This window comes from Chionomys nivalis, chromosome 24, assembly GCF_950005125.1.
Source record: "Chionomys nivalis chromosome 24, mChiNiv1.1, whole genome shotgun sequence".
Classification (NCBI taxonomy): domain Eukaryota; kingdom Metazoa; phylum Chordata; class Mammalia; order Rodentia; family Cricetidae; genus Chionomys; species Chionomys nivalis.
Genome location: NC_080109.1, coordinates 32,054,841 through 32,110,422, shown reverse-complemented (window position 1 = coordinate 32,110,422; position 55,582 = coordinate 32,054,841). Strand labels below are relative to the sequence as shown.

General features: G+C 45.3%; 1 protein-coding gene across 1 annotated transcript; it reads right to left on the bottom strand.

Moving 5' to 3' along the window:
• Positions 1-17,920: 17,920 nt before the first annotated feature.
• Positions 17,921-35,317, bottom strand: Pgrmc2 (progesterone receptor membrane component 2). Its single transcript, XM_057757305.1, has 3 exons — positions 34,881-35,317; positions 21,590-21,745; positions 17,921-19,949 (listed from the first exon to the last, which is right to left on the bottom strand). Exons 1-3 carry the CDS (start codon positions 35,278-35,280, stop codon positions 19,852-19,854), a joined length of 654 nt encoding a protein of 217 aa, XP_057613288.1. The 5' UTR covers positions 35,281-35,317; the 3' UTR covers positions 17,921-19,851.
• Between the last annotated feature and the right edge of the window lie 20,265 nt (positions 35,318-55,582).

Sequence of the window (55,582 nt, the reverse complement as noted above, 5' to 3'; positions counted from 1 at the left end):
CTTTTGTGTTTTTGAGATAGGGTTTCTCTGTGTTGCCCTAGTTGTCCTAGAACTCACTCTGTATACCAGGCTGGCCTCAAATTCATAGAGATCTGCCTGCCCCTGCCTCCTGAATGCTGGGATTAAAAGCGTGCATGCCTACCTTCTAAGGATCCACAATCTTCCAAAATAATGCCACTATCTGGGGAAGAATTGCTCAGACATGCCAGTCTGTGGGGACACCAGATCCAAACATCAGAGTATCAGAAGACACCATAAAGAAAAAGAAAAGAAAGAAAAAAAAAAACAAAAAAACAAGCCATAGGTAGAAAACATTTTCAAATCCCACATCTGATAAGAGGTTAATATCCGGAGTATAGAGAAAACTGTAATTCCACAACAGCAGAGACAGCTCTAATATACACAAAGGATTTCAACAGACATTTCTCCAACGATTTGTACATTAGGAACATGCAAACCAGAACTGTGATGAAATCCTGGAGTGTGTTTAAGGGAAAAGGGGAAGCTGGGCTTGTTGGTGCACGCCTGTAATCTCAGCAATCCAGGGGCAGATACAGAGGGCCCCGGGTTCACCAGCCTTTCTCCATCCATTCACTCATTTCCCCCAGATCCCATATCTACAAATACAGCTTTGGTGTGTCAAGGGCTCCAATAGGACTCTGATTTGCTCAGTAATCAGAGGAAAGGAATGAGCTTCAGTGTTTAGGGTAAGGAAGCCAGGAGACACTAAAATTCTCCTGGGTGATTGTGTTCATCTGTTTTCCTTTGTTTGTACGTTTGCTTATTAAAGTCGTGGAGAAAATCTCAAATTCACACTTGTTTAAAGACAAAGCAAAGCCACGCATGGCTCATGCCTATAATCCCAGTGTCCGGGAGGCTGAGGGACAGGTCAGGGCTAGCCTGGGCTACGATGTTACAGAGAGATCCCATCTTGAAAACCAGAACGGACAACAAAACCAAGCATGGCATTGCTGGAAAATACAGGCCTGTACCTAGGTGTCCTAGCCAGCGGGACACGAACGAGAGTCCCTGATAAACCTGGAGGAGGAAGAGGAATGAAGGGGACAAGAGACACGAGAAATGACAGCAAGTCTGGCTTTCTTGTCAAGATGCCACTTTATTATTCCTCGGGAGCTGTTATATAGCAAACAGGCATGGGGGAGGGGAGGGTGTCAGGTCTGCTGGGATTCAGGTCTGGAGACATCCCTAGCCAATAAGGAAATACTGAGGGTCGGTAACTGTGAACTAACAAAGGAAATGCTAATTGCTTCTAAAGCCTGGGGCCTGCAGGTCGCACTAGGTTAATTTCCTAGGTCCCGAACTTGCCCTGCAAAGGTGAATATCTTAACTTGTGAACTTAATATGGCTATAAACAAAATACAGACCTCAGAATACAGGTCTTTGCTTTCGGCACCTAGGTACCCCGGAGGCTGAGGCAGGAACCCAAATTTGGAGGCCAGCCTGACAAAATAACAATTCGCCATCTCGTAAAAACAAAGTAACAGCAAAACCCAACCCAACCCTAAACGCGTTGTTTAAAAAGGCTACCCGGGTCATACAGTTCTTGGATCCCACTGAGGCAGTGCATCTCTCTAGAAGTATTAATTCCGTTTGTCTTTTACTCTCACCAGACTTGGTAACTCATTTCCTTTTAGAGGGGCGGTTATCAAAATGATCTGATCTGCAATAAGATTAAGAGCATCCTGGCGCCGAGAAGAAGGAATTAGTGTGTGCAAAAGTCTGGTGATCGTGGAGAAGGAGAGCCAAGGGTGGCGGTGCCTGCTTGGAAGGCAGAAGTGTGAGTTTGAGGCGGCCAGATGTTGCCTCTTCCACAATAGAGGGGAGGAAAAGTATGGATCCTTAGGGGAGCCAGTCCTTCCCAGCTTCGTTTGGGTCCCCTCAACCTAAAGGCTCACAAGGTCTCAAGGACAGCCATTGTAGAGGTGTGTACCGCACTCCCGGTTAACATCCTTTCCTGAAAACAGCAGAGCACTTAACAGAATGAACATGGTCTTGTCACTTGAACCCGCCAGTGTGGAAGATAATGCTGATTCATTCTGGAATGATTATAGCTTAATTCAAGGACTCCCTAAAATAGCAACATTTGTATTTTTATTTGAAATTGTTTGCTTTATCCCATAAAGGAATCAAGGTGATTTACAAGAAGTTTAACCTTATGTTAAACAGAAAATTTAAAGACAAATTTGAGACTGGGCTTGACATTAGAGAATACTCCTGTGACCCCAGCACTAGGAAGGTGCCAACAGGCAGTTCAAGGCCAAGAGCTAGAGAGATGGCTTGAAGTTAAGAGCACTGACTGCTCTTTCAGAGGACCCTGGTTCCATTCCTGGTACGCATTCGGTGCCTCACAACCACCTGTAACTCCAGTTCCGTGGGACCCTTTGCCCTCTTCTGGACTCCACGGGCTCCAGACACACATATGGTGCACAGACATACATGCATGCAAAACACTCAGGCACATAAAATAAAAGAATAAAAAAAAAATATTTCAAGGCCAGAGTCACACACAATGCGAGTACACAATCAGACTGGACTGTGTAAGAATCTGTCTCAAGAACAGCAATTAAAAAACAAACAGGGGATGGAGAGATGGCTCAGAGGTTAAGAGCATTGCCTGCTCTTCCAAAGGTCCTGAGTTCAATTCCCAGCAACCACATGGTGGCTCACAACCATCTGTAATGAGGTCTGGTGCCCTCTTCTGGCCTGCAGGCATACACACAGACAGAATATTGTATACATAATAAATGAGTAAATATTTAAAAAAAGATTGCCGGGACGGGCGGTGGTGGCGCACGCCTTTAATCCCAGCACTCGGGAGGCAGAGGCAGGAGGATCTCTGTGAGTTCGAGACCAGCCTGGTCTACAAGAGCTAGTTCCAGGACAGGCTCCAAAACCACAGAGAAACCCTGTCTCGAACCCCCCCCCCCCCCAAAAAAAATTGCCGGGCGGTGGTGGCGCACGCCTTTAATCCCAGCACTCGGGAGGCAGAGGCAGGCGGTTCTCAATGAGGCCAGCCTGTGTAGCGAGCTGCGTGAAGCCACACCTGATGGCAATGTAGAGAGTTGCGTGGAGTCGCACCTGATGGTGCTGGCTCCCGCCCTCTGCAATCCCGAAAGCGAGTGCTCTTGTGATAATCAACTCCTAATATCAACTAGGCCTGACTTATGCTATTATCACGCAATGATTGTCAGCTGCTTGCATATGCGTGGACCTATGAGCAGTGCCCACCTGGCAATCTGGGGTTGGCAGCCCAGGCCTACTTAAGGGCTGGGAAGAGGTTTGCCCGAGAGAGAGAGATTTTACAGTTGTCAAAAGGTCCTGAATAAAACTGCAGTGAGAAGAGCTCTGGTGTTGCGCGTCCTCCTTGCTGGACGAGGGGGGCTGCGACAAGCCTGGTCTACAAGAGCTAGTTCCAGGACAGGCTCCAAAGCTACAGAGAAACCCTGTCTCGAAAAACCAAAAGTAAAAAAATAAAAATAAAAAACAAACAAAACCTGTTTCTGCCCCCATGATTTTTCTCTGCCATCATGGACTCAAACCCTCTGAAACCCTAAACCAAATGAAACACTTTCTTTTAAAAGTTGCCTTGGTTGTGGTAGGTACGGCAAGAAAAAGGAGACATAGTGTTCATTCCCAATGCTGGAGATCTAGAATCACCTGGGAGAAGGATCTGAGAATATCTGTGAGGAAGTAAATAATTAATCGCTGTATGAGGACCAGCCTTCTCTGAGTGCACCATTTCCCTGGGCATGAGATCCAGAACCGCATAAGTATGGAGAAAGCCAGCTGAGCCCTGGCCCACACTCATTCATCCGTCGCTCTCTGCTCTTTTTAACTCACCAAAATTCTGTACATGAGCGTTTCGCTTGTGTTTCTGTCTGTGTACCACCTTCGTACCTACAGCCTGCAGAGACCAGAAGGGGCAACCGGACTCCCTGGAACTGGAGTTATAGAGGGCTGGGGGCTACTATGTGAGTCCTGGAAACTGAACCCAAGTTCTCTGGAAGAGCATCCAGTGCTCTCAGACACTGAGACATCTCTCAGCCCTCGGCTCTCCGCCCTTGACAGTCAATGGGATGTATGCTTCAAGCTCCAGAGGATGGACTGTACCCCCGAACTGTGAGCTGGAATGAACCATTCTTCTCTGAAGTTCCTTTAAAGGGACTCTGGTCACATCAATAGGAAAGAAACGAGGGCAGGGCTGGTGATTACTGTCCAAGCTCCAGGACGGAGGACACAATTTGGGGAGAGAACCGTGAATAAGCTCTAAGTGAGAGTTCATCTTTCCCGGTGCTCACAAGAAGGGTGAGCGGAGTATCTTTGATGCCGTGTGCATGCATGTAGCAGCCTATAGATCTAACCTGGGTGTGTAGGGAGAAGGTTTGAGTGGGCACTTTTAAATGGATTAATTTAAAACAAACTCACTTCCTGGGGGATTAACATCATGTTTTCAAATGCCAGGAGTACTGTTTCTGGTCGTTGCATGGTAAATATCCCTCAGAGTTAGTAAACCAAAGAACAGTGTTCCTTTCTTCTTCCTTTATGTGGTTTGCCCAGGCAGGGCTTGTTATATACTCAGTGATGGGATGGGCTTCTCTTTCCTTGTAAGTCTTTCATGCCATGAGAGACACTTTCCAAGAAGTAGAAGCTTTGATGTCTCTTAAGGTCAGAAGACATGTGTGCCTTTTGTTACATCAGCACAGGCCAATCAGAGTAGGCCCTGGGCCAAGTCAGGCTCAAAGGGTGGGAAATGAATTTCACCTCTTGATGGGAGGAGTGTCTGGGATCATTTTAATCCCTCTGAAAGGGAAATGAGATAATAGAAGCCACGTTTAATTACAGGGAAGGGGCATTTTCTCTGTCTTGGACACAGTTTGTGTACCTGCGTGATAGGCCAAGTATGCAGTAAACAAAGTCATCAGTCCTGGATGAACTTGATTCTCAGGGCACACACAGTGTCTGTCGGACTCTGGGGAGTCATTTCTCGGCTATCTCAACAGGCTGTTGGATGCCTAGTTAGAAATCCAATTTAGATCCCTTACAGAGGCTCCAGGGCTTTGCCTGAGAAGACAAAGTATGGTGTGCGGGAGTGGGCAGGAGGGGCAGTGCCCATGCGAGAGCATTACTCATGCATGGCTTGCATATGAGGTCAGAGAACAGCCCCTAGGACTGGGTTCTCTCCTACCACCGACTCCCAGGATAGAACTCAGGTCACCAGGCTTGCCTGTGAGGGCTTTTATATGCCTTCCCAGCCAAAGGGCACAACTTTTGAACAGGTTAGGGCCAGTCCCGGTTAGGTTTTTGTCAACTTGGCACAAGCCAGGATCATCGGGGAAGAAGAATCTCATTGAGAAAATGCCCCATCAGGTTGCCTCTGAGTAAGTCTGTAGGGCATTTTCTTGATTTACAATTATTGATGTGGGAGGGCCCAGCTCACCGCAGGAGTGAGCTTCTTCTGCGCAGGTGGTCCTGAGTTGTAGAAGAAAGTCTTGGTGAGCAAGCCGGTAAGCTGCCTTCCCCCACGGTCACTGCTTGAGTTCCTGCCCTTACTTTCCTTGATGATAGACTGGGATGTGGAGGTGTAACATGATATAGGAGAATCTTCTATCTATCTGTTGCTTTCATTGGTTAAGTAATAAAGAAAACTGCTTGGCCTGATAGGTCAGAACATAGGTAGGCCGGGAAGACAGAACGGAATTCTGGGAGGAGGAAAGCAGAGTCAGGCGGACGCCATGCTTCTCCTACCCAAGACGGGCGGTGGTTAGACTCATGCCGGTAAGCCACAGTCAAGTGGCAATAAGAAAAATGAATTAGATATTGGAAATGGGTTAGATCAACATGTGATAGTTAGCCAATAAGGGACTGGAGATAATGGGCCAGGCAGTGTTTAAGTGAATACAATTTGTGTGTTGTTATTTCGGGTGTTAAGCTAGCCGTGTGGTAGCCGGGCGGGACGAAAAGCAGGCCTGCTCACCTCATCACTACAGTAGCACAAATAAGTCCTTTTCTCGTTAAGTTGTTTTTGGTCACGGTCTTTATCCCATCAATAGAAAGCAGACTAAGGCAGGGCCTCACTTTATCTAAGGCCTCAGTGGGAACATTTCTTTGTGTGTGTGTTAGGTCTCAAACCTGGGGCAAATGGCTAATTGAGGTATCTATTTAACATATTAAGGCGGACCCTGCCTCTAGGTTCTCCCAGCATCCCTCAGTCCCTACCTGGTACAGGGTATGGCTGGCATACCCTGCTGCCCCCCAAACTTCTCCAGCCTCGTGGCTGGGCTCCCCTTCCCCGTAAAACCCAGCCATTTTGGCTACCTGCCCGATTTTTCTACCCTTTACTCCCCGGGCTTTCTCCCCTCCCTTCCCCCTCACACTGCCCAGTCTAGTTATGTGCACTCTGGACTCTCCTGGATGCCTCTGCCTGTGGCCCTTTTATCTACAACAAACTTTCTCCTCCAGTGGACCTGGGAGCAGTCATGTCCTCCCTTCTCACTTCCTAGTTTTCATTCAGCGTGGACTTCAGGGTCCACGTTCAAGGCCTAAGCTGAACTTAATTGCCGGGGAAGCACGGGCGGTTTAATCAACAGGCAGAAAGGAAGGCGGCGCGTAGGAATGCTGACCTTGAAATCTCAGCAGTTCTGAGCGGCAACCACTGTGTGGTGGCAGCCAGTGAAGGAGAAACCTTGCTCTGTGGGTGAAACAGAGAGAAGAGTTCATCTGAGAATGGTTCTTTGACGCTTGGCCTGCTGAGGCAGAGCTGTGAACCTAGCTGCTTGAAAGGCCGAGGCAGGAGGATTCCAAGTTCAAGGACAACCTGGGCAACTGATACCTTGTCTCAATTTTTTTTTTCTTTTTAATGAGGAAAAATAAAAATCTCTCTCGGTTCCTTTCTTTTGGAAGCACCTCACTTTCTGCTTTGCAAACAGTTCCGGTCACCCCTGCCTCTCCCAGGACTCTGGGTCTCTGGGATCTGGTCTAGGAGAAGGCTTGGAGTCCTTTGCCTGATGGTGACCTTTCTGGCACCTGCCTAAGTTAGCAAATATGAGCATGATTCGGTGAGAGCAAGGGATACGAGTGTCCTGGCCGTGTTTAGCTTTCATCCTGCGCACAATGAGAAGGTCCCACACCTGACCGCCTGGTCCCCTGGGGATGTCTGTCATATTTCTTTACTGTGGTATAAGGAAGAAAACCCGTTCATTTGGCCTTGGGATGCCTGTGGAAACTCTCACCAGGCCCCAATTTCTGTTCTTCTTTCTTCCAGGGCGCTGGCTGTTGTCTGAGTGTCCCAACTGAGTGCTGAGTGCGGTGGTATTCTTCAGAACTCATCACTCCCTGCCTGACTGTGCCGTCTCCCGCTGTGCTGGTCAGACAAGCCATTCTCCCAGAGACGGCTGATTGTTATGAAAACCTTTGCCACATAAACAGAAACAAGACACGGACTCTTGCAGATATGAGTGCCAGCAAGTGCCAGCAAATGCCAGCAACTTTTCTCTTCTAACCTCTGGAACACAATTGCATCAGCTCAGCCGTGTGACTGGGAAGAAATACCAGCTTGAAGACCATCTGGTAAGAATGATCCTGCGGCACGGTGGATGGCACCATGCCCAGGTGCCTCAGGCAGATCCGCCTCACCTCTAATTTCTAAAACACCCACACCCGTGCATTCTGACATGGCCGTGTAAAAGTGGGTCTGCTCCAGCGTAGGCTAGAGGGGTCTGAGCCTAGGTTGTTCGTCCTGTCAGGGGTAACTGCCCTTCTGGGTTAATCTGAAGTACAAGTGTGGCTTCAGGACAGAGCTAACTCTGTTCAGTTACTTATCTAGAGCACATACAGTCTGAGGAGCGAGAGATAATGTCTGTGCGGCCCCAACAAGACGTCAGCGATGGAGTAATTCATACGCAGGCGAAATTTATTTTTCTACGTTCGAGAGGTTTGAAATTGTCAGCCAAGTGCTGGCGAGTTGGTGGCTTGTGAAGGGGTTTGCTCATAGAGGGCAGATAGGCCTGCTTATCCTTATAGCAAGAGTAGAAACGTGCCCCCCGCAAGTCCTTCTATAGAGCACTAACCCAATTGCATGGGCAGAGTCTTTACGGCCTGGTGAGCTCTAACCAGAGGGACACAAACATTCAGACCACCGCATACACAAGGCTAGGAAAGATCCAGCTGATGTCCTGAAAGGCACTACAGGAAGGCGAAGGTCCCAGAGGAGGGAGGGACAGCCGGCCTACACCAGTGTGGATGTTAACCTGTTGTGGTACAGGCCAGGGTAAGCGATGGTGCCACAGGGGTGCGCACCGCAGAGGGAGCACTCTCATGCTGGAGCACTGTTAATAAAGTCTTTGTAGAAGAGAAAACCATCGTGGTTAGCTAGGCAGAGGAGAACTGTGCACACACCCGGAGGTCTGGAATGTGAGGTAGGGGCAGGCTGAACATCTCTACCCTCAGCTTGGGAAGTGTTACTGGTGGTTGGGGTCTGGACCAGATGTTTCCAGGTTCTTGGCTTCTTATCCAAAGGATTGACAAGAGGGCTCATAAAGATTCGCAAAAGCAGCAAAGCCACATGAGTATTCAAGGCTCCAGGCTACAGACATTGTTTTTAAAACAGTGTCCACAGGAGAGGGGGTACTTCCTTACTCAGGGCTTTCATTTGGATCGTTCTCTGTTTTGATTGATAGATACGGTCATATAGTCACCTTCCGTCTTTCCTTCCTTTCTTGTTTTCTGAGACAGGTGTCTCTCTATGTACCCCTGCCTGTTCTGGAACTCTCTACTTAGACCAGGCCGGCCTTAGACTCAGAGATCCACCTGCCTTTGCCTCCCAAGTGCTGGGATTAATTTCTACACCACCACAGCTGGTATGCATTTATTTTTCTTAATTGTGCATGTCCTTTCCCATAATGCATCTACTTTTAATCATATGCATGTATAATTATGCATGGGCATAAGATAATACACAGGGGTGTCTTCCTAAAAGGTTACTACAGGACACAGTTTTGACTTAATTGTATATGAACCCAGAGTGAGTTCAGGCCTGATTGGTCCTTTTGTTCTTCATACGTGGGTACATTGGGACTACATTTGAATAGACATTGTCTAAATCTGATTGTTCCCAGGGGCAGGGAGACATAACATTGTTTGGAGATGGGCCCACGATAACTCAGTATGTGGACTGGGTGTACTGGGCTGTACTAGGGAGGGTTGCTGGGCACATTGCTTAGAGCTGGGTTTGTGCGCATAGTGCGTGCAGGAGAAGGAACGGCTACCAAGTACATCAGGATGGGAGAGAATGTGCATAGCCCCAAACCACATAGGATTCTAGGGAACAAAGCTGTTTCCTAGGCTCGCCTGCTTCCAAAGGGCAGCAAAAGACCTCCCGATGACCTGATCCTAAACTGTAAAGAGAATGTCCATACTTAAGATGTGATTCTACGGAGTGAATGGGAAGTGGGGAAAGAGAGGCCTTTTTGGATGGAGAATTTAGCAGGGTTGGGTAGTAGGCTCTGGCATGGGTGGCTGAGGACAAAGTTGCTGGTATGTGAGCAGGTGGGAGGGGAAGCAACCGAGTGGGGGAGCCTGTGGGTCATCCAATAGAGGGTGCTCAGGACATGCTAGCCATCGACCTCCATGGCGAGAGTCTGGAGCATTATCCAGGAATGTACCGGACAAGGAAAGAGGAGGCCCTGGAGGATTGGTGAAGGGAGCTGCTGGGACCAGAGATGGGAGCAGAAGAGGTGGCGCGGGTCTGTGGCGCGGGTCTGTGGCGCGGGTCTGTGGCGCGGGTCTGTGGCGCGGGTCTGTGGCGCGGGTCTGTGGTGAGGGTCTGTGGCGCGCGTCTGTAGTGAGGGTCTGTAGTGAGGGTCTGTAGTGCGGGTCTGTAGTGCGGGTCTGTAGTGCGGGTCTGTAGTGCGGGTCTGTAGTGCGGGTCTGTGGTGCGGGTCTGTGGCGCGGGTCTGTAGTGAGGGTCTGTAGTGAGGGTCTGTAGTGCTGGTCTGTAGTGCTGGTCTGTAGTGCTGGTCTGTAGTGCTGGTCTGTAGTGCGGGTCTGTAGTGAGGGTCTGTAGTGAGGGTCTGTAGTGCGGGTCTGTGGCGCGCATCTGTAGTGCTGGTCTGTAGTGAGGGTCTGTGAGGGTCTGTGGTGCAGGTCTATAGTGTGGGTCTGTAGTGAGGGTCTGTAGTGCGGGTCTGTGGCGCGCGTCTGTAGTGAGGGTCTGTAGTGCTGGTCTGTAGTGCTGGTCTGTAGTGCGGGTCTGTAGTGCGGGTCTGTAGTGAGGGTCTGTAGTGCGGGTCTGTGGCGCGCATCTGTAGTGCTGGTCTGTAGTGAGGGTCTGTGTGAGGGTTTGTGGTGCGGGTCTATAGTGTGGGTCTGTAGTGAGGGTTTGTAGTGCGGGTTTGTGGTGCAAGGGTCTGTAGTGCGGGTCGGGAGGAAGAAGCAAAAACGAAGTAGAGCAAACACAGCTGGACATGGGGGCTGAGAGTTCTTCCAAGAGTGAGGGACAAGGAGGGGCACTCGGCCTGCGTGAGAAAGGGTTCTGGCTAGGCCGACTCTCACCAGCCTGGGCCCTGCTTTCCAGAGCCCACCGCACTGTCTATGTTAGGTTTGTGCTCAGATCCCACACTCGGCTCTATAAGAAACGGCATGAGGCACAAGGTTGCTGGGAACTAGTGCTGTTTTCCGGCCGCACCACTGTCCACCAGCAAATCCTCTCCTTCCCTGGACCTTTTCCTTCTGGTGCATTCTACCTCTCAACACCTTAAATGAAAGAAAACAACAAACAAACAAAACCCACAAAATAAAATAGAAAAAAAAAAAAAAACAACCAAACACCTTTCTCACATCATTCTTCTTTTGGTTGTCTTTCTAAGATTTATTTTTATTAGTTTTAATTGCATGTATCTGTATGTGTGTGCAGGTGCCCGTGTTGACTAGAGGCATTGGATTCCTTGGAGCTGGAATTACAGGCGGCTGTGAGCCAACAGACATGGGCACTAGTCACCCAATGGGGTCCTCTGCAGGAAGAGCATACTGTTAACTTTCCCTCTAGGTGTCTTTCCCTTGCTCTTCGGTGACTTCTCTCTTCTGGACCACTTCCGGTTCAGTGTGGGTAGAGGTTTGTATGCCAACAGCAGTAGCCAGAGGAACCGGCACTTTCTAATCCTTCATGGGCAGGAAGAAGGAACCGCCTCCACTGGAAACCTCAGAGGACAAATCCATAGTATAAACATAACCTTTGACCGCACCACACGCTTGCCTTTTAAACACACTGTGGTTTTCTTCACTTAGAGGCAGCTGTGGGGCAAGAGAGAACTTTGCCAGGAGGTTCTTCCTCCCCAGCGAGCCACTGTCCTCAGATATGCAAGACTCAAAAACCAGCAGAGGCCACAGAGGGAGGAGATCACTCCAAATAACATCAGAAGCTTCTCACCTGTGCTCAATGGAGACTCGCAGACAGACGTTTTCATAATGTTTAAAAGGCAATTATTGGCAAATCTTGTATGTGTTTTGACCATATCCATACTAAGTCCCTCCAGTTCCACATACTGACTTCTCTCTACCGGATCTCCCAGCTTCACCACTTAATTTGCCAAACCCTTCTTTTCCCAGATGATTTAGTTCATTGAATCATAAAGAAAAAGAGGTAAGCTTTTCAGATAAATGTATTTCTTCTGGGTACGACTGAAATCATTTTATGGAGAATGAGACGAGGCTGGAAAGAGATGGCTTCATCAGTGAGTGATACTATGGAGTGATACCTACAGGCCATTAATACCTACAGGCTTCATCAGTGAGTGATACTATGGAGTGATACCTACAGGCCATTAATACCTACAGGCTTCATCAGTGAGTGATACTATGGAGTGATACCTACAGGCCATTAATGAAATCAATGGGCTTACACATAAAACAACACTCAGTAGGATGCCGTTTATGTTAGAAAAGAGGAGGGGAAATAATCATAGCGAGGACTTTATAGTGCTTGCTATATGCCAGACAGTGCTGGCTGCTTTGCGTAATAGGCTCTTGGGACCCTAAAATCTGTCCTATGAATTAGGTCGAGATGTTAAGTGTCTTGCTCAAAGCCAGATAGGAAATAGTGAAGCCATGCTCTAAGCCAAGCAGTTAGTGTGTATCCCATATCCTGCCCTGTGAGCATGGCTCGGGTTATATAAGCATAAACTCGCACAATAAAGTCAAATATATTCACATAAACTGAAAATGACCATTGTCTTGGGCGAGAACTAAGACTTGAACTTGGGGCAGTCAATTCCAGTGCTGTTAGGTTCAATTTTGAAGTTTCTTGTGCTTTCTTCCCCAAAGAGAATGGTTTCAAGTTACTTACGAAGCTAAATGTACCTATAAATAATTGCTAAATGCCTTAAAAAAAAAATCAACGTTGGGGTCAATGTAGTGATTCAAAACCGAGTCCCTAGATGACGCTCCTCATTGTAAACGTCAGATGTCTCTGTTGTCACTGAGGTAAGGACAGTTCCATCTTTACTCTTGGACACTGCATGACTTACTTCTTTCAGAGAAGAAATGAGAATGATTGCTTTTGCTGGAAAACAGAAGGCATATAGGCAAATGTAGTATCTCAGGGCTGAGACGTACTTCAGAGTTCAGAAACGGAAGCCCAGGTGGTCCTAGCAGATCAAGTATTGAACTAAGTCCAGAAGAAATCTGTCACCTGTCTTGGTTAGGGGTTCTACTGTAATGAAACACTGTGACCAAAATTTGGGGTTTCTTTGGCTTACACTTCCACACTGCTGCTCACCACCAAAGGCAGTCAGGACAGGAACTCACACAGGGCAGGAACCTGGAGGCAGGAGCTGATGTGGAGGCCAGGGAGGAGAGCTGCTTACTTTCTCCCTATTGCTTGTTCAGCCTGCTTTCTTATAGAACCTAGGACTACCAGCCCAGGCATAGCACCACCACCCACAATGGGCTGAGTCCGCTCCTGTTGATCAGTAATTAAGAAAATGCTCTACAGGCTGGCCCACAGCCGTGCCTTAAGGCATTTTCTCAGCTGCGGTTCCCTCAACTGACTGCAGTTTGTGTCAAGTTGACATAAACATAGCCAGCACCTAATTACAAAAATGAAGTAAACATTTAAAAAAGGGATACTCATAATTAAGAAGTATCCCTATATTGGGGCAACCACAAAAAGAAATGAAGAAGAGAGGAGGGGAGTGAGAGGGGAAGGAAGAGGAGGGGAGGAGAAGGGAGAGAGAGAGAGAGAGAATTTAGATTTGGCTTATACTGTTGAGAATTCTGAAATCTGCAGAGCTGGCTGGGTGACATTCAGGTAGGAGGTGATGTTGCAATTTTGAGTCCAAAATCTACAAGGTTTACAGGAAGCGGGACACAGGCTGGCTCTACGCTGAATGCTCAAGACGGAATTGTTCTGGGGGTCTTGGACTTGACAGTGTCTGTCCACATGCAGCCGGTGATGTGTTCAATCTGCTGACTGTGCACTGTAATCACGTCTACAGATGCTTTCACAACATCTGTTCAAACAACTGGGCATTGCAGCCCAGGCAAATCAACATACAAAATGACCCTCCGGGAGCACATCTCAATGAACTAGCACACGTGATACTTGATTCCATGATTTTCTTTTAGCCAGGCCTGATAAAGTATTCACTGGCTTTAGAGACTCGGCCGTTGTGTTGGGGAAATCTCTGAGCAGCACGTGTGTGGTATATTTAGTCTTTCTAAGCACTCATTTTGCTTAACACAAGTCAGGTTGTGATGTGACGCTGAGTTATTTCATAGCAGCTGAAAGATAACCGAGACAAAGCAAACAAATCCGGGAGGGTTAGCAGGAAATGCCGCAGACTCGGCTGTCATCTAGCAGGCTCGGTTTTGCTGAGGTAAAGTTAGTTAACACACACTGTGGGCTTCTGCAGTGAAGACATCCACCACAAGCTCCCCGCACAATTTAATCTCGGTTCCAATTCTGGTATCTCAACTCGATTCAGTATTATGCACACAATTTTAGAAATCACAACTGTGAGTGTCCAGACACCAACTATATTACAAGCGAGAAGAGCGAATGTGGGGCGGGCCAGAGGACGATTTCTGTCTTCTCCTTTTGTTCTGATGAATGCTCAGACAAAAGCAGCTCAAGGGGAGAAATGATTTATTTCAGCTGACAACTCAAGGGTACATACAGTCCATCATGGTGGGGAAGTCAAGGTGACGAGAGCTTGAAGCGGCTGCTCACACAACCACAATCAGAAAACAGCTGGGAATACACACCACCGCTCGGTTCACTTCCTCTCCCCTTTACACAGACCAGGATCCCGTGCCAAGGGGGTGGCCTCACCCAGTCAAGATGATTCTTCCCAAATCAAATAATGTATGTAATCAAGACAATCCTCCACAGTTGACTCTAGATTCCGTCAACTGACAACACCATTGCCTAAGGAACCATTGTTGTTCCTTAGGTGGCATCCGCTTTCTTGATCAGGGCCTCTCACTGGCCTGGGACTTTCTCAGTAGGCTGGTTGGTTACATGGGTTGCCGGGTTCAGACTTAGGCCTTCCGAGCTTTTCACTATCCCAGCTCTGAGAATATTAATGTGGAAACCGTGCCTCAGACTTATTTGTTGAAATACTTAGCATCTGATGTTATTACCAATCATCACTGACTACCACCAGGTGAACTGAGGGCAAAGTAGAGAACGGTTTTCCTATTGGGACTAGCAGCTTAGCTACCAAAGGATGGTACCATTTATTAGTAAATTGTACACCATTTAAAGATGCTAAAGGTTCAAGAAATGAAATCCCCTCACTCCAGGCCCAGGCACTTTCGATGCTTACACAACACATGGGTAGAAGCAAAGTGCTCCCTTCAAGAACTTTCCTCTGTGACACATGACTTAACCCTATCTTTTCCCTGTTTCTCATTGCTGTAAGGGCAAAGGTCTCTTCCCACAGGCAAGTGAGGTTTCCCCACATCAGGTCCAGGTCAGTTCCCATTTACCTTAATTACACTGTAGTTTGGCCCTTTAAAAAATATTTTAGAATTATATGTATGTACACACACATGCAGGTGCCCGTGGAGTTCAGCAGAGGGCATCAGATCCCCTGGAGCTGGAGTTCCAGGTAGTTGTGACCCATCCAACATGGCAGGACTCAGCTTGGAGTCCTCTTGCCAGAACAGTACATGCTCTTAACCAGTGAGCTATCTCTCCAGCCTCTGTAGATCAAACCGAAGTGTTTCTTACCTTGCTTTCTAATTTCCCATTGGTATCAACTAGGCCCTGTAAGCAGTGCTGGTCACGGGGGACAGTGAGAATGACTTCCCTAGGGCAGGGTGGCAGGACATTTTCCTGGTCACATGGGCTCACTCAGGTCCAGGCTGCGCAGAGCTGGGTCAGCCAGCAATCAGCTGTAAGAGAACTCCGTTCGATCTTAAACACTCACAGTCTACTCTTGGCTTCAACAGTCTCAGCTCTTCTCTTCCCTACCCCTTTCCTCTTCTTGGAGCAACCAGTTTTAATTGCAAACCCAATAAACAGAGCTAAGAAATGCTGAGCTGTGCCTCCTAGGCACCCTCTGAAACCCCTCGGTGCTTCCTTGGTGCCCTGGTTTTTTTTTTTATTGCTTACTTTCTCAGTTCTCAAAGTTAGTTTCATGTAGCTAGCAGCGTAGTAACAGCTGAGGAAAAAATACTAGGCCGAAAACTGCAGCCTCAATCTGGGCGCTGGATTAGCAGGACAGATAAATACACAGTAACGTCAGGGCTCCGCATGTACTTGTCATGAAGTTCACTTAGTACTTAGTGTGGAGGCACTGAGTCTGGTTCTAAGGAGCTAGTAGGGCAGTTATCCAGGGAGGGCGTGAGAGGGTGTGACCAGGAACTGAAAAATGGAGCAGGTAGTGCCTAGGGGTACGCTCTGAAAGCAGAATTAAGTTGGAAGTAGCTGCATGTGGCGGTTAATGAAATTGGTGAGGTAGGCATGGCGGGCCTAAGCTCTGATTCTCGAGGCGCCAATGAAGGCCTTTATGCAGGGACACAGCATGTCACATCTAGTTAGACCGCCAACAGGTATGGAGGAAAGAGTGGCAATAAAGGAGACCGAGTAAGAAGACAAGCTGGGAGCGGGCCACAGTTGTCCAACAGTGAGTAGCAGGTGTGTAGGGCCCACCTGTCAACCAACATATGAAGCTCCAGGAAATTAGGCAGAGATGTTTAGGGAATCTCCAGTCTTGGATTAAGAGGGTGCCCTAGAATTCCAAACACAATGGAGGATGTTGGCAAGAAAAGGGTTTTACAGTTAACTGCTGAATTACAACTCTTGGTCAATTCATATTTCTATAACCAGCAAAAGCACACTTTGAATTTGTCTTCTAAGTTTCATTCTTTTAACCAAATTCGGACCCACTAATATGCAGAGCAGTCTGCAGTTGTTCTCACTTGGGAATGGATAAGAGCACAATAAAGGTACATGCAGATAGTCATCAGGCTGCGGACTGCAAAGTTCTGAGGGGTCGGCTGGGCCCTGTGCACAAATGATAGCTCTGCAGGTCCAGCCTGTGCTCACAGCACCACACGTGGCCCTCGGATGGGGGCAGAGTAGATGGAGAGCTGTCTAGCCCCACATTCCTCAGTATCTCAGCTGTGAAGAGGTGGCCTTCCTGACATTGGCTGGAGATTATGTTTTCTGTATAAAGACTAACAGTGGCTGGTCATCACTGACCTTTTCCCCAGAGCCAAATAGGTCATGGTCTGATTAGTATTATTTGGTGGAACACTCCACCTTAGAAGCTCAGAACTATTATTACTCTTATCTCAGCAGCACAGTACTCGACTCTTTCAACAGAGAAATGTATATATTCCCAAGTAGAGGGCTGCCAGTCTATTCTGGCCACCCAGAGCTGCCAGGCCCCACTGTCAGCACCTCACTGGCACAGATGCCTAGCAAGCTGTCACACTTCGTCATAACAGAGGTAAGCAGGATGCACAGATGAGACTGGTTTCAAGGCAGCTCTGCTTTCTAGGACAAATTTCTCAAGTGCCAGTTCAACATTCTGACTTGAGCCTTGAAGCCTGTGGGAAGAGTTGAATGACCAAGTCTATGGCTCTATGGAAGACGGCGAGAATTAGGAAAACGGCACCAATCAAGGCCTGGGAAACTTCACCTGAATGGGTCTATCCCCTGCAGGGCACCTCACAGCTTCTACTCCAAGGGTACTTACATCCAGGGATGCTGCGAGACAAAAATCTAGGTAATGTTAGGTTTCTAAAATCATGGTTTAAATTGACAAGAAACTGACTTTAACTCAGAACTCTAAAGAAGAAACTGAATAATACAAAACCAAGCATAGAGGGCTGGAGACGGTTCAGTGGCCAAGAGCCCTTGTGCCCTTCCACAGCACAGGAGTTCAATTCCAGCACCCACATGTCTTACAACCATGTAACCCCAGTAGCATGGGGTCTGACGCCCTCTTCTGACCTCTGAGGGGCACTGCAGGCATATGGTGCAGAGATAAATGCAGACAAAACACTCATATACATAAAAGTATTTAAAACAACATGAGGGAATGAGACCAAATTATAAGCTCTTTTTATTGTACGGTGGATATGGACGACACAAGCTCAGAAGATGAATGCGGTGTTTCTCAGGCATGCCCACTCCTAAGGATGACTGCTGGAATCATTACAAACGGATTTAGGCTCAGCAGGTAGGAAGAGTGGACTCTGGAGCTGGGGATGTAGCGAAACAGCTGAGCAATGTGGGAAGCCTTAGGTCTGAATTCTAACATTGAAGGAAAAGAAAATGAATGCTTTTTTTAGACCCCTAAGAAGTAGGCAATTTGGGAAAACATGCCAGTTCACAGACCCCTCCAAGACTGCTGCACCACACTGACAATGAGACATTTGACTGGAGGTAAGAAATTATCTATAGAACACACTTTATTTTCAAGTCCAAAACACAAAACCACTTCCTTTTAAAAAACAAAATGCATTGTTTTTACTGCATGAATACCTGGGGCTGCTCACAGATGCAGATTTTCAACCTTCAGGTCCAATGGGTCAGATATAGCAGTTTATTACATCAGAAGGTATATACTTTAACAATTTGTTTCTAGAAAACATTTTACATAAAAAAGAAACAAATTATCAACTCTTCAGTCAACGCATGAGCTCTTCAGCCAGGATTAGGTGACAACCACACTTTCTAGAGAATGCTCCAGGACTGACAGGAGCGTAGCATGCTGCACCCTTCTGCTTACGTCATCTTGATGATTTCTGCATGCATCACACTCAGCAAGCACAAGTCTTTCACGACCCCCATTTTGGGCTTTTCTGTGTAGGAGCAACTTGTCCCTGACCAAGAATCCAGCATGAAGCCAAAATCTGACCTAAGTAGGCTCTGAAGTAAAACTTTTCCAACTCATAATGGAGGGATTTGGTAGCTATCCGTAATACTGTTTTTATGTCAGTGCTGCCGGCATAACCAGCGACAGCAAAGCCCAAGTACAAATGTGTGCACTGCAATACATCACCTCTTACCTGAACGATCCCACAGCGGGACTGTTCCACCAAGGTGGCATTGCCTCAAAGTTACACTGAACGTGGTATATGTAGCACTTGGCTAACCAGTGCCCGATTTTCATTTCCAATAGTTTTCCTCATCCTGAATCAAACGCAGTCTTATTAGTATATGACACACTGGCTCCCGACTCGAGCTCGTCTGGTTTACTGTACATGCTTTATTAAAACGGTACTCGTGTTTACAGATCCGCAGAGAGCCCCTTCCAAGGTGCTCTCACACATCCAGACTCACCCACACGGACATTCACACCACGGCCCATGCACCCACACCAGTGACATGTGAGGAGCAGACTCCTAAATTTAGGGAGCTGCTGGGGAAGAGTTGTTGATTTTTCACTTTTTCCTGAAGAAAAACAAAGAGCACAGGGGACGCATTTGGCCATCACAATGCTATATGTGTGTATACACACGGCAGTCAACACCGAGTGTCCCTCTCACATCCCACACACAGAATGACAGCAACCTCAGTCTCAATGCTGCTTGTAGTGACTTCTCAATTCAGAGGGGCTTTTCCTAAAAATAATTCAAGTTTATGGAAGTGAAATAAGGCACAATTAATATTGATTTGACCTAGCAGAAGGAAGGGAAGAAAATAAAACTGGTCTCAAATTATCTTAGCTAGGGAACTGCTTACTTCAATCCACTGGAAATCCCTCTAATTTCCAAACCTTTCTTAGAAGGAAGTTTTTCCCTCTTCCCTGACAATGTCCAGAAAAAAAAAAGTTCGGGAAATCACTTTTAATGTTTCAGTAGCCTGAACTTCTTAAATGAATGTGCAACCGCCACTCCCCTGCCCAAGGCTCTTCCCTTAACACAAATAAAACAGCCTGTGAAACAGGATCCCTTGCTGTTTTAAGTGATCTATACACTTGAGTAGCAAATACCTATCTGGTTGTCTTTGATACTTTTTTGTTTTGTTTTAAAAGGGGTAGGGGACAGGAAGGCAGAGAGAGGAAGGGGAAAAAGGAAGAGGGAAAGGGAAGGAAGAGAAAAGAGAGAGGAGGGGAGGGGTGAAATAACCTGGTGACTTTCTTGCAGAGGGCCCTGTCTCCTCGTCAGGATGACGAAGCCCACCAGACATCACAAACAACTGCACCCAATCCATCTGTAGCACAAGCAATGCTCCTATTCAGATCCCCACAGTGAAGCTCGTTATGGGGTACACTCAGGCCAAGTGTTTCTCACAGCAGGTGCGCCCCCCAAGACTGGATGTCCTCTGAAAGAAGGGCTGTAGTTCTGAATGCCCCTGGCTTTGGTTGTTCACAAAGTTCAGTCCTGTTTACTGTGATCCTTGGTGTCCTCCTCGTCTGTGTACTCTGACGGTTCTTCCCCTGGCTTTAGGAGTCTGCCTACATAATCATATTTTTCTGAAAGATACACCAAAAGAAAGTCAGTAATGGTTAAATTCGTTTCATGACTCACTACTTCAACAAGGCACTTGCCTCTTAAGACATACAGCAGCTAAATTCCCCCAATGCTTCATTTATATGCATGTAAGGCCTGAACAGAAGGTCACAGGAACTGACAAGGTTTAGGACTGCTCTTTGAAGCGGAGTTCAGTGTTAGTGGGTCTTAGCAGCAGTTTTAAGTTTATCGTGCACGGACCATCTCGGAGCTGTCCAGCATGGCTTTGCTAACATGAAGCCTTGGAATGTGGCTGTTTGTTTTTGTTGGCTTTATACAAGTGCTCTACCACTGAGTTCTATCAGTCCAGTGCTCTGAACTTTTTGCTGTTTTGTTTTTGTTTCGAGATAGGTTCCTCTGTGTAACTTTGGCTATCCTGGAACTCACTCTGTAGACCAGGCTGGCCTCGAACTCACAGAGATCTGCCTGCTTCTGCATCTAATTCTTTTAACTCTTACTTAATAACTTAAAATATCACAGCTAAAATATTATAATCAGATATAGTAGTTCATAAACACAGTTCCAGGACTTGGCCTGCTGAGTCTGAGGTCAATCTATGCTACACAAACAAATGTATGCACATACATAATTGGAAATTTCTTAGTCATTCAAACAGTGGATTACAAAACTCCATGGCTAATATTTTGGAATATTAACCGTGCAGAAGGAGACTTTCTTGGGCTGAATGAAGATGGGGTGGTGGTAGCCGCAGAGCTTATGAGGTGGAGAACCAGAGGGTAAACAGATAGGAGGAATATTCTGGAGAGAAAAATGCAACGACAAAGCAGTAGGGATGAGGCTCTCTGCAGGCCCTGCAAGGCCCCTACCACATCTTCATGCTTTCCATACCAAGCTCTTCCCTTAGATCTGTTACTTTGCTTACTTCATGTGCCAAGTGTTTAATTTAGAACCTTGTATGCAGGTAAAACATGTTTTTTTCTGTCTGAAAGGAAAACCTTGGCTGAGTGAATTAAACCAAGTGAATTAGCCGTGGAAAGGGTGAGCAGTGGGCTCTGCACACAGAAGAACCAAGACAGGTGCCAAGAAGCCCAATGAGCTGCTCCAAAGACTCATCAAGAGACAGATGGCTCAAGCTCATCACACAGGAGGTAGAAACTGCTACTGTAATGATATAGTATTCCTTCTTTACTAAACATTAAGAGTTTAGTTTGAATTAAATTAGCTTAAATTAATTAGCTTAACTCATGTTGCAATACATTATCATTAGTGTTGATATCACTTACTCATTTGCTGTTGTTCCTGGCTGTGGTAGTTCTTAAGGCACAAGGTCATGCAATCTACTACATTGCTACGCTCTAACCCTTGAGCTTGTTTTAAATACAAGCCTATATTCAGCAACACAGAACTATTCCCTAATAACAAGTCTTAGAAGACTAGTGAAAGCATCACAGTTTGAGGCTGTTGGCCTCATAGGCACGTGCCATACCTGGTCCTAAATATATTTTCAAATGTGGACTTTCAACCTAATTGTCACATGTAACAGTCTTATTAATTAAAATACATCCTAATAATGATGGAAGCGAAACTAGGTGTCTATAAAGTATGTACAATAGCGTATGTTCAGTTTTCCAAACGACGATACCTTTAAACTGCATTTCCCATTCTCGAACACTCTCCATTTGCACTGCGTTCAAATCTGAGAGGTCATCGTACTCATCTCTAAGTGCATCCTTATCCAGGCAGAATGTCGCCAGCCCCCTGGAGGCGTCCCTGCCAGCAAAGATCCCATATGGGCCCGCTGAAAAAGAAAGAGACAGCTCAGAGTCTAATGCCATCTTAAGGTGTGCTAAACATCGGGGTCCTCTCCATGATGTGCACCAAATGCACAGCCTTAATTCTGAAATATGGAGACACTGGAGAGATAATCAGATTTGTTGGAAATTTCCCTTGTACCTAAGTAAAGCTTTTTTTACTAACAATAAATTCATGTCAGACATCCGGAAACTTGTTCACTAGGAGAGGAGGGATCAGTGGGATGCAGCCCATGAGGTTCCTCATGCTCCAGTAGGGTGGCCCCACACCCATGCCCTCACTGACAGTGCTACATGGACGCAATGGGTATTTAAAAAGCGCACTAAATTGGGATCAAAAAGTTGTGGGATAGGGAAGGAGTTGGAAGGGAGGCAATGGGGTGTGACCAAACACATCATGTTCCTGTATGAAATTCTCAAAACAAAAAATGAAGTTAAAAACTATGTTGGTGTTCATGTGTGCATCGATGTCAGGTGTCTAGCTTAATCTCTCTGCCTTATTTCATGAGACAGCCTCACTGAACCTGTCTCACTGAACCTGGAGCTCACTGATTTGGCTCTATGGGCTGGTCAGACGGTTCCAGGAATCTCCTACACCTCCCCAACATGGGCTTACAGGCATGCATAGCTGGACCTTGCATTTAATGTAGATGTGGAAGAGCTAAAGTTAGTGTGTCATAGACATCTACCAAGTACCTAACTGCCAGAGTCACCTCTCCACCCTTATAACAGAAATCGTTTAAGATTGAATTGTTTGCATCTCATACTGCCAAAGAGATCTTTGTTTAAAATGTTTCAAAAATATTTAAACAATAAGATTTCCAAAATATGATTTTACAAATGACAATTTCTTTTGAGTTTCTGAGCTTCCTTCACAGATGGCAGAAGTCATTCTGAGGAAATGGAAACAGTTTTAAAACACAGTTAGAAGCTTCACCCTCACAAGCAGCCAGTTACTGGCTTAAGATTGACTCTTAGAAAAACAAAACAAAAACCAACATAAAACAAAACACAAAAACGTATTCTGTGTATATGCATACATGTTTGTGTGTAAAAGATATACCACAGTGTAAATATAGTCCAAAGACTTGGGTCTCAGGGACCCAAACTCAGGCCAGGCAAGGGCTTTTATCCACTAAGCCACCTCCCAGGTCCGTGGAAACTATTAATTAATAAAGGGACTTATTAGAATAAATTATTGCCCAACTAAGAAAACAAGAGTAAAAATGCCTTGGTTTCTAGGTGAAAGATGATGGTACCTGCTCTCATCTGAAAGCATTTAGGGAACTCCTAAGCATCAGAAAGTACTTGCGCCTTTTGAGACAGGAAATGAAGTATCACCTACACAGAACACTTCACTATGAGAAGGAATTTGAATTGCTGACTGTACTTCATTGGAAACATGACTGGGTAGGAGTTCACTCTTGGAAAGGTCCATCACACGGAGTGAGAACGGCTTTCTCTGGAGTTTTTAAGCAGCTAGTTTAGGCGTGGCCACAGGTGTCAGGTGTGCAGCGCCTAGCTTCTTTAGTTACTAAGCATTCTCCATGTCACTTAGAGATATTACCACAAATTATAACTAAATGAATAAACTTTTCTTACTGAATGAATGTACCCATGATTTAATTATTCTCTCTCAATAATAAAACATTATTTTGCTCCCTTAAATGTGTCTTCTATAAGAAAACAGACACTACTGTTGGTCAACATTCATGATTTTCAAACTTTGTCATGCTCTCAACTGACACTCAAGGAGACCTGTAGGCAGACAAAGAACACCAGTGAAGGTGGCCTTTTGGTTCTTGGAAACAAAGATGACCAAAGCCTATCAGCTTAAAACAGTGGCAATTGAATCAAAGAAGGAATAATAAAAACAACAGGAGAGCATCAACCTTGAGGAGGAAATGACAATCTCTAATTTAAAGGGTTTCCCAGTAACTTCACACTTTTGTCTTTCAGGATTTCATGAAGAAGGAATAGATTTTGCTTTTTTCCTCCACTGGGCAGATTAAAAAATGAGAACACAGAATTCAGTGGCTTGCCCAGAGTTACTGGCAGAAGGAGGGCACTAGCCCCCCTTTCCTCACCACTCCAAACACTGCGTCTCCGGAAAGCCGAGGCCCCACAAGCTCTGAGCATTTGTGCGAGAACACTGAGGGAGAGGGCACTCCGTGCAAGTGCGCCTCCACTCACTGCTGCTGCCTCACTCTCTGTAGAGTTCACCTTGCACTCCTTTGCCCGGAGTGTGACCAGGAAGCCTATCTGAGCAGCGCAAAGGTGGGAAAGATGATCAGTGCCTATACAAACAGCAAACACAACGACACTGCAGCCCTCATCACCACTAAAACAAGTAAGCACGCCACAGAAAACACCTAGACTTTGAGTACATCAGTCCACACACCAGTGGGCTCAAGTACATTTCTGTCAGCTTTCCTAAGGAAGGGTCAATTTTGCTAATCTTTTCGTTGCTAAGTAAATTGTATATAAAACTGGGCTTCTGTCAACTCGTTAAAGGAAAACAATGAGTAATATATCCCTGTCCTCCCTAAACTACGTTAAGTGTTCCCTTTACAAACAGACTTCTGTGGAAGCATCTCCTGCTGCAGAGGCCTTGGCTCACAAGCTCTCTGCTCCACGCTGTAAGGCCACTTACAGAATTAGGGCTAGAATTGGGCAGCTCCTCAAGGAGGCTTTGATGGCGGACAAAAAGATACCTTCCTACATTCCTAACACAAGCAGCTATCCCTTCCCCCTTGAGATAGCTTCCACAACAAATAAAGACATCAGCAATAGTATTTTGCTAAGTACACATGGCTGCTCACAAAACAAAACAACAGAAATGGGAGCTACCCAAGAAAAGCAAATCTGATCTAGTGTTAGCCTCTGTGGTACAGTTTACCAAAAAAGCAAATGCTGTTTACTGAGTGTCAAGACTTCTTTAGATATCATTACAACGATCCCCAACCAAGTACCTAGCTAACCTAACATTCTTTGCCTTTATGATGCTGAATATACTTGGAATTTTGACCGCTCCTTGGACTAGCAACAGGTAGAACACTCAGTGCAGATCCCAAGCAGCCATGGGATGGAGAATTCAATAATTTACAACCAAACACTGCAGTGTCAAATGGCTTTTATGTAAGATGAGTGTGTTCAACTGTAGTGATATGAGTATGTTCACAGGAGGCGTGGCTAAGGCATGATACTCCACAGGTTAAGTGACTAGATACATTTTTGACTATTTTCTCTCTCTTGTTTTTTTAAAGACAAGGCCTCATTATGCAGCACTGTGTGGCCTCAAACTCTTGAAATCCGTCTGCCCCTACCTCCAGAACGGAAAAACCATGCACCACCATATCTGGTTGTGATTAGGATTTTTTTAAAGTTACAATCAATAAACTTGGCTGGGTGTAGTCAGCACACTTATAATCTCAGCATTCTGGCAGTAAAGGCAGGAGGATTGTGAATTTGAGGTCTGCCTAGGCTATATAGTGAGACAAACAAAACAAGAAAAAATCTGAAACAAAAGTCAACCAGCTTATTAGTTACTAAACCCTAAAGCTGCTTATTTTTGATGCAATTGTGTAGAATGTGTGACAAACCACATGCATACGCCACGCTCATATGAAACAACAATATAAAATAATAAACAGAAAATGTGGTAAGTAAAATCTATGACATAATTTGACTGTAGGATGATAAAGGAGAAATATTCCATAAGTTATTTCCGTGGCTTGAAACATATCTATAAAGCCGCTGTACATGCATAGAGACACTTTCCACTCTACTCTGCTGTGCATGCATAGAGACACTTTCCACTCTACTCTGCTGTGCATGCATAGAGACACTTTCCACTCTGATCTGGGAGCTCCAGGACTCTCAGAGTCAGTACAGCACAGCTGAACAATGTTTCTGTCAAGAAGACAAGTCATGGCCGGGCGGTGGTGGCGCATGTCTTTAATCCCAGCACTTGGGAGGCAGAGGCAGGCGGATCTCTGTAAATTCTAGGCCAGTCTAGTTTACAAAGCGAGTTCCAGGACTGCCAGGGCTAGAAAGAGAAACCCTGTCTCGGGGGTGGGGATGGGGGAAGACACTGTATGCTGGAGGGGTCACCCACCAAGTAACACACTGATGCTTCAAACCCAACACAGAACAAGTATTCCACCGGGTTAAAGTTGAGACCAAATTAGATGTTTCATGTGACTGAAAATCCCACCTTGTCTCTGAATGTCCAACCAGAGGCTTGAGCACACAGAAACATGCATAGTCTACAGAAAAAGGGCAAACTGAGGAGTCATCATGTTAAAATAAGAAAGACAAAGAGCCTGTGCATGTCTTACATGGTGAATACAGATTAAAACACACACATACACACACACACACACACACACACACACACACCAAAGTAAAATGAGGACAAAAGGAAGGGAAAGGAAGGCATAAGTATGAGACATAACTTAGACATAAAAGATAAATCTAAGTACATAAACCCACGAATTTGTGGTTTAAAACACTGTACAGGGATAGATGATGAAGCTAAGTGGTAGAGTGCTTGTCAAGGGAGGGAGGGGGAATCCCTAGTGTCTGTCTGTCTGTCTGTCTGACTCTCTCTCTCTCACACACACACATGCATACACATGCAAAGGTAAAAATACTATGCAGGACTGACGAGGAACACAGCAGACATAAACATGCACAAAGCTCACTGATGACCTAAATTCTAATACCCAGATCCCATGACAGGAGGAGAATGGATTCCTGAAAATTGACCCAGAAACCTCCATACATACACTGAGCACCGTAATTCACGAACACACATCATACATACATATAATAAAATATCAAAACAATTAGGGTTGGAGAGATGGTTCAGCAGTTATACTGATCCAGAGGGCATGGGTTCTATTTCCAGCACCCACACAGCAGCTCACAACTGTCTGTAACTCCAGTTTCAGGAGATCTGATCCCTTCTTCTGTCTTTCACAAGGCACCCAGCATATACACAGTGCAACCATGCAGCTAAATACCATACACATAAGTTTAAAAATTAAAAACAGACAAATAAAACCAAGCCAAAAACCAAACCCTAGCTATACATTAAGTGGAAAAGATTTGCAGCAAAGGCTGAAATGATGACTATCACTTGAAAAAAATGTGGCCAAGACTATAAAACAAACGTTATGTAGAAAAGGAAACAAACTGACTCAGATTTTCTTTAAAGATGCGAAATTTTGGGCTAGGGAGATAGTGCTTGCTCTGCAAGCAAGATGGCTCAGCAGGAACTCACTTGTTGCCAAGCCTCATGGCCTGAATTCAACAAACTGGGCACCGCATGGAAGAAAGTAATCACCCCAGCAAGTTGTTCTGTGGGCTCTACATGTGCACCATGGTGTGCCTGCTTGTGTGTACTTGCACACACATTCTCTACAAAAAAAAAAAAAAAAAAAAAAAAAGCCCAAATTCAATCCCTGGAATGGACATTGGAAATTATAAAGCCGAGTGTGGTGGAATGTTTGCAATCCCAGCATGCGGGAGGTGGAGACAGGTTAATCCCCTGGGTTCCACTAGCCAGCAAGGCTCCTCTACTCACGGAGTTCTATACTGGAGACAGGTCCTGCCTGATAAAAGGAAGGCAGACAGGCAGATAGCAACTGAGGAATGACATTCAAGGTTGGCCTCTGGCCTCCATATGCATGCACACCTACACTTGTATTCTCTCCCTCCCTTCCCCCCCACTCACACATGCTCATTCAAAATAAGAGAAATGACTGGAAGCTGTTTCAACCTCAGACTCACAAAGAGCAAGCAGTTTAAAGCATCACGTTTTTGGCAAGGATGAGAAGTAGAGGCATCTTTATGAAGTACACACAGGTAAGTTCTCTGGATGGCAGGCAACTCCAAATGAAGTCCCCACACCAAGCAAAGCCACACCGTCAGCCCTGGTGATTCTGCTTCTAGGATGCAGCGTTTTATCGACATCTACAACATCAGCACAAGGCTGTGTCTCTCAGCACCATCACTAAGAGCCGGGAAAACTCACATGCTCACACACAGGGTTAATGAGATAGCTTCTACATGATGTGAGTGATACGAAAGGATCTCAGGACTGTGATACTGTTCGAGGGATGTACAGTATGCTATAATTAAGTGTGGGGAAATAGGACTCTGGTTCAGATGCTTTGACCTACACAGCACAGCCCTGCGACACCCACCCTGATCCATTTCCACCGCAGAGAGGCACCGCAGAAGGGCTCTCGGGAAGATTCTTCCTTTTCCCAAGTCCTTGGGTTTTCAGTCCATGTATTATCTTTGAAAATTTTATCATAAAAGAAAAAACCTTACATACAAGACCTTATTTTGGGATCTACTTCAAAGCACACCCACAACTGACAGCATGGAAACCCCAGAATACGGACAAGAAACAAAGAATGCAGTGACTGACAGAAAGACAGTGCAGCAAGAACGACAACTACTTGAAACAAGCACCACCAGGCGAGCAGACACACGCGTGCCCCAAGAACAAACCAAGATGGGCAAAGGAAGGCTCAAGTTGCTTAAGGTTATCAGAAACTTAGTCAGGCAGTGGTGGCACACACCTCTAATCCCAGCACTGGGGAGGCAGAGGCGGGCAGATCTCTGAGTTTGAGGCCAGCGTGGTCTATAAGAGCTAGTTTCAGGACAGGCTTCAAGAGAAACCCTGTCTCAAAAAAAACCAAAAGAAACTAAGACACAGAGCATAAAGAAGACAGTCATGAAGAACAGGTGGGAAGTTAATATGCATACACATCTACTTCTCTTCCAGGGGGATGTAAGAGAGAATGAGGGTTCACATGCTCTAAAATGGAGAGATGACAGCTTTCGTGGACTTTTAGCAGAATCCAGCATGTACCAGTTTTAGCCAGTGAACTGCTTGCTGCACAAGTGTGAGGACCCGAGTGTGAATCTCGTACAGAAGGCTAGGTGTGTGCCTATAACTTAAGTCTGGCAAGGACATAGATCCCTAGAGCTTGCTGGCAGCCTAGCTAAACTGGTGAGCTACAAAATCAGTGAGACCTTGTCTCGAAAACTAAGGTGGAGAGAGGCTAAAGAAGACACTGCTGTTCACCTTTGCCTTCCACACGCAGTGTGCAGACATATACACAACAGAACAGGACTGGAGATAAACATGTCAACCACAACAGAATGGGGGAGAGCACTGTCAAAGCAAACTTCTCCTTAACAACCAGAAGGCAGTGCACACACTATTCCAGTGAAGGCTTAACAAGAATCCAGCATACGATTTCATATGCTGACCTCGTATCATTACTCCTGAACAAGGACAGATAAGCACAGGCCGTTTTCCTACCAGTGAAAAGAACTACAGGCCTTTTAGTAAATTGAAGACAGAACTCCAAGAAAATTGAGGTGTAAGAAATAGTAAGTCCGTCCCCCACCCTCGCCCCCAGACAGGGTTTCTCTGTGTAGCAGCTCTAGCTGTCCTGGAACTCAGTTTGTAGTTCAGGTTGGCCTCAAACTCAGAGTTCCACCTGCCTCTGCGTTTCTGGGTGCTGGGATTAAAGGTGTGCACCACCACACCTAGCTAAGAAGTAGTAAATTTTCAGTTAGGTGGTGGTGGCGCACGCCTTTATCCCAACAGTCGGGGAGGCAGAGGAAATAGTAAATTTTCAAAAAGGCAACCACATTGTAAAGACCTGAATTCCACTTAGCACCACACTGGGCAGCTCTGGGGGATCTGACTCCTTTTGCTGGATTCCATAGGACTTACATAAATGTGATGTGCACACGCATACACACAGACACACATTTCCACATCTCCTACAAAGAAGAAACCTTCCAGGGCTGTGGACACAAGTGAGAAGTACTGTGTCTGCCCTAAATGCCTAAATGTTTGAGGCCCAGGTTCATCTAAGCAGTAACAGGGAGAAAAACCTGTCAAGTGGCAGTAAGGTATCTTCAAGAGACACAACAAGAAGAAAACCTAATTTACACAGCTGTTCCAAAGGCCAGTCAACATCTAAACCGTATCTGAACAAAATCACCAGGAGAGTGGAACAGATTCGTCCATGCCAGCAGAGAAGAGAGAGGGGAAGGGAAACCAGAGAAGACCTCCAGTAGAGGGGAGCGGAGACCCCCAGTAGAGGGGAGTGGAGACCCCCAGTAGAGTTCTTCTCAACTGAACTGTATTCAGAGCACTGCTAGTCACAAAGGTGTGCCAGGTACGATGGTGGAACCAAAAACATAACAGCACTCACAAAAATGGAACGGGATTGGGCTAGGAGATCATAAAATGCTGATGAGAGTTCAAAATCTAGCTACACACACACACACACACGCTTGGTTTTTTAAGACAGGGTTTCTATGTAGCCCTGGCGGTCCTGGAACTTGTTCTATAGACAGGCTAGCCTTGAACTCAGAGATCTGCCAGTCTGCCTGCCTCTACCTCTGAGTGCTGGGATTAAATGTGTGTTCTACCACCTCCTGTCCTAATTACCACACATACATACATATATTTTAAGAACAAAATAGTACAAGTTGACTTCAAGGGCTGGAGTAGTAAAACTTGAGTTAACTACAAGTTACCACAGGTTGATACCAAACCTGAACGATCAATAGAGATGACAGACAAAGGTGTGATTAGCCGGCTTCCACGTGTCACCCCATGGCACAGCAAGCTAATAACCCTTTTCAGAACACTCTCACACCCAAGCTCTGTCAGTCGGTCCCTTCACGGCTTAGAGGCCAACCCCCCACACTCTGTAACCATCTAACAGAAATAAGGTACTTCTAAATACCCAAATAAGCCCCTTGATCACAACCCTAATTTCACTCATAGCATTAAAAAAAACAGAGTATAATAACATGCTGAGATGTATTTGTACACTTACTGCCTGTCCTCAAGTGATGTGTCCTCAAGTGATGCCAAGTCCACAGATACGGACTGGTTTGTGCCAAAGACCAATTCCAATTCTGAAATTGTCTTATTTAAAGTCTTACTGTAATGAAAGCTAAGGTGCTGCTTCTTAGTATTTAAAAATAGAGATGAAGTCTTATAGTAAAGATCTTGAGAAAAGATACAGGTACCAAGAGTTACATAGTGATGTATGCCAGAGGTATAAGGGCCTCGAAAAGCATCTGACCAGCTAAGTACATGCAACTAGTTCTGTTCCTTCTAAACTTAATAGGCATTCTCTGATCTCAATTTTGTTATTTTAATTTGCTGTAGTATTTAATACAATTCCCTAAAACATTAAAAGCAATGCAACGATACAGAATTCATAAGAGGTAACCGATACTATAGAAATGATATAAATAAATATGAAGCACAATATAAAACTTTTCTGAACTTTGCTCTTTTCAAGATAGGAACTCACAGTATAGCCATCCTGGAGCTCAACTATGTATCCTGGTTACCTACTCTCTAACTAAAGGCCATCTTCCTGCCTCTGCCTCAAGAATGTTGGCATTTCCAAGTGTATACCACCACTCTTAGCTACTTCAGAAATGTGAGCTGGTCCCCTTTATCTAACTGGTAGCTAACACGATGCATGTGGTAACTAGCCCAAATAGCAAACCTAGTTGGCTTCAAAGCAAGAAACTGTGATGACAGCAGGATTGTGACAACATGGGAGATCCATGCAGCAGTAGGCCAGGCTGGGCTTGGCCTTTATGTTGCAACTCTTGCTTAAACCACAGTTTTCTAAACTAAAACGTTAAATAAAAAGCAACATATTGAAGACAAGATAAAAGGGGGAAGGGTTAGTTCATGGGCTCCTTTCCTTAACCTCCTATTAAGTAGCTCCAAGGGGCTGCTTAAGTGGCCTGTTCCTTTTCAGTAGAATTGAAAAGGTAAGCTTGTTATAGCTTTGGCATATATTGACAAACGAGTAAAACACCAAATAGCCCAACTATATGCTTTTTTGCCATTCCAAAAAAATAAAGTGTACAAATTTCTCTGCTGCAATATAATCATCTAACAGTATACTGTTAACATAGTCAAATCCTATCCTGGATGTCAGCACAGACATCACGGATAATGTGCCAACAAGAAGGGTGAGTGGTGCGTGTGAGCTGTGGAGCCAGCTGGACGTGGGTTTGATTTCAGTATGGCTACTTAGCGCATAGGCGCTTTGGGGCAAAATCTCCAAGTTCTAGTTTTCACAAATGTAAAACAAGAATACAAACATCTTGTAGAGCCATTAAAAGAAAAAAAATGAAACATGCTCAGGAAATGGAGCCTGAAATTCTGTTCACTGGCTTCCAGAATCAATGCTGGGCACTAGGAACTCCTGGGAAAGCAGGAGTGTGGCACTCTATGAAGTACAGTGCTTAGTGTGCTAGCCATGTGGCTGAGGAATATGTCTGCTTGTTACCAAAAAACTCATTTTAAAGAATATTAATTCTAAGTAGCCATTTGTGGCTTGGGCTACATACTGGGCTGCTAGAACATAAAGCCATGAAAATGAAAAGTATGTTTGAAGTTCAAAACCTGTATGGGAAGGAACCAGAAAAAGGTATAAAGAAAAACCAGTAATAGGATTCTCTAAGTTTATCCCTGAAGCTGTATACCAGTGCACAAAAACCTCACGGTCAAACGTTCCTAGAGTGCTCAGCCTACTTAAACTTCAGACTCATCACTAAGACAGATACTCCACAATTCACCAAAGACTGCAAGAATGACAAATGGTAGATCCAATCCAGGAAATGCAGTTTGCTACATGACCACACTTTCTGCCTATTACTAAAAACAATACGGACAACAAAGTCAACACATTCTAGTAAGTAGCTGGCAGAGAACTACGTCTGAAGTATTGCCATTTCATCTCATTTTTAAGAAGTGAAACTCTAAAGATGCACAGCTAGAAGAGAATGTGTCCAGCACTGCGGAGCAAAACCTCAACTAACAATCGTGTATCCTAAAGGTACCACCGCAAAATGGGAACTGATAGCAGTTAGGGCACAGAAAATAAGCTTTCCAACTTTAGGCTGAGCTGTTCCAATCACTAAGATTCTTAGATAAGGAGAACTGTGTGCTGAACTATAACTCTACAAAATTACCTTGCTTATTCAAGAATAAAATGAAAACAGCATCTAGACTCCTGGAAAATATTTCAAACTCTTGTCTATTCCCCCACCCCCCACAAAAACCCCAACAGATTGAAAGCTCCCAAGATGCTCTGGCTACATTTAAGCTCTTCTCAATAACAGAATCTTTCAGACATTCCTATTAGGTTGTATGTTGATACCTATAATAAAATAGTTGTGCATCAGAACAAAGACGTTCTCTATTCTTCTTGTCTTGGACAGGGTCTCTCTACGCAACCCCAACTGGCCTGGAACTCACAGAGTCACCTGCCTCTGACTCTAGGGTGCAGGGTTAAATGCCTGTACTACCACACCAGGGCGGTTCTTCACTAGCATCTGAAGAATGCCTTCAGTGCTCAAGCCAGAGCCCCAACCTACACAACCCTTAGTTTCTAACTTCTGCCACACATTTGCAACTGGAGGCTGCCCAAATGGTCTCTTTCCTAATGTGTGAGGACTAATAATGGTTCTTTTAACAAATACTCCAGACAATCTTTAACCACTGAACACACTTTTTAATGCAACTGGGGGAAAGGCTGTAACTAGGTACAAAATCTGTGTAAATTCTTGACTTTAAAAAGTTTATTTGACTTGGTCTATGTAAATAGTACACTTCTGTCCTAATCTCTTGTTCAACATGCTCTTAAACAAAAAAAGTATTAACCACTGACGTTGATGGAAGCATGGAAGGAGGCATGTGGTATTTGTTTATACATCCAGAATATCTATACATATACAGATATGTAATGAAATACACGCTAAGAAATAAACAGAGCCAACACCAAGCACTCCAGTTTCTTACCTCTAATCCAATCAACAAACCCAAACATTTCTAAAATAGCATCCAGCTAAGCTGAAATCAGAAGCATATTCAGTGTCAATAAATCACGTGCACTAACAAAATTAAAAGGAAAACTTGTTTAAAACCTGGATGTAGTCCTTCCGGTGACGGGTCACTTTTGGTTCTCGCTTATTCTTGCTGTAGCTGCTCTCTCCCCCTGCTCCCGCCCCTCTTTAAAGCTTAATATGAATCACTGCATAACCAGGACACACAATGCTGCTCAATTTTATGGACTACCAACAGATTCCCCGACTCTGACACTTATTTGTGTAATCTGAAACAGATTACCACTACACTGTAAAAGGGCTTCTACAGCAAATACCTTACACATAGTTTTCTGAAAACAAAAGTTGTTAAAAAAAAAAAAAACAACCCTCTAATTTGGAGAACCAGTGCATGGCAGGGGGGCGGTCAAAAGTTTTTGACTCTTCCAGGCCACCCTCTCAGTTCTGCTAAAGGAAAATACAATAATTCATTATCAGCGGGTATTTGAACACTTATCTTACTACAGAGAGAGAGAGAGAGAGAGAGAGAGAGAGAGAGAGAGAGAGAGAGAGAGAGAGAGAGAGAGAGAGAAAGACAAGACAGAGACACGCCTGCTAGGCAGATGAGCTCCACCCCAGACACTCAGGGCCAATATCGTTGCCAGTCTTATTTATTAAGATCTACTTTATGGTTCGTCCTCACCTCACATACAGTGTTAATCTTGGAAAGCATTTTGGAGCCCTAACTGGCTTTTTAGAAAAAGAAAGAAAATGAGTCCGAGGTAGTTCCTATACCGAGCTCCAGAATCGGGAGGGTTGGAACTTGAAACTACGTGTCCCTAACCCTGGCTTTATGCAGACTAGTCCAGAGAAGGAAAGAATAGCTAAGTGTCAGGCAATTCAGAGTAAAAAGCTGTAACTTACACGGGGCCGAAAACTTTGGGTCGCCACTTCGCCCTTTTGCCCTCACAAAGCCCAGAAATCGGAAAGCTCAGGAGAAAGGTTGAGGACCAATGTGACAGAGTCAAAGAATTTTGAGAATTTCAGCCCCAGGAAAGGCTGCGAGGAGACACGGGGTGGGAAGGGAAGGGACGCCGAGAGCGGGTTTGTGGCCCCGACGCCCGCAGCTGGAGGGAGGCACGGGGCGGTTGTCCAGATGCGTGGCCGCGGCGGGGGTAGGGTGTCCCGGGCCCCCCGACACCCCTCATTCCTCACCGGGGCCGTAGAACTTGCTGCCTTTGGTCACGTCGAAGACTTTCCCATTGACCGCGAGCAGGATGCGCGGCGTGCGCGCCCCGTCGTACTGGCGCAGCTGCTCCAGGCTGAAGTCCCGTTTCTTCATGCGTGGTAGCGTGGCGGCCGGGCTCTCTTCGCCCGCCCCGGGCCCCGCGCCCAGACCCCGCCGCCCCCAGCGCACCCACAGCCGGTAGGCCCCCAGCAGCACCAGCGCCACCAGAGCCACGTTCAGCAGCATCTCCCCGCCCGTGGCCAGCAGCGTCGCGGCCCAACTGCTCCCCGCCGCCGTCGCTCCCGCGCCGCCGGGACTCCCGTCACCGCCGTGCTCACCGCTGCTCCCCAGGGTGCCTAGCTTTACGTCCCCATCACTCGCCGCCATCACTGCCCGCCAGCGCCTTCCTCCTCCCGCCCCCTGCCCTCCCCAAGCCCGAGGCCGGGCCCGCCCACCAGGCGGCGCGCAGCCAATCACGTGAGGGGACGGGGCGTGGCCGCGCCGGCTGCTTATTGGCTGTTGGCGGGGTAACGTTGTCTGGCTTCGTTCTCTCGGCTCCGGCTTTTGCTGGCGGCGCGCGCGGGCGATGCCCCGCCCACCCCGCCCCACCCTTCCCGGCTCTCACGCTCTCCGCGCTTTGGCCCACGGAGTGTAAGGGAGGGGCGGGGCTAAGGCTAAAGCGGGGAGGAGGAGCCGGCCGCGCGCGTGCGTCCTCGAGCGTCTGGGCGGGGCGCCGGTGGGGCGCGTCCGCGGGTCCCGGAGCGCCACGCGCTGGACTCTGACCGGCAACACCCCCCCCCCCCCCCCCGGTCGCTGCCGCGCGCCTGCGCCCCGCGAAAGCGTCTCGCGGCCGCGTCTATGACGCCACAAGCGGAGGCAGGGACGGAGCGGGAGCTGCGGGACCGTGCGTGAAGCCGGGCTGCGTTGCACCCGATGCCTCGGCTCCGAATCCGGGCCCACGCTGTCCTTGGGCGGTGCCCCTAACCGGAGCTCGACGCGAGCTCGCCCGCGCCCTGCCTCCTCCTCCTCCTCCGCAGTGGGAGTGCGCGGTTAAGGCCGCTCGCCGCTCCCTCTCTCTGCTGTGGGGCCCGCGGGAGCCCTGGCTTCCAGCGTGGATGCCGCCCGCTCTCAGCCACGCCCGCTCGCTCTCCCAACTTGTTTGACAGGCTTCTACCGCCCTGCCTTGTGAGGAAGGAAGGTGGATCCAGGGAATGGCTGGTTCCCTGTAACTTTGAGCCAACGAGGGGGTGGGGGACAGGTATAGACGAGCTGTGGGAGCTTAGGGCTGAGCTCCCCAACCCCAAGCTAGCTGCCGACTCTGCCTTTAACGTGAGCGGTAGTCTAGAAACGTAGGAACGGGCTTTTTAGGCTGCGGTTAGTTTTTAGGTGATTGTCTTAAGATAAAAGGGTAGGACGGCACTACCCATTAACGATACTGGTGATCGAAACTTCCCTCGAGAGGATTTAGCACTTGGAGAAAGGGGTGGGAATGGGAAATCAATTATGCTACTGAAGCTGTACCTAAGAGTCTAATGGTGGCGTCAGTGTGGGGGTTGAGAACAGCTTTCTGTAATGAATTATATATTTGGGTGCTATGGACCTTAAGGCCTCTGTCCCAACTTCTCAAGTCATAGTTAAAGCTTAAGTGAATGAGTGTGGCGTGTACCGATTAAAACTCTACTTAGAGACCATTAATTTTAATTTCCTTGCCATGAAATGCATCCCTTGTTTTTGTGAGACAGGGTCTCATACTTGATACGTAGATGAGGGTGACCACGAACTCCTGATCTACGTCCTGCACGCCAACAAGCACTTGTAGCCAACCGAGCTACATTTCCCCTGCCCATCTTTTTGATTTTTAAATCACTTCATAGCATTAAAGTCAGTTTCAGCCCCTGAGTAGGTACAAAACAGCCTTTAAGCCATTGTTTGCCAGTCCCTGTCTGAGAACTTTTTTTTTTTTTTTTGGAGTCAGAGCTATTTGATTGAAAATAAGTGACCATATAATCTTTACACTGAGAGAACAGGATTAAAGTCACTTTGTCACTAGCAAATCTCAGTAGTCACCGTAAGGTTAGGGGTTAGAAGTCGCAGTTGCTGTGGGGACTTGGTAACAGAAAATATAGGTCGGTGATAGAAAGCTATAGATGGAAAGACACTGGTTTGTGTCTGCACAGTTGAAACGACAGTAAGAAGAAAGGACCCCAGAGGCTTGTAGGAGGCCACTCATATCTTCCATTCAGAACTGGGTCACTAACTACCTCTAAAGCATTAACTTGACAGTGCGATTGCTTTTCCTTCCGTGGCTTTGGGGCGATCTTATGAAAGGCTGTACTGGACATGGAACACAGTCCGTCACCCCAGCCAGGCATTGTGACATGGAAAACACTTCCTCTGCCGCATACTTGCTCCCTAGAAGGTTGGTGCTGACTGTCAGGTGTCCAGGCTTAACTTTGGGGCTGACTATGGGATGTTTAGTTTTGCTTAATTGGTTTAGAAGAGAGGAATTGAAAGCATTGTATTCTGTTACCCTATACATGAGTGGGGGTTGTTAAGTAGCTAATATTGTCTAGTGAAGCAGAAAGTTTTATGCCCTTTCTAAAATAAATGTTTTGAGTTCACATCCAAAACCCCACCCCACTGGAGGGTACCCTTAAGGTAAGCCTCAACTGGTCTAAAAGAAATCTTCCTTTTTTGCCCTGTCATAGTAATCTCTTCCAGTTTGATATTCCTGCTTTGAATACTGCAGTAATTTTCCACTTGTGATTTCCTAACTTCATTGCAACGTGAAGGGACTCATCGTGGTGTATGTTAATTTCCTTTGATCAGACATCAGTCTTGGGCCTGGATTGAGAAATCAGCAATTCAGAAAAACTGCATTCAGAAATTTCCACATATCCCTAAGAGGCCTCCTCTTTTTCTAGATATCTGTGATATGTCCTCTCTTAAGATGATCTATTTTTTCCCCCTATACTAGTTTGTTCCATGGTCCACAGTTGCTGTGTTCATTACCCACTCCAACTCAGCTCACACTGCTTTTTCATTGAGTGTCCTTGAATGTTACTTTTCTTTTCTCTCCCTCTGTCTGACGCTTGTGACTGATTTCTTTCTTTGAATGTATCTGAATCTCTTTCCTATACTGCCCATTTTGGCTTTTTATTCTTGACTGATGTGTGTTGTTTTGAGGCAAGATCTCACTATGCGCTCAAACTCATTATGTATGTACCTAAGATTGGCCTCCAACTCTTGATTTTCCTGTCCCATCCTCCCTACTGCTGGGATTTTTAGATTTGTATCAGGTTATTGAAAAGTTTTTGCATCCCAATAAGCCTCATCCAAATCAGACCAAATCAAACAAAATTAGAAAAAGCCCAGGTTTAATGAATACAAATACTCCCGGATGGCTTTCCAGTCCCTAGAGAAGATGAGAAAGGAAGAATGGAAAACTATGTGTTTGTTCTCTGGGGGGCAGTTTAAATATCCTGTGGAGGGGTCATCCTTTCGCAGGCTTTCTTAGAGTCAGAGTCTGGATGGAGGCAACTCCAGGGGAGGGGGCTTGGGATGAAACTTCCACCTGAACATTACACGTTCTTTGGATATATGGATGCCGGTTCCTGTCTGGCTGTTTCCTGCTGGCATGGGACCACAAGGAGGGGAGAGTTGGGAGTTGGTGGGCTCGTGCTCAGCAGGAGGTATGGGTGGAGGGGCATCCGGTTGAATTCCAAGATTCCTCCTTGTGCATTCTTGATAGTCTTTTTCTGATTCTTTCTCCTCCCCCTTTCCTTCCCTTACCTTGTTTAGAGGTCATTTACAAACTCCTGTCTTCAACATTGTCTACTCTTTTTTTTTTCTTTAATTTCAAGACAGGGTTTCTTTGTGTAGCTTCCTGGAACTGTAGACCAGGCTGGCCTTGAACTCAAAGAGATCCTCCTGCCTCTGGAAATAAAGGCTCAGGCCACCACCATTGGCTCTACTCAAACTCTAACTTTGGTTCCTTAGCGTGTTATGCCCAAATCTGCAAAGTCCCCGCAAAAGCCAACAAGGAAACCAAGTCCCATATGAAAAAGCAAAGAGCCTTTATTTAATCAAGTTTGCAAACTTGGTCTCTCCGCATGTCCAATGTATTGGAATAACCGGAGAGCCCCGAGCTCAATTAGAATTTGGTTTTTATAGTAGTAAAGGTGGGGGTGAGGGGTCTCTGAGGTTCAGGACCCGGGATTGGCTGACATTTGTGTAGGGGTGCCCTGGTGAGGTGCGCTGGCAGGTGATTCTATCTACAGTGGTTGGAATGTTAGGCATTCCTTTGAATAGTCTGCTCCTGGGCAGTGGTTGGGTAATCTCAGTTTGTGTTTTTTTTCCTGCTATCAGGTATTGCTTCAGGGTAAACTACTGAGACTCAGACCTCTTATTAAATTTATCTAAATGGTTGAAAATAAAGAACTTCTTTGGGTGACCTGTCCATTCTTAACTTATCATGGCTGGCCCCCCATAGCACTGCTTGTACTTCCTGACTTACCAGTTATCTCTTGGAGGTGTACCTCTGACACTCTAACTTCTCCCCAGGAGGTGCACATACTGTGTTCACCCCTACCCCCCAAATTTATTTGTGTCACTTCCAAAGCAAAGCTTAGAATACCTGTGTACCTTGCCCGGTCTCTGTCTTGCTAGAGGATGACAAAATGTTTTTGTTACCTATTGTCCTGTGTTTACCACTTAGTAATGTTAAACAGGGCAGCTTTTGTTTTCTCTCATGGTTTTGTGGGTTGAAAGCTCATGGGGCAATTGTCTAATTCTGCTTTGAGGTTTCTCATGAGGTTCCAGGCAGAAGTGATTGGGAGTCTCATCCTGCTTTGTGGCTGATTTTTCTCTCCTGTTGTCTCCAGAGCTCTCTTCACATGGCTTCTCCAGAAGGGTAGCCTGCTGACTCAGGACTTGGAAAGCAAAAGGACAAAACTTCTAGGTCTTTCTAAATCTGCAGTTGGAAACAACACATTTCCGTTGGTGAAAGCAGTTATAGGTCTAGCCAAATTTTAAAATGAGAAAACAGGTACCAGTGAGGAGGGGTTTGACAGTCTCCAGTGATGTTTCAAATGATGGCTAATTTCATCATTCAGAGCCCTAGAATCTGGATGAAGCAGAAGAGATCTGCTAGCTAACACATGGCATCATATGGATGAGAAATACATTGCTGTGTTTCGACTCACAGGTCCTTGAGGTTGTGTTATTAACTTTGCTGGATAGAGCATTGATAAAGCAATCTAAGGCATTAGTATATATGACATGTAACACATATTAGTGGTTGGCAGCATCCAACTCTCACAAATTTCTACCATGATACTTAATAAATATTATTTATAAAAATAAACCTTATTTCTTAAAGAGAAATGTTTCTTGTAATTCTTTTCTGTCTTAGGGGAAACACTTCTTTATTGCTGAAGACAATTCCTGACATATGGAGAAGGAAAGTTGATCTTCTACAGGCTTGCCAGAGAATTTTCAGATGAGTGAACTTGGTACTTAATGCAGCCCACCATGATCCTCTCCTTTCTCCTTCCTCATTGGAGTCAGAAACCTACATTCTTTTTTGACTATTTCATATCTCCAGTTTGATAAGGATTGCTCCTGCTGGGGGACATCCCTGTAAACTTAGTAGGATCCCTGGACGAAGGGAAGCTTCTGGTTTGGGAGCTAAGTTCACTTCCAGAGACCAACGAGACCTCATGTTTGAACTTTAAGTCACAGTGGTCAGAGAGTTCAATGTTGTACATGTAATTTTGGACTTTAACACAAGTTGGCACTGATTACTTTGAACTGTTATTGATAATAAAGCAATCTGATCTCCTTTTTCTTCCTGAGAACTTCATATTGAGAGAGGTGTAAAGTCAAACTGGAGACGGATTTTGAATTACCTAAATTTTGGATTTTCCTCTAGAAAGATTATCAGCAAGGTAGGGCATAATTTGAGATGGCAACAGAATAGGTTATGAACTAACTAGATAGAACTTTGGGTACAAGCTCATTTCTGACCTATTAAGGATCTCCTGAGAAAAAAGTTACACTTTATCATTAGTACTAGAAGCTTCTACAAAAAGGTAAAGGTTATGGAAGCAGAAACAGGGCTATCCCAATTGACTGCGGACTTCTCCAAGTGAGTTATATCCCAAGTTGATCGCAGTGGATACACTAGAAGGGGTAAGGCAATGGTCACTTCTTTGTTGATATACTCCCCGAAATAATGTTTTAAAAGACAGGTCTCAACCCAGGCTTGCACTGAATCTACAATCTTTCTGTTTTAATGTAATACATACTGGAATTTCAGGCTGTATACCACCGTGCCTGACTCTCATAAGTACATTTTAAATTGATAAATGACATTTCTTTGTCCTAAGTCTTTGAAAACAATTAAGTTTTTGGTATCACAAGCATGAATATTTTACAATTAATATAAAATAAGGATTATAGAGCCAGGTGTGGCCCACCACTGCTGTCATTATAACATTTAGGAGGTAGAGGCCCTGTCTTAAGAAACGAACCCCAAACAAGAAGTGTTATTGTATTAGTTACTTTTCTGTAGCTGTGATAAAGCATCAAGACCAAGACAACTTCTAGAAGGAGGGTCTATTTGGGGCTTTCAGTCCCCTGAGGACAGGAGGTCATCACCATCCTTGCTTGGAGCTTGGCAACAGGCAGGCCAAGGTGGTGCTAAAGCAGGAGCTGGACGTTCACACCCTGATCCAAACAGGAAGCACAACACACATTAGGAATGGTAGGAGACTTCCCTCGCGACACACCTCCACCAACCAGGCAGTACAGCCTAATGTTTTCTAGACAGTTCACCAGCTGGAAACCAAGTGTTCAAACATGAGCATATGGGAACCACTCTCATCCAAACCACCACGAGCACTTAAAACTGTACTTTACAGACAGTTGTAAATTGTTGTGTGTGGTTGCTGGGAATTTAACCTGTGTCCTCTGGAAGAGTAGCCAGTGCTTTGAATCACTGAGCCATCTCTCCAGCCCCTGCACTGTGCATTTTTATAAATAATTACCAAAGAATTTTTATTGGAAATGTCTTTTAGTGATTTAAAGTTCTTACCACCCCAGTTCAGCTATTTATAGACAAATATAATTTTTGCTAGAATATAAAAGAAGAAGCAGTATTGATGACCAATTCAGGACTTCAAAAGTAAATAAATGATTTTTACTAAATGTGTTATTTATAGTAGAAAACTCGTGACACAAATGGTAGGGATGAATAATAAGGTAATAAATGGTTGTCCTACTTCTTATCTATTGCTGTGATAAAAATGTTTCTAAAACCGACTTGGAGAGAAAAGGATTTATTTGGCTTATACATGCTGATCAGTCGATTGTTGAGAGATGTCAGGGCAGGAACCTAAACCGAAGAGGCAGGAATCATGGAGGACAGTTGTTTATCAGCTTCTTCCCTAAATCACCCACCTACCTTTTTTACACCTTCCAGGACCGCCTGCCCATGACCGGCACCACCCACAGTGGGCTGAGTCCTTCCACATCAATCAGCAAGCAAGGAAATGCCACACAGACATGCCTACTGGCCTTTTTGATAGAGGCATTCCCTCAGTTGAGGTGACTCCGGTTTGTGTCAAGTGAACAAAAGATAACCAGCAAACAAAATCAAACAGCTTTGTTTGGATTATGAAATGAATGTAGATTTAATGTATTTAGTAATTAGGTTTTGATTCATGGTCTGGCTCTGAAGCCCAGACTGGCTTTGAAGAGGTGATCTGCCTTCCTTGGTTTCCCCAGTGTTCAGGTGTGCACCACCATGCCTAGATAAAGTTATATTTTTGCCAGAAGTATTTCTCCAGTAGTTCAAGGTTGTATGTTTTATAAAACACTAACTTGCATGCCTTTTTCATCAACATTGATCTATTGGGATGGAAATCTATGATTATTTTTACATTCTTTTACATCATATGGAGTAAGCTGCTGAGACTGAGGGAATGAGGTTTGGCACTGGGACCTTCCTAAATAGTGAGCGTGTGAGTCTTGCCACAGATGAGTAATTCCCAGGATGTTGCTCACAAATCTTGCATGCTTGACCTCTGAGGTAGGTATGTGGAGCATGACACTGGCTGTGAGTTTGTTGTTTGGATGAGCCCTGCCTCTTCCACGGTTCCTTTTGTTTTCTGTGCACGTTCTTTGACATTATCAGAAATAGTTAAGAAAATGACATCAGACAATATATAGATCCCGTCTGCTTCACAGTATATAAAACTACAATGCAGATCAGAATTTTCCATTTTTTGCACAGTGCTTTCCTCTTAATAAAAATCCATAAGGTAAGGAAAGAGGAAATACGAGTTTATCATGTGTAGCTGTTTTTTTTTTTCTTCTAAGCATTCCCTCCTGGAAGAGAGAAGATTCAGGAAGCTCCTGGAAGTTACAAGATTCATACAGCGCCTCCCTGAGGTTATGAAAGGAGAAAACAATTTCTGTGAATAGGAGACTCTTACAAGTTAACTGAGGAGCTCCCAGGATGCAGCTTTTCTCAAATTAGTTTAGGCATGAAAATATGTTGACTACTACCTTTGTCTCTAGTATTTTATATGTATTTCTTCTGTGTGTGTATAAAGATATGTGTAATTCATTTTCAGTGTTATTTTCCAAAGGACTCTTACTGAATACATACAACCAGAAGAGTTAGTTCAGAACAAAGAAAGTCTCTACGACTTTAAACGTTTCTTCACGTTCCATTGTGGCCAAGGTTTCACAAAGGTGAATGACTTTTTATTAAGAGTTGATTTCAGGGGCTGGAGACGTGGCCAATGGTTAAGAGTACTTGCTGCTCTTGCAGAGGATGGAGCTCCATTCTCAGCACTCACGGAGGGCAGACCACAACTGCCTTTAACTCAGGCTCTAGAGTATCCAACATCCTCATCTGTCCCCCGTGGACACCTGCATGTACGGGCACTACCCATGCACATAAATATGTGTAAGAGTTGACCCTAAGGAAGACCGGCTTATCATTCAGATTCTTCCTGTAGTATAAGTTATGTGGCTAGGCCATCCTAAAACAAATATGGCCATCATATAAAAAAAGTTATAAAGCAAAATAAAGAAGTGACTCGACAGAACTAATGTGTTTATGGATTTCTAATATTTATTACTTATTTCTTTTACTGAAAATAGATTCTTTTCTTGTATAGTATGTCCTAATTATAGTTTCCCCTCTCTCTACTCCCGGGTTCCCCCACCTCCCTTCCTTTTTGGATCCACTTCTTTCTGTCTCTCATTAGAAAAGAGAAGGCTCCTAAGAGATAACCAAACATGACAAAATTAAGTATAAGTTGAAGTCAAAATTATCCTATTAAAGTTGGCCATGATATCCCAACAGGAGGAAAACAGACCCAAGAAAAGGCACAAGAGCCCAAGACCCTTTTGTTCTCACAGTTGGAGATCTAATATTTTCAAATGGATACAACTTTGTTTTATAAACACGTGGATCTCTAGAAAATAAGCACTATTTATTTATTTATTTATTTATTTATTTATTTATTTATTTATTATGTATACAATATTCTGTTTGTGTGTATGCCCGAAGGCCAGAAGAGGGCACCAGACCCCATTAGAGATGGTTGTGAGCCATCATGTGGTTGCTGGGAATTGAACTCAGGACCTTTGGAAGAGCAGGCAGTGCTCTTAACCTCTGAGCCATCTCTCCAGCCCCCAAGCACTTTTTTTTTAGAGTGGAAAAAAATAACCAGAAGCCAAGAGTCACAGTTTAAGCAAAATAAACTATTCTTGGAATCTTCTTGAATAAATTGATGCAGACAGTTCACATAGTCATGCACTGGCAGAAATTCTGAAATGCTTTACCTTGTCCCAGTGATTGGAAGTTCACACGGTTATAGAATTTTGATTAGAAGTGACAAAAGACCATAATATTGTGGTTTTTTTTTTTTTTTCTGTTTCTGCCAACATCCGTGGTTATGGTTTGGGCTATGATTTGGCCCCTCGTTTCAGAACTTGGTCCCTAGCTAGTAGTACCATTCTGGGAGATTGTGGATCCTTTAAGAGATGGTGTGGGGATGAAGGGAAAGTGGGTTGCTGGGGGTCAGGCCTTGAAGTTTATAACCCAATCTCATTTCCTGTCCCATCTTTATGTCCTGATCTGTCCAAGTGTGAGCAAGCAGCCTCACATCTGCTGACACATCTACAGGATGCTCCTGTTACCATGCCTACCCTGTCAAGAGGGCCTGCATCCCTTCAAACTATGAATCAAGAAGATTCTTTCTTAAGTTGTCGTAGGCAGGCATGCATCACAGTGACAGGAAAGAGCAGCTACACAAACATCAAGTTCTAGGGTCTTCAGGATGACGTTTAAAGCTGACTGACTAGTTCTCATCCATCGCTGCTGTTCTAGGAGAATCCATCAATCAGTACTTTTCACTTGAACAATGATACCCTCCTGCCTGCCCTTTCAGCTTCCAATCTCGCCTTTGTAGAACTCATTCTCCATTATTAGCTCTTTAGTAACGTCAGCCAGATTCTATTAGTAGGTTCTCAGCCTACTTAACGCTGTGATCCTCTAAGGCAGTTTCCCCCAGCCCCCAAATTATTTTTTGTTGCTATTTCATAATGGTAATTTCGCTACTATCATGAATTGTAATGTAAATATCTGATATGCAACCCCTGTAAGAATCCATGAGTCCCAAATGGATTTGCGACCCACAGGTTGAGAACCACTGCTCTATCGCATCCCTGATTTTACCTTGTTAGCATTTCTTCTTTTCAAGTAGAATAAAATCAAAACTTCTTTTCTTAGCCTACCAGATCTGTTTTACCCTTTCTCTTTTGTTGCCTTTAAACTCCTTTCATTGAATACTCAAGGCCCATTCCTGTCTCACAGATTTTGCATTTTTTTTAATAGCCCCGGAATTCTCTACCCTAGGTTTCTCATGGCTGACTTGGTCTCAAACTCAAGTCTCAGCACAAATATCACTTCTCAGAGAATCCTTTTCCTTATGTCTATGGAACTCCCATTTCTATTCCTCTTACTTTATGTTTTCTCATGCTTAATTTTTCTTGGTAGCAATTATTAGTACTCCTTGAACATTTTTTACACATTTCTCATCTGTTCCTCTATTAATTCTTAGTAGAATATGAGTTTGTGATTGTCCGTCTTGTTCCCTGCTCTATCCTCAAAGCTTAGAACAAAGGTTGGCATTTGCTGGCAATTATTAGATATTTGCTGAGTTAATGAATCCAACTCCTGACGTGCCCACAAAAGGCTTCTTAGGAGAGCTTTAAGCGAATAATTTGCCATAGCTCCGAGGTGTGGCCTCTTGTTTCTGAGCATTCAAAAGTCTGCGTTTACCTGCATGTGGAAGTTGATTTTCTCCAGGGCAGAGCTTACATTAACCAAGGTACTTGATTGACGTGCAAAATCCCTGTGCTGATCTCTCAGTTTCAGTGAGCAATATGTCACGTGAGCTGAGACTTGTGCAGTGATAAGATCTACTGGAAAGTTCCTGACATACATAGGACAGGAAATTAAATCAGAATGCATTTTGAAAAATATGTAATACAAGAATGGAGAATTAGGTGGCTTGTGTGTTTAAAGCTTTAATTTACTTAATATTGCGCATCCCTAGTTGTTGTGTGTTCTGTGAGGAATTCTGAAGAATCAACAAGAAATAATTAAGGATTTATGATTTAGTTGGTGCATTAGATTTTTCTCCTAAAAGTTTTGTGGTGAATATCTGGAATTTAGAGGAGGAAGGATTTATTTTGATTCATGGTGTCTTAGTTAGGGTTTCTATTGCAGTGAGGAGTGTAGCAACTCTTATGATGAAAACATTTAATTGAGGTGGTGGTGTGGAGTTCAGAGGTTCAGTTCATTATCATCATGGCGGGTAACATGGCGGTATGCAGGCAGGCGTGGTGCTGGAGAAGTAGCTGAGAGTCCTATATGTCTGGCAGGAAATAGGAAGTTGACCGGGCAATATACTAAGCATAGGAAACCTCAGAGCCCACCCTCACAATGACACACTTCCTCTAACAAGGCCGTACCTACGCCAACAAAGCCACGCCTCCTAATTGCATCGCTTCCTATGAGTTTATGGGGGACCAATTGCATTCAAATCACCACGCATGTCGGAGATTTTATACAGTGCTCTGCTGGCTTGATGGTTGTTGGGCTTTTGGGCATGATGGTGCAGAGATGCTCACCTCAGGGCGGCGATGAAGCCCAGACACAGAGGAACAAGATACTCTCTGTTCAGACTCCTCAAGCTTCCACCATCTGTCCCCACCAGCTGAGGTGAACACACCAGGCTGCACAGGACATTTCATACCCATAGCCGATGGGAAGGCAGGCAATGGGCAATAGATCAGTTTCAAGAATAGTATGGCAGGGCTCAATGCAGACAACCCCCCCACCCCCACCCCCCCCTCCCGCCCCGCAAGGAATGCAGTTGCGGAGGAGATTTGGAGTAGAACACTTTCCTAGTTCCCCAGCCCCCGTGGTTCAATTCGGCACTAGGAGTGAGAGGGATTGGATTAAGGCTCAGGGGCTTCAGGGAAACCTTCCAGGAAGCAGATGTTTTAGCTGATGGAGGGCAAGTGAGCTAGGACTGAAGGCAGGTTGGGCAGATGGAGCTGGAGTGACAGGCTAGAACAGGAGGACACAGCTGCTGGATTACTACAAATTCTATGGTGCCAGAGTGAAGAAACTGAGGCTGGGGTTGTGTAGTGACAAGGTTACAGATAGTGCTCGTGGACCTCGGTTTGGACTTTGGTCCCATAAAGTGCAAGGAGAAACAGCTACTGGGAGCTTTCCTCGGGGTGAGGAGACAGAGTTCATCCTTCAGCTTGCCAGATGGCAGCTAATGCTTCACATTCTTTTCATCTGTGAACTTCCCGTAAACATCTGGGTAATGCCCGTTTTCCTTCGAGAACGCAGGACCCTGTCTTTACCTATGCCCAGCCTTTGTGCCTGCTGCTCTTCAGAAACACTTGACGCTTCTGCACCAGCTGCCATAGGCTGTACCCACCCTGTTTCCTTTCAAAAGATTATTGGTTCTCTCTCTCTTTCTCTTCCTCCCCCTCTCGTTCTTTCTTCCTCCCCTTTCCCTTCCTCTCCTCTCTCTTCTATTTCTTCCCTCTCCTTCTCTGTCTCCCTCCCTCCCTCCCTCCCTCCCTCCCTCCCTCCCTCCCTCCCTCCCTCCCCCCCCCCTCCCTCCCTCCCTTCCTCCCTCCCCTCCCTCCCTCCCCTCCCTCCCTTCCTCTCTCTTCTGTCTCCCCCTCACCTCCCTCCTTCCCTCCCCCATTCACTTGTCCTGGCAAATATCAAACTTCTGGACTTAGGCAATCTTCGTTTTGCCTCAGCCTTTTGAGAAGGTGGCTTACAGCATGTAATCACTGTACCCCGGCTTGGATTATCTTTTGAAGTGACAAAATATTGAATGTATTTTTTGCAACATGCCAGGCAATACAGAAATGTAGAAATAAAAAGTTAAAACTTGGGCAGGAAATATGGCTCAGTGACTAAAAGCACTCACTGCTCTTGCAGAGGACCCAGGTTTGGCCAGCATCAGCTCCTCGCAACTGCTTTTAACTATAGTTCCAGAGGATGCAATGATGCCCTTTGAACTCTGTGTCACTTGCATGTGCCTAATGCAATAAACTCTTGCAGGCACATATACATAGTTAAAATTAGAGATTATCTTCTCGTAAAGCTTTCTCTCTCTCCTCCCTTCCCTCCGCGCCGAGACAGGGTTTCTCTGTGTAACAAACCTAGTTGTCCTGGAACTAGTTCTGTAGACCAGATTGGCCTCCAACTCACAGAGATCCGCCTGCCTCTGCTTTCCGAATGCTGGGATTAAAGGTGTGTGCCACCACTGCCCGGCAAAGTTTTCTATTTCTTATTGAACAGATACACATGCTATGCTGTTAAAAATTATAAATATAGGTGCATATATTTTACCAAAAGAGAGCCTGTCTATTCAATTTGAGTTGTGTCTGACACCCCAGCAGAGCATGGTAGAGATGGTTTCAACAGCTGCCGGAAGCCAGGTCCTGTGCTTTATCTCATCTAATGCATGAGGTTCATATGCAGAGGGGACTGTGGTCCCCAGTAGGTAGACAAGATGTGACAAATTTGTCTATGCCTAATGATGGTGAGAACAGCAATTTGAAGCTGGCCTCTGGCTCCTGAGACTGAAGCGCTGCCTTTGCCTTTTGTCGTCTTCCAAATAATACTTCGACTTAAAAAAAAGTGCTCAGTGCTTAGGTGGTGGTGGAATTTATTCAATTGTTTTCCCGATCTATGAATGTTGAGCTTGCTTTTTGCCACTACATAAATTGCATTGATAAGCAGCTCTCCAACATGAAACGAGGTCAGTGGACATTAAAAAAAAAAAAACTTATATTATGTGTGTCTGTGTGTGCGAGTGTGTCTGTGTGTGTTTGTGTGGGAGTGTGTGTGTGTCTGTGCTTGAGTGTGTGTGTGGAGGGGGGGCATATACATGCCCCAACCTGCATGTGGAGGTCAGAGAACAACTGGAGAAAGGTCGCTTCCCTTCTTCCACAGTATTCTGTCAGGATGGGCAGCTAGCATCTTTACAGGCTGAGCCATCTCACTGACCCCCGCAACAGACATTTAAAAGTGTATGCGTTTACTGTGTGCAGGCCAGAGGAAGTCTCTCGGGAGTTGTGGGTTTCAGAGATCTAACTCAGGATCTCAGGCTCCAGCAACAAAGCTACTGGTGCTAGTTAGCTTTCACTGTCTTCTTGACACAACTTGGACTCACATGGAAGAGAGTCTTAATGAGGAATGTTCCAGAAAACCTTGGCCCGTGGGCACATCTGAGGGCAATGTCTCGATTGTTAATTGATACAGGAAGAACCAGCCCATTGTGGGCAGGGATGTTCTCCAGGTCCTGGACTGCGTAAAACTGGAGAAACAGAGCTGGGCAGAGCGGGCGTGCAAGCAAGGCTGCGTTTCTTTTTTTCAGCTCTTGACTGTGCCTGTGAGGTGACTTGAGTTCCTGCCTTGTCTTCCTCGAGATGATGGACTGTAATTTGGAACTGTAAGCCAAACAAACCTTTCCCTCCTCTGTGTTGCTTTTTGCAGGGCATTTTTTTTTAATCACAGCTATAGAAATGAAACTAAGACACCATCCATCCCAGGAGCCCGGGCCCAGGGCACGCTTATTTTTTTAGACATGGCTAAATCAGTCTGAGCATTCTATATTATCCTTAAGAGCTTGTTTGTGGTGCTAGCAGGGGCTTGAAGCTGCTAGTGCATCCTTGACTGAAGGAGAGCCCCTTTCTTTCTTTTTTTTTTATTAAATTTTTTTTAATTAAAAATTTCTGCCTCCTCCCCGCCTCCCTTTTCCCTCCCCCCACTCCCCACTCCCCACTTCCCTCCCCCTCCCTCTCCAGTCCAAAGAGCAGTCAGGGTTCCCTGCCCTGTGGGAAGTCCGAGGTCCTCCCCCCTCCATCTAGGTCTAGGAAGGTGAGCATCCAAACAGGCTAGGCTCCCACAAAGCCAGTACATGCAGTAGGGTCAAAACCCAGTGCCATTGTCCTTGGCTTCTCAGCAGCCCTCATTGTTCACCATATTCAGAGAGTCCGGTTTTATCCCATGCATTTTCAGTCCCAGTCCAGCTGGCCTTGGTGATCTCCTAATAGATCAGCCCCACCGTCTCAGTGGGTGGGTGCCCCCCTCGTGGTCTTGACTTCCTTGCTCATGTTCTCCCTCCTTCTGTTCCTCATTTGGACCTTGGGAGCTCAGTCCATTGCTCCAATGTGGGTCTCTGTCTCTATCTCCATCCATCACCAGATGAAGGTTCTATGGTGATATGCAAGATATTCGTTAGTATGGCTATAGGATTGGGCCATTTCAGGCTCTCTCTCCTCAGCTGCCCAAGGACCTAGTTGGGTACATCTCTCTCAACCCCTGGGAACCCCTCTAGAGTCAAGGCTCTTGCCAACCATAAAATGGCTCCCTTAATTAAGATATATACTCCCCTGCTCCCATATCCATCCTTCCATTATCCCAACCATCCCATTCCCCCAAGTTCTCCCTATCCTCCCCTTCTCATTTTTCTCTCCCCATCTCCCCTTTCCCTCATCCCTCACCACCGTCCAGTTCCCAAATTTTTGCCCAGCAATCTTGACTATGTCCAATATCCAGGAGGATAACTATATGTTTTTCTTTGAGTTCACCTTCTTGTTTAGCTTCTCTAGGATCGCGAATTATAAGCTCAATGTCCTATATTTATGGCTAAAAACCAATTATGAGTGTGAGTACATCCCATGTTCATCTTTTTGGGTCTGGCTTACCTCACTCAGGATAATGTTTTCTATTTCCATCCATTTGCATGCAAAATTCAAGAAGTCATTGTTTTTTACCACTGAGTAGTACTCTAATATGTATATATTCCACACTTTCTTCATCCATTCTTCCGTGGAAGGGCATCTAGGTTGTTTCCAGGTTCTGGCTATTACAAATAATGCTGCTATGAACATAGTTGAACAAATACTTTTGTAGTATGATAGGGTATCTCTTGGATATATTCCCAAGAGTGGTATTGCTGGGTCCTGGGGTAGGTTGATCCCGAATTTCCTGAGAAACCGCCACACTGCTTTCCATAGTGGTTGCACAAGTTTGCATTCCCACCAGTAATGGATGAGTGTACCCCTTACTCCACATCCTCTCCAGCAAAGGCTATCATTGGTGTTTTTGATTTTAGCCATTCTGATAGGTGTAAGATGGTATCTCAAAGTTGTTTGGATTTGCATTTCCCTGATCGCTAAGGAAGTTGAGCATGACCTTAAGTGTCTTTTGGTCATTTGAACTTCTTCTGTTGAGAATTCTCTGTTCAGTTCAGTGCCCCATTTTTTAATTGGGTTAATTAGCATTTTAACGTCTAGTTTCTTGAGTTCTTTATATATTTTGGAGATCAGACCTTTGTCTGTTGCGGGGTTGGTGAAGATCTTCTCCTAGTCAGTGGGTTGCCTTTTTGTCTTAGTGACAGTCTCCTTTGCTTTACAGAAACTTCTCAGTCTCAGGAGGTCCCATTTATTCAATGATGTCCTTAGTGTTTGTGCTGCTGGGGTTATACGTAGGAAGTGTTCTCCTGTGCCCATGTGTTGTAGAGTACTTCCCACTTTCTCTTCTATCAGGTTCAGTGTGTTCAGACTGATATTGAGGTCTTTAATCCACTTGGACTTGATTTTTGTGCATGGTGATAGATATGGATCTATTTTCATTCTTCTACAGATTGACAACCAGTTCTGCCAGCACCATTTGTTGAAGATGGAGAGCCCCTTTCTTGCAGGTCTCCTACAGCCATCCTCATAGTGCTAGAGCAGAGATTACAGCATCATTCTTACAATACCCCCAAGAAGTATGGGGCACAGGGTTTTCCCTCTACCCTCTCCAATTGTCCATGATTTTGATAGTCTAGGTGTTTTTTCCTCAAGCAGGTGACCAGTAGAAACGATACATGTTTGATTAGTGCCTTTTCTGACGGCCGATGAGGGTGAGGTAATTTTGGGAGTGTCTGCATTTCATATTTCATGACTTGTCTGTCCCTTCGGTCAGGTTTTTCTTTTGAGCTGTTGGTTCTTGGTCCTTTTATAGTAGTTGTAAGTAATTTGAACCCTTTATTTTCTCCTTTTCTATGATTGCTGGACTTTTTGCTTTAAGCTTTATCATGTAGAAATGTTTATTTTAGTGTTAGAGAGCACATAGATGGCTCAGTGGATAAGAGCACTTGCTTTGCAAGCTTGAGGACCTGAGTTTGGATTTTCAGCATCTTTGTAAAAGCTGGGGTACACCGATAACCTTAGTGCTGAAGGTGGAAGGGTGAAGACAGGAAGACCTCAGGTTTGCTAGCCAGCCTCAGTGGAAAAAAGAAAAGAAAAGAAAAACTTCAAACTCAGTAAGAGACCCTGTCTCAAGGCAGGGCAAGTGTCACGGAGCAGTGCAGGGGACAGCCTCTGGCACACTACACACACACACACACACAGAGAGAGAGAGAGAGAGAGAGAGAGAGAGAGAGAGAGAGAGAGAGAGAGAGAGAGGTAGTGGGTAGTGGGGTAGTGGGCAGGAATTGATGAATTTTTATGAGACAGATTTGTCTGTCTTTTCTGGAACTTGATGCTTTGGGCGTCTCTTCATTAAGGATTGGGGGGCAGCTGGCCTGAACCCCCTTGCAGGCTGCTTTTGAGGCTTCTCTAACTTCTGTCTCTTTGAACCTAACATCCGTTATCCTAAGAGACTCCATCTTTTCTTCTTGGGAGTTGTTAATTATATCCCACTACATTAAATCAAAGTCTGCCCGGTCTGGGAGCCGTTTGCCACCAATAGAGGTGCACCGTCGTGTTTGTGTTTCCTCTCTCTCCTGCTTGAGGAGCCGTCAACACGCTCGTTTTATTTTATGGTGGGCTTCTCGAATCATCCGTAGGCTTGGAGTCTGTAACGTTTTCAAGGCGATTTAGAAAGAGGATATGCCCTTGGTACAAGACCCATGGATGGTGACGATAGGTTGCTAAAGGGGAGGCTGTGGATTGGAGAATGAGTTTGGCTCTGTCTTTGATTATGGCAGTTGGAGAGGTTGTTAGAAGCCTCAGGGCCCTCTCCCATAAGCCAGAGTGGCAAGAACGCTGCTCAGAGGCTTCTTTTTGACAGTTCAGGAGAAGCCTGTAGGAGTTAATTTAGATGCAGCCTCCTTTTTGGACATATTTGAAGAATGTTTTTAATGAGGTCGAGTCTTCACAAATTACCTTGGTATATCCCTTTTGGCAAAACAATCTCTTTTCATTTGCTGTCAGGTCAATAAAAGAAGGATACAATTTGTTGGCCATAATGACTGGTATCCTTTACAGAGTCTCAGGGATGAACTGCCAAGTTCATTACTGAGATGAGAAATTCTTAGTGGAAACTAAATTGGGGTCCATTTTGTCTCAGCCAGGGCTCAGGACCAAGGGACTAACATGAAGGATGCGTAGGTTGGGGATGGGCCTATAGGTTGAATCTAGCCTGTATTTCAGAGGATACTTTTAAATCTCTGTTTTCAGTAGACAAATGATAGTGGTGCCCACAGAGGCCAGAAGGGTGGAAGTAAACTTGGATCCCTGGGAGGGCAGGAAGTACCCCTACCTGCCCAGTCATCTCTGCAGCTCAAATACAGCTACAGACTACCATACTAAATTTTGCCCAATGTCTGAAGCTCAGCTCTCCTTCCTTTCGCCACCTGGTGAGTGACGTTTTACGTTTTGAGACGGGATTCCATGTAGCCTGGGCTATCCTTAATTAGCTATGTAGCCAAAGATAGCCTAGAATTTCTGATCCTCCTGCCACCACCTCCTGAGTGTTAGGATTACAGGTGTCCTCGCACAAGGTTACACAGTGCTTTGTGCTCTAACTGAGCTGCATCCCCATTCCTATGTAGCAAATTTGGATGCTAAGCGAGGTTTAGCATTATACCAGGGAAGCTAGAACTCAGCGCTCTTTATCTCCCCAGATTAGGGTGGAGTGCAACAAATTTACCTCTCAATAGCTCCACCAGAAGAATTTTAGTACTTTGGCATTTCTGGATCCTGTCAAATACTCCTCTGATAACGTTTGGGATGGGCAGCTCTGGCGTCAACATCGTGCCTGCCTTTCGCTAGGTTTTTGTATAGGTTTTGTCCACATGCACATCTGCGTGCCAGAAGGTTGCATTGGATTCCGTTATAGACATTGTGAGTCACCATGTGTTGCTGGAAATTGAACTCAGGACTTCTAAAAGACGCTTAACAGTGCTCTTAACAGTCCCTCACCTGGGCTTTCGGAAGGGCTCTTCTATGTTCCGGGTCCAGCGAAAGAAGAGGAGAGTGATTGTTCATGGTGGCTCAGCTTTGTACAGGAAAGATCTCATGTAAAACGTGTGAACGGTGTTTAGTCCTCTCTTTCCTCATCTTCACTCTCTAACACCCCCGTGATGGCTGTGCTCATGTGCCCATTGACAGACAGAGAGATGCGGAGACACAGACCTGGCAACCACGGAAGCCTCTTTGCTCAGGTTGGCTACAGGCTTCAGGAGGAAGAAATGCTGATGGTCTCCTGGGGAACCTTGCTTGGCTCAGGATCAACTTCAGTTTCCTCTCTCATTTATCACTAGGGTAAGGTGTGGGTTTCAGCCTTGTCTTGGATGCTTTCTTACTTTGTTAACTAGTTCGGAAACTACACAGTAATTCGACATAACATGCCGTTTCCTTTGCCTGTAACAACAGCTTTATTTCCTAACCATTTATTTGTATGGTTTTCCTACAGTAAGCCAATCAAATGAGAATTGTAAATATTTTGTGGCCATTATCACTTGACAAAACAGTTCTCTGGAGCTTCTTCTCCCACCTCTGCTATGGTTTAGGGGAGAGCAATCAGATTTGTTTAGGATCCAACTTCACCCAACAGAAATTTTGAGCATAAAAGATTCTTCAGCTCATTTAACAATGCAGTCAGATGTTTTACATTCTACTCAGTGACCACATAAACTGCAGTTTCTCTAATTTAACACAGAGCTATTGAGCAGAAAGTAAAGCTTGCACATGGAATGGACTCATCTATCTGCTATCAATGTTGTGTTGTAAAGCAGGATAATAATAATAATGCTAGTTATATAAAATGGTGGAATAAATATTAGTTTGG

Bases quoted from the DNA above. Each gene is read 5' to 3' on its own strand.
- Pgrmc2 (XM_057757305.1), bottom strand. From the start codon at position 35,280: ATGGCGGCGAGTGATGGGGACGTAAAGCTAGGCACCCTGGGGAGCAGC. The intron at 21,746-34,880 runs GTGAGGAATGAG...TTTCTTTTTCAG, and splicing joins CAGCAAGTTCTACGGCCCCG to CGGGCCCATATGGGATCTTT. The intron at 19,950-21,589 runs GTATCGTCGTTT...TGTATCTTTCAG, and splicing joins ATGGGAAATGCAGTTTAAAG to AAAAATATGATTATGTAGGC.